Source organism: Helianthus annuus, chromosome 2 (genome assembly GCF_002127325.2).
Source record: "Helianthus annuus cultivar XRQ/B chromosome 2, HanXRQr2.0-SUNRISE, whole genome shotgun sequence".
Taxonomy (NCBI): domain Eukaryota; kingdom Viridiplantae; phylum Streptophyta; class Magnoliopsida; order Asterales; family Asteraceae; genus Helianthus; species Helianthus annuus.
The window spans coordinates 8526107-8598195 of NC_035434.2; the positions used below are offsets into that span (position 1 = coordinate 8526107).

General features: G+C 35.4%; 4 protein-coding genes, 1 non-coding gene and 2 pseudogenes across 5 annotated transcripts in view; 4 read left to right on the top strand and 3 right to left on the bottom strand.

Moving 5' to 3' along the window:
- Nucleotides 1-4892, top strand: part of LOC110909497 (pleiotropic drug resistance protein 1) — a 13109-nt gene extending 8217 nt beyond the window's left edge. Inside the window, exons 14-20 of the mRNA XM_022154421.2 lie at nt 627-959; nt 1064-1354; nt 1442-1525; nt 1947-2308; nt 2540-2711; nt 3410-3664; nt 4484-4892. Of these exons, the coding sequence (XP_022010113.1) occupies nt 627-959; nt 1064-1354; nt 1442-1525; nt 1947-2308; nt 2540-2711; nt 3410-3664; nt 4484-4741 (1755 nt within the window). The 3' untranslated portion in view covers nt 4742-4892. The remainder of the gene's footprint in view (nt 1-626; nt 960-1063; nt 1355-1441; nt 1526-1946; nt 2309-2539; nt 2712-3409; nt 3665-4483) is intronic.
- Nucleotides 4893-7912: 3020 nt separating this feature from the next.
- LOC110885363 (pleiotropic drug resistance protein 1) lies at nt 7913-10638 on the top strand. The gene is made up of 5 exons (XM_022133046.1): nt 7913-7977; nt 8066-8236; nt 8467-8638; nt 9237-9491; nt 10250-10638. Exons 1-5 carry the CDS (start codon nt 7913-7915, stop codon nt 10505-10507), a joined length of 921 nt encoding a protein of 306 aa, XP_021988738.1. The 3' UTR covers nt 10508-10638.
- Nucleotides 10639-12200: 1562 nt separating this feature from the next.
- Nucleotides 12201-19232, top strand: LOC110909489 (titin homolog). The gene is made up of 7 exons (XM_022154416.2): nt 12201-12443; nt 14054-14169; nt 14261-14379; nt 15185-15347; nt 15923-16140; nt 16932-17253; nt 18029-19232. The coding sequence occupies exons 1-7, from the start codon at nt 12285-12287 to the stop codon at nt 19149-19151; spliced, it is 2220 nt and encodes a 739-aa protein (XP_022010108.1). The 5' UTR covers nt 12201-12284; the 3' UTR covers nt 19152-19232.
- Nucleotides 19233-20054: 822 nt separating this feature from the next.
- LOC110909476 (plastidic ATP/ADP-transporter) lies at nt 20055-25410 on the bottom strand. Its single transcript, XM_022154411.2, is given in 7 exon segments — nt 20055-20515; nt 21500-21847; nt 22207-22350; nt 22528-22782; nt 23873-24238; nt 24778-25176; nt 25178-25410. Coding segments are annotated over 7 exon segments (1881 nt in total). The 5' UTR covers nt 25208-25410; the 3' UTR covers nt 20055-20176.
- An 8948-nt stretch (nt 25411-34358) lies between these two features.
- On the bottom strand, nt 34359-36665 carry LOC110901812 (annotated as a pseudogene).
- A 3716-nt stretch (nt 36666-40381) lies between these two features.
- Nucleotides 40382-47930, top strand: LOC110885357 (annotated as a pseudogene).
- Nucleotides 47931-51190: 3260 nt separating this feature from the next.
- Nucleotides 51191-51278, bottom strand: LOC118490053. Its single transcript, XR_004888059.1, has one exon. It is a non-coding gene; the product is annotated as a small nucleolar RNA Z101 (small nucleolar RNA).
- Nucleotides 51279-72089: the final 20811 nt, after the last annotated feature.

Genomic DNA, 72089 nt, shown 5'->3' on the forward strand with positions numbered 1-72089 from the left:
TCAGGTTGGTCAAAACGGGCCATCTTATAAAAAATGGGTCAAACCGATTCAGTTTGGTCAAAGCGGGTCATTTTTAAAAAGTGGGCCAAACCGGTTCACGTTGGTCAAAACGGGCCATTTTAAAAAAATGGGTCAAACCGGTTCATGTTGGTCACAACGGGCCATCTTATAAAAAAATGGGTCAAACCAATTCAGTTTGGTCAAAGCGGGTCATTTTTTAAAAGTGGGCCAAACCGGTTCAGGTTGGTCAAAACGGGCCATTTTAAAAAAATGGGTCAAACCGGTTCACGTTGGTCACAACGGGCCATCTTATAAAAAAATGGGTCAAACCAATTCAGTTTGGTCAAAGCGGGTCATTTTTATAAAGTGGGCCAAACCGGTTCAGGTTGGTCAAAACGGGCCATTTTAAAAAAATGGGTCAAACCGGTTCACGTTGGTCACAAAGGGCCATCTTATAAAAAAAAATGGGTCAAACCGATTCAGTTTGGTCAAAACGGGTCATTTTTAAAAAGTGGGTCAAACCGGTTCAGGTTGGTCAAAACGGGCCATTTTAAAAAAAATGGGTCAAACCGGTTCACGTTGGTCAAATCGGGCCATCTTATAATATTTGACCGCTCTTATTGTAGGAAATGAAAGAGCAAGGGGTGAATGAAGATAGATTACTGTTACTTAAGGGTGTGAGTGGAGCTTTTCGGCCCGGTGTTCTTACAGCTCTCATGGGGGTTAGTGGGGCCGGAAAAACTACTTTGATGGATGTGTTGGCGGGTCGAAAAACAGGCGGTTATATAGAAGGGGATGTTAGAATCTCCGGGTATCCAAAAAAACAAGAAACTTTTGCTCGGGTTTCTGGATACTGTGAGCAAAACGATATCCACTCTCCTCATGTTACCGTTTACGAGTCTTTGTTGTACTCGGCTTGGCTGAGGTTGGCTACAGACGTCGATGAAGCAACCCGAAAGGTTCGTGTAAAATAAAACACGCGTTTTTGTGCAAAATGTTGTTTTTTCAAAAAAAAAAAAAAAAAAAAAAACTGACAAGGGTTGATAAATGATAATGTTTACAGAGTTTTGTTGATGAGGTTATGGACCTTGTGGAACTGAACCCGTTAAGGGACGCGTTAGTCGGGTTGCCAGGTGTCAACGGGCTGTCAACCGAACAAAGAAAGAGGTTAACCATAGCCGTGGAGCTTGTAGCCAACCCGTCTATAATTTTTATGGATGAGCCCACCTCTGGGCTAGATGCACGAGCCGCTGCTATCGTGATGAGGACCGTTAGGAACACGGTGGACACAGGACGAACCGTTGTGTGCACTATTCATCAACCTAGCATCGATATCTTTGAAGCTTTTGATGAGGTACAAAGTTACCGCCGTTACACCTTTTTATTTAAAATTATTCGAGTATTCGTATTTTTGCTAAAATTTTAAACCGTTGATCCGCAGTTGTTCTTGATGAAACGAGGAGGACAAGAGTTGTATGTTGGACCCGTGGGTCGCCATTCTTGCGAGTTGATCAAGTATTTTGAGGTAATTTTAAATACGAGAAGGTTATCAAACCAGCCGTACTACTGGTTCACTGGTCGGACCTGACTATGACTTAAAAACTAGCCTAAGTCATAACTAAATTAAAAAAAAAAACATTTGCTATATATCACATAAATTTTATATTAAAAGAATAAAAATATAATATGCTTTAAATAAAAAAATAATAAAAAGATTCTTTTTAATGAGAACAATTAATTTCATCACCTAAAAATGTAACACCAATATTTTTCAAAATCTTATATTTTACATAAAAATATTTTCAAAATGTTTTTTTTTTTTTTTTTTGCAAAAACAAATCACTTAAAACCGGTCCAACCCGTAAAAAAAATAAGCCCGGTCCAACAGTATATGTTCAACCCATACGACCTGAGCCGGTTTAATCTAACCCATTTTTTTTAACCAGGATATCAACGGTGTAAGCAAGATAAAAGACGGATATAACCCTGCCACATGGATGTTGGAAGTCAGCACTTCGGCTCAAGAAATCGCATTAGGCGTTGACTTCACCGAAATCTATAGAAATTCGGATCTTTACCGAAGAAACAAAGCCTTGATTGCCGAACTTAGTGTGCCCCGACCCGGAACACAAGACCTCTATTTCCCAACACAATATTCACAATCGTTCGTTATTCAATGCATCGCTTGTTTATGGAAACAACGGTTGTCGTACTGGCGAAACCCACCATACACGGCGGTCCGATTTGCGTTCACTACCTTCATTGGTGTTATGTTCGGTACCATGTTTTGGGATCTCGGCAGTAAAAAGTAAACACTAAAACTATGAAAACCGACTTAAAACCGTCAAAGTTGACCAAAAGTTTTTCAAAAATAGACATTGACTTTTGGCTACATGCGCTTTGGTAGCCGTGTTAGCCAAAAGTGTAATGCTAAATTTTAATGTCTTTTTTCTGACAACTTTTGGTCAACTTTGACTATTTTAGTATTTTTTTTTAAAAAAATATTAGGTTGGTTTTACTAACGGTTAAATTGTTTTAGGACAACGCAACGGGATTTGAATAATGCGATGGGGTCCATGTATGCGGCGGTGTTGTTTCTCAGTATCCAAAACGCGTCAGCTGTGCAACCGGTTGTAGATGTTGAACGCACCGTGTTTTATAGAGAACGAGCTGCTGGAATGTATTCTGCACTGCCGTACGCCTTTGCTCAGGTATTAAAATCGTACTATTTTGAAATAAGATTATAATTGGCGCAAAATGGTGTTGAGCACGTCTCATAATCGGCGCAAAACTGGCTAAGTTGTGCGCAAAATAACTATTTTCATAAGGCTGTCATATCGTGTCAGACACGACCTGTTAAGCCACGAACACGAACACGACACGAAATCTTATCGTGTCAGTTTTTTCAAACACGAACACGAACCTGATAATAAACAAGTAACATGAACACAACCTGTTAAGACACGGAAAAACTTACAAGTGTATCATACGACCTGTTAAGACACAAACATGACCTGTTAAGACACGAACACGACCTGTTAAGACACAAACTCGCCCTGGAGGGGTGGAGTGTGGAGTCTAGGGCTAGTATATCGTGTCAGACGCGGCTTGTTAAGACACGAACACGATAAGATAAGAACACTAAATAGGTAAACACGAACACGACACGGAAATTAACAGGTCTTATCATGTCGACCTGTTAAGGGTCAAACACGAACCTGTTAAGGTTGTGTCATTTCATGTCCGTGTCTGAAACTCCCAGCCCGATATTTTCATACGCTAGGCGTGAAATTTGATTAAATCCATTAATATGTATTAATAAATTTAGAAAAAAAAGTGACTAAATTTAGAAAAAAAAGTGACTGTAGACAATGTACTTTAACAAATCTTTCTTGTTTTCTTTTTTCAGATTTTGGTCGAAATTCCGTACATTTTTTCACAAACAATAGTATACAGTGTCATAGTGTACGCCATGATCGGATTCGATTGGACAGTGGCGAAATTCTGCTGGTACGTTTTCTTCCAGTTTTGTAGTCTACTCTACATGACGTATTATGGCATGATGACCGTCGCCATTACACCAAACGCCAACATCGCCGCCATCATTGCCGCCTCATTTTATGGGATCTTCAATCTCTTCTCGGGCTTCATCATTCCACGACCCGTAAGTCTCTTAAAAACACATTCTTCTTTATGTTCGTTAATGGTGGCAACTTCAGTTTGGACCCATTTACTTGTGAATGGGTCGATCATCGAGTTATGTTTTGTCTCTAACTTTTTGGGACAATATAACATGTGTATTATATTCAACACACTAATTTATTATAAATTATAAAAATATAAAAAAAATTGGATATACTTAAATTTTTCTCTACGAAAACCAATGTTATTTGTTAATTTAATATAACTTTTGTAATCATATTGAGCGCACTAACAAACCTCATTTGTTTCAACCCATAATTGATAATAAATAAAATAGTTAAATGCCAATTTAGTCCCTATCGTTTAGGCCATTTTACCAGTTTAGTCTAAAGGTTTCATTTTTAACCTGTGGGTCTAAAAAGGTTTCACAGTTGCCAGTTGCCATTTTAGTCCACTGGGTTAACTAGAAGGCCAATTCGGTCATTTTATATGGCTGAATTGCCCTTTTAGTTAACAGAATTACATACAAATTGGCCTTCTCGTTAACAGAAAAAATAGATGAAGTTAACCCAGTGGACTAAAATGGCAACTGTGAAACCTTTTTGGACCCACATGTTAAAAATGAAACCTTTGGACTAAACTGGCAATATGTCCCAAACCACAGGGACTAAAATGGCATTTAACTCTAAATAAAATGTTGACAAAATTGCATAAAACAACCTTTATGTTTGCCTCAAATTACACTTTATATCTTTCACTTTGAAATCATCAAAAACCAACCTTTATGTTCATATTTTGTAACTGCATATTTCTTATAAAATTCTTATGGCCCGTTTTACAGAGGATTCCGGTGTGGTGGAGATGGTACTATTGGGGCAACCCACTCGCTTGGACTATCTATGGTATGGTTGCATCACAATTCGGAGATTTTGATGACGTGCTCACAAGTGAGGAGACCGTGAAAGGGTACTTGGACCGGTATTATGGTTACAAACATAGTTTCCTTGGCCCGGTTGCAGGGGTGCATGTCGGGCTAATTTTGTTTTTCGGGTTCATCTTCGCTTACTGCATTCGGGCCTTCAATTTCCAGAAGAGATAAGCAAGTATACCGGATGGTGTTTTCATTTTTTTTTTTAATAAATAAGTTTGATGTAAACGATTTTTTTTTGAATGAGATGGTTGTAAAATGTATTTAGTAAATTTGTAAACTTTTGAGTTGTATCTAAGAAATATTATGTTTAATTTTCAAATGTTGGTGTTTTAAATTTTTATTATTGGTTTTCTTATTTATTGAAAATTGATATTAATCGACATACATGTGATAACACACATGAATACGTACGGTGAGGTTCTAGAGTGAACACTAGTGTATTTGCGAACTGAGTGAACAAATCCTGGTCATTGATCTACACACGTGTATGGCCAGGATCTCATCATCAAATCGTAAAATACACTAGTGTATTTCAACATCAAATCCTGACCATTGATCTACACATGTGTATGGCCAGGATTAGTTCACTTAGTTCGCAAGCTACACTAGTGTTCACTCTTGAACCTAATCCTGCATACATATTCCTATGTATATGTGTAGTTAATTAGGTTATAAGAATGAATTTGTCATGTAAAACATTTTGAATATTGAATTTTAGGGTGGGGCTCGGCTACAAAGTCCATTTTTCCTACAAAGTGTACAAAGTCATCAAACAACATAGTTTCAGCCATAAAACACACTCACAACTCACAAATAACAGAGTGAAGATCATTAAAACACAATATCCAAACCCTAACAATCCATAAAAACTTCAAACACACTATCGTAGAACTATGAATATAAAACACAACATGATAATCAACATAAAACACACTAATGTTAGTCATTCGATAATCAAAGCCTTATCATCCAAAACACAACACAAAACCCACAAATATGGCGTTTTAGTAATCTTCACTTTGTTATTTGTGGGTTTTGAGTGTGTTTTATGGTTGATATTATGGTGTTTTATGACTTTTTACACTTTGTAGGAAAAACAGACTTTGTAGCCAACTCCCACCCTTGAATTTTAATAATCCTAACTATTCATTGTTGATCGTTAACAGTTTCAACTTAAAAATGTACTCCTGACAGTCTCAACTATTAATATATTATGGTTTTAAATTCAAAGAAATATATAAACCAAACGGGGACATGAGTGAATAAAACTTAATATATAATATTTTCACTTTGTAAAATTATTTTAGAGAAATTAACTACTAAATAACTAGAATTTTATGTACCTAGTGATTGAATATGAGACGGGTATTAGTAATTCTAGTCACATACTCAGTTGTAAACTTTACTAATATGGCTGATGCAAACTTTTCTTTTAACTGGGGTCGGAGGAAAAAGAAAATTAGTTCATAGATGCAAAGCGGTATTCTTGAGTTGGAAGAAGTGGCGATGCTTTCCGTCTATTAGTAGTGTTAATTGTTAATGGTGTGTTTTTTTGTTTTTTTGGAGTTTGTTCTAGCTTCCTGTTGATTGGGTGTTGTGAATATATATCAAATATGCGTTGCTATTCAAAAGAAAAGATATATCATGTTGTAGAACCACGACCTATAACATTTACCCGTTAGTTTGTAAAAAAATACCCGTTATGATTTTAAAATACATTTTTTCTTAAAAATACCCGTTATGATTTCAAAATACATTTTTTCTTACCGTTCTAATTTTTATAAAATTTTATGTTCTTAATAACTACAATTACCGTTCTAATTTTTATAAAATTTTATGTTCTTAATAACTACAATTAAGTACATTATGATTAATTATCTATACTATATAATAAAAGAAACCATGTTAGGGACACATGTCGCTCTATGAGACATTCTTAATTATTTTTTTTAAATATTTATTATGGAAATTTAATTATTGATAATATTAAATTTAAAATTTAAAATTTATGGAAGAGATTTAATGATAAAGACAAAGATAACTGATAATAATATATTAATTATTATAATCATATATTAATTATTAAAATCTAAAAAAATATATTAGCGTTTTAAATATTTAGAGTTAATTACATAGTTAGTCCCTGTAGTTTACATAAAATAACATACTTAGATACTTATAGTTTAAAATCACCTTCTAGGGTATTAACTTTTCATTTTGTAACGTTTGAATGTATTAAATGCTAGGGTATTAACATAGTTAGTCCATATGGTTTGCATAAAATAACATACTTAGATACTAATAGAATGTAATTTTAAACCTACAAATAATGTTAATACCTCCAAACGTTACAAAATGAAAAGTTAATACCCTAGAATGTGATTTTAAACTATTAGTACCTAAGTATGTTACTTTGTGCAAACCACATTGACTAACTATGTAATTAACTAAAATATTTATAAAGTTAAAGATTTTATTTAATTAGTAGTTTTAATTGTTTTTATATTTGATGATAAGGACAAAGATAACTGATAATCACATATTAAAATAAAAATATTTATTCTAATCAACTGTTTCGTTGAAAGGATTTATTCAATACATGTAGAACGTATATATTTTTTATACATGTGGTATAATTAGAATCCTATTTTTAATAAAGGATCTCATTATCCCGTTTTACACTCCAATGAAATAATAATATTACATCATAATATCCAACTTATCTCTTGTGTATTTAATATTTTTTACTAAAATATTTCTTTTTTTTTCTGCTGATTATCCAACATCAAGTAATACGTAAGTTTCTAACCTAATAATAAATAAAAAACAAAGTAAAATGTTATAAACCATGTAATACACAACTCTCTGACCTAATAAAAATAAAGTGAGATGTTATAATAAGTAAATAGTACCTCAAAGTTCATTTTGTTAGAAAACACATCTTGATGACTAAATGTTTTAACGGAATACATTATTTGTGTAAGACATGTGTTTATTCAAATTGTGCAATACACGAGTTTTTAAAAGATGTAATTATTCTATTACTTAGAATATAAAGTTATATTTATTCAACCCGTATAATACACGGGGTTCTAATCTAGTATATTTATATACGTACAGTTATCACTATAAAAACAAAAAAAAAAAACAAAATATGTAAAATTCATGAGGATATAATTCTAAAAAAATAAGTTGACGCTTAATATCAGAAATAATGATGATATAATTCTAAAAAAAAATAAGTTGACGCTTAATATCAGAAATAATATAAATAAATTTATCAAATACACGTTCCTAAAGTAAAAATAAATCATCTATATATCTATATATATATAATATATGAATAAGGTTTGGGACACGTGTCGTGTTGTGGTGCAACCTCACTTGATTTTTGGCGGGAAAATGTGAGAAACCTTATATTTTTACATGGGATCCGCGTGTGGTATATCCATACCCGTTTTTTGGACCCGGGTATAAAAACTATCTAATTAGCCTAGATCTCTCAAACGCATCATTCTTTCTCATTATTCAATGCATCGCTTGTTTATGGAAACAACGGTTGTCGTACTGGCGAAACCCGCCATACACGGCGGTCCGATTTGCGTTCACTACCTTCATTGGTGTTATGTTCGGTACCATGTTTTGGGATCTCGGCAGTAAAAAGTAAACACTAAAACTATGAAAACGACTAAAAACCGTCAAAGTTGACCAAAAGTTTTCAAAAATAGACATTGACTTTTGGCTACATGCGCTTTGGTAGCCGTGTTAGCCAAAAGTGTAATGCTAAATTTTAATGTCTTTTTCTGACAACTTTTGGTCAACTTTGACTATTTTAGTAATTTTTCTAAAAAAAAAATATTAGGTTGGTTTTACTAACGGTTAAATTGTTTTAGGACAACGCAACGGGATTTGAATAATGCGATGGGGTCCATGTATGCGGCGGTGTTGTTTCTCAGTATCCAAAACGCGTCAGCTGTGCAACCGGTTGTAGATGTTGAACGCACCGTGTTTTATAGAGAACGAGCTGCTGGAATGTATTCTGCACTGCCGTACGCCTTTGCTCAGGTATTAAAATCGTAGTATTTTGAAATAAGATTATAATTGGCGCAAAATGGTGTTGAGCACGTTTCATAATTGGCGCAAAACTGGCTAAGTTTTACGCAAAATAACTATTTTCATAAGGTTGTCATATCGTGTCAGACACGACCTGTTAAGACACGAACACGACACGAAATCTTATCGTGTCAGGTTTTTCAAACACGAACACGAACACGAACCTGATAATAAGTGTATCATACGACCTGTTAAGACACAAACTCGCCCTGGAGGGGTGGAGTGTGGAGTCTAGGGCTAGTTTATCATGTCAGACGCGGCTTGTTAAGACACGAACACGATAAGATAAGAACACGAAATAGGTAAACACGAACACGAAACGAAAATTAACAGTTCTTATCATGTCGACCTGTTTAAGACACGATACCTGTTAAGGGTCAAATACGAACCTGTTAAGGTCGTGTCATTTCGTGTCCGTGTCTGAAACTCCCAACCCTATATTTTCATACGCTAGGCGTGAAATTTGATTAAATCTATTAATAAATTTAGAAAAAAAAAATTGACTGTAGACAATGTACTTTAACAAATCTTTCTTGTTTTCTTTTTTCAGATTTTGGTCGAAATTCCGTACATTTTTTCACAAACAATAGTATACAGTGTCATAGTGTACGCCATGATCGGATTCGATTGGACAGTGGCGAAATTCTGCTGGTACGTTTTCTTCCAGTTTTGTAGTCTACTCTACATGACGTATTATGGCATGATGACCGTCGCCATTACACCAAACGCCAACATTGCTGCCATCATTGCCGCCTCATTTTATGGAATCTTCAATCTCTTCTCGGGCTTCATCATTCCACGACCCGTAAGTCTCTTAAAATTTAAAAACACATTGTTCTTTATGTTCGTTAACGGTGGCAACTTCAGTTTGGACCCATTTACTTGTGAATGGGTCGATCATCGAGTTATGTTTTGTCTCTAACTTTTTGGGACAATATAACATGTGTAATTATATTCAAACACACCAATTTATTATAAATTATAAAAAAAATAAAAAATAAAAAAAATTAGGATATACTTAAATTTTTCTATACGAAAAGCAATGTTATTTGTTAATTTAATGTATCTTTTGTAATCGAGTTAATTACTGTTTTCGTCCCTGTGGTTTGTCAAAAATCAATATTTCAGTCCATTAGTTTAAAAATTGCGATTTCAGTCCCTGTGGTTTCACTTTCATAACCATTTCAGTCCACCTCGTAACCATTTCAGTCCCTGTACTTACAGAATAAATGGATTGAAATGGTTACGAAAGTGAAACCACAGGGACTGAAATGGTTACAAAAGTGAAACCATAGGGACTGAAATCACAATTTTTAAACTAATGGACGGAAATAGTGATTTTTGTCAAACCACAGGGACGAAAACAGTAATTAACTCTTTGTAATCATATTGAGCGCACTAACAAACCTCATTTTTTTCAACTCATAATTGATAATAAAATGTTAGACAAAATTGCAGACTGCACTTTATACTTTTTACTATGAAATCGGCAAAAGCCAACCTTTATGTTTATATTTTGTAACTGCATTCTTTCTTATAAAATTCTTATGGCCCGTTTTACAGAGGATTCCGGTCTGGTGGAGATGGTACTATTGGGGCAACCCACTGGCTTGGACCATCTATGGTATGGTTGCATCACAATTCGGAGATTTTGATGACGTGCTCACAAGTGAGGAGACCGTGAAAGGGTACTTGGACCGGTATTATGGTTACAAACATAGTTTCCTTGGCCCGGTTGCAGGGGTGCATGTCGGGCTAATTTTGTTTTTCGGGTTCATCTTCGCTTACTGCATTCGGGCCTTCAATTTCCAGAAGAGATAAGCAAGTATACCGGATGGTGTTTTCATTTTTTTTTTTTTTAAATAAATAAGTTTGTGATGTAAACGATTTTTTTGAATGAGATGGTTGTAAAATGTATTTATTAAATTTGTAAACTTTTGAGTTGTATCTAAGAAATATTATGTTTAATTTTCAAATGTTGGTGTTTCAACTTTTTATTATTGGTTATCTTATTAAATAAAAATTGATATTAATCGACATACATGTGATAACACACATGAATATATGTTCCTATGTATATATCTAGTTAATTAGGTTATAAGAATGAATTTATCATGTAAAACATTTTGAATATTGGATTTTAATAATTCTAACTATTCGTTGTTGACCGTCAACAGTTTGAAATTAAAAAATAACCACTGGTAGTCCCAACTATTAACATATTATGGTTTTAAATTTAAAGAATTATATGAACCAAACGAGGGTATGAGTGAATAAAGCTTAATATATAATATTTTCTCTTTGTAAAATTATTTTAGAGAAATTAGCTCCTAAATAACTAGAATTTTATGTACTTGGTGATTTGAATATAGAGTAAGTAGTAGGAATGAAAAAAGTTCAGATTAGTTATCAGGTATATGGTTCGGAAAAACAAACATATGTTTTCGGTAATACGTATCAGATACTCCATCCCATTAATCATACCGGACATTTCAAATTTGCCCGTCAGGTTCGGATTCGATTTCCATGTTTAGTAATAACTAATCACTTAATTTTATTTCAAATAACAAAAGCAAGATTTATTTACCTTTTTCGTCCCTATAGTTTGTCAAAACTCACTATTTCAGTCCATTAGTTTAAAAATTGCCAAAACAGTCCTTATGGTTTCACTTTCGTAATTAATACAGTCCACCCACACTAACATCATCCAGTTAGTTATTCTGATAGTTTATTTAAAATGACCATAATGCCCCTGTTATTAAAATTAAAATAAATAAAGAGTTAGTTACGTTTTTTTTCCTGTGGTTTGTTAAAAATAACCATTACAGTCCATTAGTTCTAAACATTGATAAACATTACGAGCATCTTTCACTTTACTTTTAAAACTAATAGACTGTAATGATTATTTTTAACAAACCACAGGGACGAAAAACGTAACTAACTCTTTATTTATTTTAATTTTAATAAAAAAGGGTATTATGGCTATTTAAAATAAACTAACGGAACAACTGGATGACGTTAGTGTGAGTGAACTCTAATAGTTACGAAAGTGTAACCACAAAGACTGTTTTGACAATTTTTAAACTAATAGACCGAAATAGTGATTGTTTACTAACAAAGGGACGAAAAATATAATTAACTCTAAAAACAATAATTTCATATATATTTTTTTTGAACGGCAACAAACTATATATAAATATAGCGCCAGCCAGAGGCTGAAAGGGACAATAATTTCATATTTAGTATCAAGCAAAAACATTTCTGATTTCAAAGTACAATATCATATAAAACATAAAATATTCTATTCAAAGATAAATTAGTATAATATACCACCATATTATTGGTCTAAATGTTTGAAAATTTCAGAGACTAACCTACCAAATCCAATAATTATTATCACTAATCTAGCCGTTACAGTTGCCAGCGTGGCAACCCCCAAAACTCAATTTGAAAAAAAAAACCCAACAACCAAACAATTTGTTATAATTATCTGGTCCCCTCATTCGACCGTTACAATCTTCTTCAACAAAACACTGAACACACCCATTTATCTAACTGAAACTCAACACACACTCTCCTCACAAATCACCTGACAACAATGGCTGATGATCTGATGTTCTCTGCTGAAGAGTTGCGAATCGACGAAGGCCTCGGGTACCCGAAAGCCTACGCTAAGATCTGTCGGGATCGTGGGTTCGGACCGTTCGCGCTTGGCCCGCCTTTTACCTTCACTCCATATGTTCTTCAATCTCATCAGGTATTTATAAAAAAAAAAAAAAAAAAAAAAAAAAAAAAAAAAAACTTGATTTGGGTTTTGTGTTTCTTGAAATGGGAATTACTTGATTTGATGAATTTAGTGTTTATGGATGTGTTTTTGGTGTTTAAAGATTTGAAATTTGTGGTTGATAATTGGGTTGGTTTGAAAGATTTAGGGTTTAGGGTTTTGATTTGGGGTATAATTTGTTGAAAGTTTCATTTTTTTTAATCAGATTGTGATAAAAAAAAAAAACCCTGATCTTGATTTGAATTTCATAATTGAATTGAATAATTTTTATTCTTGTTTTGATGTTCAGTTTGCTGTAACTTTAATTTTTTTTTAATCAGATGTTGAAGAAAAAAATTTAAAAAATTAAAAAAAAAAATAAAAACCTCTAATTTGGATTTGGATTTCATGATGGGTAACCCACTTGATTTAAATAATTTAGTGTTTAGGGTTTTGTTTAGGTGTCCAATTTGTTGAAAATTTTCAATCTTGATCTCCAAAGATTTAGAGAATAAAAAGTCCTAATTTTGGTTGATTTGACAAATTCTGTGTTTAGGGTTTTGTTTTTGTGTTAATTTGTCAAAAATGTGAAAAAGCCCTAATTTTGATTGATTTGACAAATTCTGTGTTTAGGGTTTTTTTTTTGTGTTAATTTGTCAAAAATGTGAAAAAGCCCTAATTTTGATTGATTTGACAAATTCTGTTTTAGGGTTTTGTTTTTGTGTTAATTTGTCAAAAATGTGAAAAAAAGCCCTAATTTTGATTGATTTGAGTCATTTGACAAATTCTGTGTTTAGGGTTTTGTTTTTGTGTTAATTTGTCAAAAATGTGAAAAAAGCCCTAATTTTGATTGATTTGACAAACTCAGTATTTAGGGGTTTGTTTTGGTATTTAATTTGTCAAAAAAATAAATTCTTGATACCCACATATTGTGAAAAAAACACTAATCTTGGTTGATTTTACAAATTTATTATTTAGGGTTTTGTTTTGGTGTTCAATTTGTCAAAAACTTTCATTCTTGATCTCCACAGATTATGAAAAAAAGCCCTAATCTTGGTTGATTTTACAAATTTAGTGTTTAGTGTTTAGGGTTTTGTTTTTGTGTTCAGTTTTTAGAAACTTTTTATTTGGTCTCCACAGACTGAAAAAAAAAATAGAGTTAATTACTGTTTTCGTCCCTGTGTTTTGTCAAAAATCACTATTTTAGTCCATTAGTTTAAAAATTGCGATTTCAGTTCCTGTGGTTTCACTTTCGTAACCATTTCAGTCCCTGTGGTTTCACTTTCATAACCATTTCAGACCCTGTGGTTTCACTTTCGTAACCATTTCAATCCATTTATTCTATTAGTACAGGGACTGAAATGATTACGAAAGTGAAACCACAGGGACTGAAATCGCAATTTTTAAACTAATGGACTGAAATAGTGATTTTTGACAAACCACAGGACGAAAACAGTAATTAACTCAAAAAAAAAAAAAAAAAAAAAAAAACCCTGCTTTGGATTTGCATTTGCATTTCATCATCTGAAACCTCTGAAAATTAATAAAGTTTTAAGAACTTGTTTTATCGCTTACGTAAAAATTTATACATGTTGTTTTTATAGGCTTCAAGAGCCAAGGAGTTAGATGAGATGTTTCCGATAATAGACCCGAAAGCGAAACCTTCAGCAAGACCAAAGATTTTTGTAAGCCTACTATGGAAGCAACTTAACCATCTTGGGTAATTTAAATCTGCAACTTTTGCTTATTTGTCATATATTTGTTATTCGAAAAAAAAAAGGGATTTTAATTTTAAATTATTCGGATTACAGGAATGCTGGATTTGACCCTGAGACGTTTCGAGTAGACCCGTATGGCAATGTTCTGTATATTCATGCCGATTCGGCTTCTCCGCTTGCTTGGGATGTTGATCATTGGTTCCCTTGCTCAAGTAATTATCTTCATGTATAGTGAACCTATTTGGTTTGTTCAACGGGTTGGTTTGGGTTATCTTTTATCTCTAACGAGACAAATGGGTCAAGTTTTAAAAATTTACGATAATATGAAATGGGTCGAGGGCGTTAACCCGGTTGAAAGTCGCCCAAAATGTTATTTAAATGTTTTCAACCTCATAAATAGATTAAGTCAAACAAATTATGCTATGTTGATTAGGGTTGCAAACGAACTGAATGTTCAGTGAACAGTTCGTGAACCATTCGGCGGGAAGTTCGTTTCTGTTCGTTCGTTCGTTTAATAAATGAACGAACATAAACAGAGGCCGTGTTCGTTCATTTATGTTCGTGAACGTTCGGTAACGTGTTCGATAGCTCATTAATGTTTTCGGTTTTAATATTCTATTTAAATACTTCAAAATTCCGCTAAAAATATTTAATAAGTATCCGTATATTATATATTATGTTCAAGAACGTTGTTTGTGTTCATTTGTTTTTATTTGTGTTCATGAACATTAGTTTGTGTTCATGAACGGAAAATCTCGTTTGATAAGTGTTGATGCAAGAAGAAGCATAACAAGCATAACAAGTATGCATGAACAGTTCGTGAACACATATATTTCCTTAACAAACGTCGTTTGATAAGTTTTGATGAACAGTTCGTGAACACATATATTTTCTTAACAAACGTCGTTTGATAAGTGTTGATGAACAGTTCGTGAACACATATATTTCCTTAACAAACGAGCTTTAATATATTAACGAATTTGTTTATTTTCTTTTTAACAATTTTATGGATTACAGGAGGAGGGTTGACTGTTTCAAGCAATTTAAGATTATTACAATGGCAAGTATGCAAGAAGAAGCATAACAAGCTTGAGTTTTTGGTTCCATGGTGGGACCTTCAAGTCGGTATATCGGTTAACCAGTTCTTGTCCATCTTTGCTTCTTCAAACTCGGATTTCAGGTAAAGAATTCTTGAAACCACGATAGGGTCGATCAGGGTTGTGTTTTATTTCAAACGGGTCATGTGGGTAAAGCAAGAATTATTTAAGAAAGTTTTTAGGGGTCAATCCAACTTGAACCAGTCCATTTTGACCCATTGCATAACCCGCCTGACCTGTGAATCTTGACACTAGGGGTGCAAACGAGCCGAGCTGAGCCCGAGCTCGACCAGGCGCAGTCAGGCTCGTCTCATTTAGCATCTATTAATTAATATATTAAATAAAAATAACATAAATAATAGAGACTCGTTTACGCTCACGAGCTCGACAAGCGAAGCTAGGGCTCGTTTACTAAACAAGCTTATTTTTAGGTTCGGGCACGGCTCGTAAACAAGTTTAAATAAGGGGTAATTGTTTTTAAATATTAATAAAAAAAACTAATATTATACTAAGGCTCGACGAGCCTGACGAGCTTGACATGCCAGGCTCGACCTCGGGCTCGATAAATAAACGAGCTTTATTTTAGGCTCAAGCTCAGCCCAGACTCGATAAGGCTCGGTTTACCTTCTTAACACCACTCGGCTCGTTTACTTTTCAGGCATAGGGGATTCTATTTGTTGTTTAGCAACGGCGAGTGTGAAGAACTTAACGAGTCACAAACAGTTGATTCGCATCGTTTTCCACAACCGTTCAACGAGTCGAAGAAGAGATCAGGACTTGCTCCAGCTGCTATTGTTTTGTCTAGAAAGGAGTCCAATGACACCTTGTTACAATCTGTTGATATTAACAGAAGACACACAACAAATTCACCTATAGGTAAACAAATACGAAATGTCATTTTAACTCCCTCGAGCTTATCTGTATATATGTACGTGTCAGTATAAATTCAAGTTGATTTACGTTTCAACGTAAATGTTGTCGGGTCAAATATAATATTTTTTTGCGCATATTTATATGTACGTGTCAGTATAAATTCAAGTTGGTTTACGTTTCAACGTAAATGCTGTCGGGTCAAATATAATATGTTTTCGCGCATATTTTTATGTACGTTTTCAGTTGGTCTACGTTTTGACGTAAATGTTGTTTGGAAACGAGTCAGGCTAAATATAATATGTTTTCATTAGAAGGTATAAAATTCGAGTTAATTTACGTTTTGACGCCGCCACAACGTGTTACCATCCTTTAACTTAAAAAAAAACATTATTTTCTTATGTTTCAACGTAATTTTTTTAGGAAATAAGTCGGGTTAAATATAAAACGTTTTCGTGCTTATTTTTATGTATGTTTATAATACGTTTTCATAGACAGTATAAATCCGCGTTACTTTAACTTAAAAAAACACTATTTTCTTACGTTTCAACATAATTTTTTTAGGAAATAAGTCGGGTTAAATATAAAACGTTTTCGTGCTTATTTTTATGTATGTTTATAATACGTTTTCATAGACAGTATAAATCCGCGTTACTTTAACTTAAAAAAAAACACTATTTTCTTACGTTTCAATGTTGAAATACGTTTCAACGCGCGGGAGAAATTTACTAGTTTATGCATTAAAATACGGTTTTGGGAAACGATCAACAATATTGAACTCTCTTTTTATGTGACAGTTTCAAGAAAATCAAGACCGAGTATGTCGAAAGAAAACGAAGTTCCAGATTTTGTTACGAACCCGTATCAAGCGATTGTTATCGCTAGGGACTCGCTGAGGCAAAGAGAAGAAACGTCAAAGAAACAGGCGGAGATCGAGAAACTGGATGAGGAAATGATGGAACTGAAACAAAAGAATGAAGAGGAAAGAAGTTCAATCCAAGATCTTGAAATGTTGTTAATTAAAAAAAGGCGTCGTGCAGAAAAATGTCGGCGTTTAGCAGAAGCACAATCGTCGTATAAGGGAATGCTAGAGAAGATGATACGAGACGCTATGCACCAGTAAGAATCTTAATGATAAGATCTCGAAAATGGGGTTGGTAATTCGTTAACGGGTCAAAACGAGTAATTTAGCAGAAGCACAATCGTCGTATAAAGACCATGGGGGCATATAAGTTAAAAATTCTTATTTTGGGCTAATATAGTAAAAGTGATATAAACACAGGGGCCAAAAATGTAATTTACAATACTTTTAAAGAATTTAATAGCATTTCAACTAGTAGTTTTTTATAGTAGTCGAAATGGTTGATTCGGCGTGAAAAACATCTTATTCAAAATTTTAAGGTTTTACAATAATTATTAGAGTAAATTACGATTTTGGCCCATGTGGTTATATCACTTTTACCCTTTTAGCCCAAAAAAGAATTCTTTTACATCTGAGCCCCCAACGTCTTTTTTTACCAACCCTTTTGGCCCCTAAAGTCTTTTTTTCTAACCCTTTTGACCCCTAACATTTAATGGACGGGATTCGTGTTAAGGGCCAAAAGGGTTAGAAAAAAAAAAGACTTTGAGGGCTCAGATGTTAAAAAATTCTTTTTTGGGCTAAAAGGGTAAAAGTGATATAACCACAGGGGCCAAAATCGTAATTTACTCTAATTATTACGTTAAATACGATTACAAAGTTTTACTTTTTAGTAAACAGTTATTTGAAAAAAAAAATCAAACTTTGGAGGTTGAACTTGCAAACAGCTTTTTATCTGTTTGACCCGTTAAAGATAAAACATAAGTTGAATTCCGATAAGTTTGTAAAGTAAACGGGTCGAAATTATTATTGCAGGAGTGTGATTTATAAAGAACAAGCTCGGTTAAACCAAGCAGCATCGAATTCACTAATGGCTAGACTCGAAGCTCAAAAGGCGATGTGCGATTCATCCGAAAGAGAACTCCATAAGAAATTCAAGCAAAAAGATGAATTAGAGAAACAAGTTCGACCCGATTGGGAACAAACAAGAAAAAGATCAAGAATGGATGATATTGATATCCTCTTAAGTGACGAAAACAATGATCAAATCGTCTTATTCCAAGAACCGGTCGATGAACAAGAAAAAGACGATAATACCCTTTTATGCTTGCCTGGTGTTGTTAACTCGGAACACAAGCAGTTAAGGGTGTTTTTGGAAGAAGAACATAAAGCATCCGAAGCGGAAATGGAAGAGATGGGTAATGAAAATGGTAAAAAGCTGCAAAAGATGAAGATAGAAGAAAAGGGATGTTCGGTTTTTGAGTATGATGTTCGGTTTCCGACGGATGAATGTGATCTAGTGGAAGAAGATGAAGAAAGTCGAAAGCAACGTGGCAAAGGGAACGTCGAAAAATGGCTTCAAATGCTTCTTGAGAAAGACGGTACTGATCAAAGCGGTCAGATATATGATGCGGATGCTAAAAAGACCGAAGAAATCATACATAAGATGAATTTGAAGTACCCACAGAAAGAAATCTCGAAAAACGTGCACGAACAGAACGAAACGACTCGCGAAGTTACTGAAGCAACAAAAATGATCTTCAAAAACCCGCCGTACAAGATCGATCCACGAAGAAGTAGCGTTAGCCAATTGGAGTGTGACACGTCAGCAAAGCCTAGCAAGATCAATCCAGGAAGAAGTAGCGTCAGCCTCAGCCAATCGGAGTGCGACACATCAGCGAAACTTACTAGGCGGAAAAGTTTTGAAGTGAAGGAAAAAAGCGAAAAAATAGGGAAATTTAAGGAGATTGCGAGGAGTGAGAGTGCTAGAGTTTTACGACGGATTCCATCTTCACCGTCGATTATTCTAGGCATGAAAAAGGGGGTTGATTGCATGCGAAGAAAGCCGGAAGTAATCGGTGACGATGAAGATTATGCAGGAAGTAAGAAGTTTATCAAGTCTTCTTACAAAGTGATCAAGAAAGCAGTAAAGATATAGTTTTTATGCAACTGTTAGTTGCAGTATATGTGTGTGTGAATTCTTTTGGACTGAATGTGTGAAACTAGTGTGTGTGTGTGTGTGGGGGGGGGGGGGGGGGGGGTTGTTATTTGATGGATTTGTTGGTTTGCTATGCTTGGTTCTTTATGCCAAGCATGTAATAACTTGTTACTCTTTTTTTTTCTTTTCTTTTGTGCCTATAAATTTGAAGAAAAAGAGGGTAGATACTTCTTTGCTTTTTAGCAGTGTTAGTTAAAGCCAAACTGGGGCCGGTTGGCCCGGTACCACTTATACAACTAGTCGATTAAGTGCTCTTGAACCGAACGTTCAACGAACAGTTTATGAACCATTCGGCGGGAAGTTCGTTTAATAAATAAACAAACACGGACAAGAACAAGAAATTCTGTTATGCCGGGTACCACTTATACAACTAGTCGCTTAAGTGCTCTTGAACCACCTAAATCTAGGACTGCAGACGAATCGAACGTTCAACGAACAGTTCATGAACTGTTCGGCGGGAAGTTCATTTAATAAATAAACAAACACGAACACGAACAAGAAATTTTGTTCGTTCATTTATGTTCGTGAAAGTTCGGTAATGTGTTCGATATTTTATTTAAATACTAAAAAATTCCAACAAATAAAATATTTAATAAGTATGAGTGTGTCCGTGTTCAGTTGTGTTAATTTGTCTCCAATGTGTAAACATTATCAACTTTCGTTTGCGTACCAACACGTTCATTTCCTTAACAGATAAGGTCTTGTTCATGTTCGTTCTGTATGAGGTAATTATTTGTTCATATGGTCCGACTAGGGCCACATGTTTTATGATCGGTTCGGTTATAAAACATCGCTTTTTAGGGGTAAAAACATAAATTTCACTAAATAAACATCAAGATGATGTGAAGAACTATAAGCAAAACTTTAAAGACTACAAAAAGCCTTTGCTTTTATTATCTACTCAAACCAACAAAACAATACCTTAAAAAACATCATACCCTAAAACCCTATAAACCCCTCGGAATTCACAAGTTCCGAGGAGATGTTTCGGTTGAACTATTGGTGTTGGAATCGCTGCCAACGGACCCGTTTGTGTCAACATTTGAAGAAACGATCGGGATTTTAACCGCAGCTCTTTCCATCTCCTTTTCAAGTTCTTCCTCCCGCCTCAACGCGGTGAACTGCGTGTCCAGTGACTTGGCGGCACCTAACCACGCCAGCACGATCACCAGGAGTATGCCACCAAGGTACGGTGTTGAATTTGCAAGTGAACCGAACGTTAAGATCATGAATTGTTGAATTAGAGCTCCACCCGATTTCCCTAAGGGGTTGCACACGACGTCTATTGCCGCCTTGCCTTTAACCTACATTTAAATAAAAGTTCATATAGGCTCGCGATATTTACATAAAAACATATATTAGTGATATATAATATTAGAGTGAAGTACACAAGATGGTTCTTGTGGTTTACCAAAATTTGGATTTGGTCCCTAGATTTCCAAAAATACACGGATGGTCCTTCTGGTTTGCCCTTTCTTACGCATTCAATCCCCCACCAACAAATCTAAAGGTTTCAGCAGGTCCAAATTAGGGACCAAGAGCGTTACAAATACAAAGTGCAAACCACGGGACCTCTATGTGCTTTTGGAAAAAAGTTGGGGACAAAATGTGTTACGAAGTGCAAACACATAGACCATCCGTGTACTCAATGGCGAAGCTTGAGATTTCCTACTGGGGGGTCGAAAACATACACACCCAAAAATTTCTATAAAACGGGGGGTCGAAAATGTATATACCAAAAAATTTCTATACAAAAACTACATACTCTCCACTGTTGAGCGAAAAGTTCGGGGGGTCGGCCGCCCCCTCCCGCCCCCACTATCCTACGCCCTTGCGTGTACTTTTAGAAAGCTAGGAACCAAATCCAAAATTTTGGTAAACCACAGGGACCATCCATGTACTTTACTCATATTATTATATACATAATTAATAGCTTTGCTATTTATGGGATTTACTAGGTATGGTTGTTTAATATACATAATTAAGATGAAAATTAACTACATAACATATAAAGGCAAATTGTATATTTGTATACAAACATAACTATATATTTGTATAAATAAATTAATTAATTAATAATCAACAAGTTAGGCTCGAGCCTAAAAACTCACACAAGCCGTGCTCGAGCTTTGGATATAGAGTTAGAGCTTAGGCAGAATAAGGGTATATAAGTAATTTCACACCGTCTTTTAACAAGCAGTTTCGTTAAGCTAATATCAAACTAATTATTCGACCACTAAACGATCATTAAAAATGTTTTAGAAACTAAATAAAGTAAGAAACCGAACCTTGGTGTCTTCATCCAATGGAATATACGCCATTTCTTTGCAAGGATCAAACAAACTATATTTTGCACTTTTGCTAAATATATTTTGCATTGCACCAACATAGACCGCGGCTAGAAGTGGGGTCATCCCGAACTTCATAAGGCCGGGGCCAAGTGGGTCGCCAAACAAGATCAAAGAAAAGAACCCAACGCCGGTTAGAAGTAGGACCGTCGGTGTGATTTTAGCGGCTACGCCCCAACCATATTTGTTGAATATCCATTGACTTAAAAGCATCATTGTAAATGTTGCAATTCCGGTTGCGGTTGAAAAGTCGCCCATGAATGAAGAATATTCATTCGGGCTAGGAAACTGTATAAAAAAAAAAAAAAAAAAAAAAAAAAAAAAAAAAAACCAGGTATAATGTTAAGAAGGTACACTTGTCTTGCATTATGGAAACTATATAAGTACAAAGATAACTTGTATTTTTTTTAAATAAGGCGATTTAGAAAGTTGTATTTGAAGATAATCATTCACAAAAAGTTTTATTTTTTTTTTTTTTGGCCACAAAAAGTTATATTTGGACAAAGAACTTTCGAGTCAACGAAAGACACGTACCAAAAAGGTACGTGCTTTGACGCATAACACTACCCCGTCCATTTTGACACCTCTACTTCTTTTTCTATATACACGATTTTAATTTGCGGAAAGATTGTTTTCAATAATTATACCTGCGCCTTGAGCTTTGATTTCCATGTAACCTCGACAAGATTTATGCTAATCCCGTATGCAACAACCAAAGTAGCTAAATCCCTAATATATGGCGACGATGCTAAGAATTTCAAACTTTCCATTGTGCTCATGTTTGGCTTCTCCTGCAAAAAAAAAAAAAAAAAAAAAAAAGATTGGCGTTTAGTCGTTTACTTATTTAACATTAAATAAACAATTATTTGACCCCGCAAATAATGAAAAAAAAATAAAAAAATACAGGATGTGTTGAATAATCAGATATTTATATAAAAAAGAAAACTTATAAAGATATGAAATGTTACCTTCTTCTTCTTGCTACGGGTAGGAAGCGGAACAAATGTATTGACCCACCAATAAAGACTGCAAATTGCTAGGCCCATTAACACCACAATACTCATCATGTATTTTAAAGAAATAGCCCATCCGTCAACTCCCGGGCCCAGATGTTTTCGCATATTTGAGAAGTATTTCACCGTACGACCCGAGAATATTAAGGCAACATTGGCTCCAAGCCCGAATAGTGGATAGAACTTTTTTGCCTCTTCAACAGTTGTTATCTACATGGAACAGTTACAAGAATATATATTTGATTAATCAACGTATGCATAAACAATCGCATATATGCGATGCAACTGCAATAAAGAAAAAAATCGCAAAAAAAGGAAAAAAGAACGTTCTTAATCATGTGTCGTGATAACTCACATTCCATTTTCACACACGAACACACGCATATACAGTGGCGAAGCTTGACCATGAAAACGGGGGGGTCGAAAACGTATATACCCAAAAATTTCTATTGAACCGGGGGGGTCGAAAACGTATATACCCAAAAATTTCTATACGAAAACTACATATGTAACACTACTGAGCGAAAAGTTCGGGGGGTCGGACGCCCCTCCCGGCCCCTCTTAAGCTACGCCCTTGCGCATATACATACATTGATATGCATAGATATATTTTTTTATATATACCGTAAAATGGTCATTCGGATAATTTGAAACAACAGTGCAAACAAAAATGGTTAGTTGGTTACTATAACCAAGTATGTGGCTCATTTAAACACACACATATACATGTATATATATATAGGAAAAATTACAAGTTTTGTCCTTTATCTTAATACCATTTATCAGGCGGTGTCCTTTTTAACGAATTTTGACAAGTTTTGCCCTTTACAAGGAATTTTGTTGCACGTTTTGTCCTGTAGGCTTAACCCAGTTAGATTTTCTTGTTAAATCTTGTCACCCAAGGGTATTTTAGTCTTTTTACCCATTTATTTCAAGAGTCAACCCTAAAATATTTTGTTTTAATAATATTAAATAAATGGGTAAAAAGACTAAAATACCCTTGGGTCACAAGATTTAACAAGAAAATCTAATTGGGTTAAGCCTACAAGACAAAACGTGCAACAAAATTCCTTGTAAAGGGCAAAACTTGTCAAAGACTCAAAATTCGTTAAAAAGGACACCGCCTGATAAATGGTATTCAGATAAAGGACAAAACTTGTAATTTTTTCATATGTATATATACCTATATGTTTATATGTATCTATGTATATACACATCTACAATAAAACAAATCCATATCTTATAAACACAATTCGAAACCAATCAAGATAAACTTCAAAACAAAATATGAACATTATACCTGATTAGCAAACCCCCAAATCAAAACCGAAACCACCACACTCCCCCAAAGCTCAGCCATAACATAAAACAAACAAAAACTCCAAATTCTCATAATCGCAAGCGGACCAAGAAACTGAGGCCCCAAGAACTCAAGCAGCTTATCCGCAAGTGCAGTCGGGTGAAAATAATTGTTAAGTGGATACAAAACAAACCCGAACGCCCCAAAAAACGCGATAAACGGCAGAATCACAGTGTAAAAAAGAGCATTCTTTGTTAGCACATTAGACAATTTTGTATATAATAGCATAAACCCTATAGCCATTGGCAAATTAACCCAAGTTTTCAAAAAGGGTATAATTTCAGCACTTGAACCCTTGGCTGTCACCACTAGGGGTGCAAACGAGCAGAGCCGAGCCCGAGCTCAGCCAGGCTCGAGCTCGATTAACTTATGAGAGCTCGGGCTCGAGCTCGGCTCGATTCGAGCTTTGTTTTCAAAGCTCGAACTCGGCTCGTTTGTATTTTATCAAGCTCGAGCTCGGCTCGGGCTCCGCTCGTTTATTATCTATTAATTAGTATATTAAATAAAAATAATATAAATAATAGACTTTTTAGGCTTGCGAGCTCGATAAGTAAAGCTCGGACTCGTTTACTAAATAAGCTTATTTTTAGGTTCGAGTCCGGCTTGTAAGCCAGTTTAAATAAGCTCGGCTCGACTCGGCTCGTTTATACTAAGGCTCGATAAGGCTCGACGAGCCTAACGAGCTTCACATGTGAGGCTCGAGCTCGGGCTCGATAAACAAACGAGCTTTGTTTTGAGGCTCAAGCTCGGCTCGGGCTCGATAAGGCTCGGCTCGTTTCGAACTTTTTCTCGAGCCGATCTCGAGTAGCTCACGAGCCACTTGACTCATTTGCACCCCTAGTCACCACTAACACATCTTTTGTATCCCTAAGAATTGTATAATTAAAAAGAATACAAAAAAACATTAACCCTAAAGGTATAATCTTTTTCAAAGTCAACACTTCAACACCCATAAACTTTGGTGGGTCAACCTCCAACTCACCGGCACCACCACCACCGGCGCCGGCGGAGGCTTTACAAACATGCAAAGTATTTAACTTTTTGACATCAAACAAACCAAACCCATGAAATTTTCTTGACCCATTAAGATTTGGAGAAAACCCATTTGGGGATTTGGGTTTTAAGCAAAAAAGATTTGTGGGTTTGGATTTTTTTAAGGAAAGATTGAATCTTTGTCTGATAAATTGTTGTGGGATTTTATTAAGAAAGATTCTTGATTGTGGGTTTGAAGGGAGGGACAAAAAAAAACCCTTTTGTTTGAATGACACCTTCCATTTTTGCACACTTTTCTCTCTGTTTTTTGAACTTTTTTCTGTTCTTGAATTCAAGAAACTGAAAAAGATAACAACTTGAAACAGAAGATAATGTGATTATGTGAAAGTGTGCAGATTGAATGAAGAGAAAGGTTTATGTAAAGATAATAATAAGCTAAAACCTTGGAAGGAAGAAGACAAATGTGTTGTTGTAGAATCAAGAAAACTGGTTTATGAAGTAATTAGGTTGGTAACCAGGGTTTTGGAGAATCTTGATCGTTGAATTGTTCTTTTGGACTTTTTTTTTTTTTTTTGGAAGGAGTGGATCAACCGGTTACTTTGGCCGTCTCTAGGCGTACCCGCTCAGGTTCGAATCCGTCGGCCCGCAATGCGGTACCTCCCGGTCGGTCTGGCCTAAGCCCCGTGCAGGAACCCACTGGCCTGGGATCGAACCCGTGACCTGTGGGTAAACCTTCACACCTCTTACCAGCTGAGCTGGTAGTTCTTTTGGATGGTCTGGATTGTTCGAATCTGACGGGTTATGTGATTATGGAATTGGTTTGTTTATATAGGGTTTAAGGAGTAAATTACTTTTTGAGTCCCTGTGTTTTATTAGTTTTAACCACTTGAGTCCAAAATCAAAAAGTTTAACGCCCTGAGTCCCTAGCCATTTATTTTATAACGTTTTGAGTCCAATTTTGTTCATTTTATAACGATTTGAGTCCAAAAAAATTGGACTCAAATGGTTAAAATTTGGACTCAAAAGGACTCAAATGTTAAAGAAAATGCTTATAGAGACTCAGGTCGTTAAACTTTTTGCTTTTGGACTCAACTAGTTAAAACTATTAAAATACAGGGACTCAAAAAGTAATTTACCCAAGTTTAAGATTCTAACATTTTTTTATCAAAAGATAATTTTCATTAGAAACACCAAGAACTATATCAACTATGCAAAATCAAAGTTGCACCAATTCGTTTACAAGATGGACTTGAGCTTAGATCTATTTTTAAACTAAAGAAAACCATACGCTTTAATACTATTCTTGATATCTTTGACTTTTCACTATTTGTTAGAGATGATATTATCTCATCTAGGGTTGCATATGCTCCAACATCTAAGAATAATAATCTTGTGAGTTGTATCCTTCTTGGTCTCGTCCGCGTCAATATAATTGTGGAATAACGTTTTTAACCGTAAAAGCAAAAATGTTAGGGATTTTGCACCAAATGTTGACCCATCTCCACACCTATGAAGAGTGTAGCTTAACCTATTTAGCAATAGTTGTTACAATAGATTGTTCGTTGTGGGCTGACGCTCCTGTCATCTCCCCACCATTTTAACCAAAATATCACCGTCAAATTATAAGACAACTGTCACCTTTGGGCGTTAGCTCCTTAACGCCCTCATCATCCATTAAACTAACCCAATTAATTTCCAAATCCAATAAAAAATTGCATCTCACCCGCTTTTAGAAATGGTTTAGTTAAAGGTAAGCCATAACGTGATAACGTGATAATTAAAGGATGAGTTAGTTAAAGCTCATTGTCTACGTGGCAGAGCATTATACACTTTTTAGTTAAACCACGAGACGTAGCCTTGCCCAATTTAGTATGACTGATTGGATACATGATTTCTTAATAAAATTGAAAAGTTAGCTTCACATTGCTTCATCCATTATATTTTATAATGCTTGAAAGTATTTGCAGGACTTTCTTTTGGGATAAAGTATTGTAGGCTCCTTATTTACTATCAATCTTGTTGTCCTATTTAAACAGATTTGGAGATCTAATACGAGTAAGGATGCTTTGGGAGGATCAAGTTATTTATTCTACTCATAGCGAGATGAGCAATTAAATCCCATGCCGTCAGGTGTAACACGCCATTTTTTATGATTTATCCTCAAAAAAACATGATGGATAGACTTAGTGGGTTAGATGACTAATGTGGATCACAAAGTGATACAAGGACCATGAAAGGCATAAGTGTAATTACACCACCTAAAACCCTATAATAGGAAGCATGGATTGCCCATGGCTTTATAGCCTAGTGGCACCTTAGGGGTGGGGTGGGATAAGGTTTTGGGACCAATAGATCCTGGGTTCGATTCCCACAAAGGGGTTTTTAACATATTTATTGGGTTTCCTCCTGAATTGGTGTATAGGCATTATGCCTAGTGGAGATGGATATGATCGAGTGGTTTTGCTGGTGGCACGATGATACTCCGGTGGTCAGTTAGTGATCAAAATTTTTCGTTCAAAAAAAAAGGAAGCATGGATCAACCTCTGTGATTCTCTCATATTATTCACCAAACTTTAGAAAGAGAAAAAAAAGAGAGCTAAAGAGAGAGAAAGTGAAACCAAGTGTACGATATGTTTAAGCCATTTGAGTATTGAATACATCAACTATTTTCCTTTCGTACAATATTAAATAAGAAATTTTAGTTACGAATAATCATAATATATAAAAGTTACATAAGATAAGTAGCATATATATTGAAAATAAGTATTAACTCAAACTAAAATAACCCTGTGCAGGTACCGGTATTACGTTTCAAACCGGTATACCGGATTTTACCGCCGGTACAAACCTTATGCCGTTTTACTTATTTACCGGGGTGTTTCATACCGGATTTACATCTGAAAACGGTAATACCGGTATAACCGGCCGGTATTTACCGGTTTTTAAAACATTGCTTTTACCTATATTCTTTTGTGGAAGCTGAGGAGATCGCTCAAGTTTAACTTATACCCTTCTTAGACAATAAAAGGTGTGCTTTGCACGCGGTTAAGCTCGTTTTTTAAAAGTTTGGTTTGAAGGTTTGGTCTTAAATGGGTAAGATTCACGTAGAAGTTATGATATTGATGTTTAAAGCATGGAACAATCTTTTGGGTTGATCATAATGCATTTCCAATCATAAAGGTAGAATCTTGACTTTAAATAACTCGGATCTGAAGAACAACCACCATTGTCGCGAATTAGGGTCGCCACTTCACACTTCTTGATTTATGAGTTATGACATCCAATGTGCCACTTTGCGATTGGCTTTCTAGCGAGCATAGTAGACTTCATGCGCACGATGATGAAGTGCAAAATAGGTCATGTGCAATGCTTAGTGTAGTGTAATGTTTAACTTAGGGGGCGTGATGTTGCCTAAACACAAAGCCAAATTTGCGTGTGGCATCACACACCTACGTAAAGTCTTACTTTGTGTTGGTATTAAGAACGCAAAGTTAATAAGTTCCATGTAATCTTTAACAAGCTTGACTAAGCATTTAAATGTTGGATGGTACTTTACTTACAATAAGAGGCTAACTCACATATGAGTTCTAGACGCCCTCTTTTACTATTTCGGGTTGATGTACATGCTACCTTAAATGCATTACTGTTGGAAATCCGAATTAACATCATAATGATGATGTTTAACCGGATCACCAATATCATTTGCAGCGGAAGAATTTGAACGGAAAACGGACATCTTATAATGAATATTTAAACAACAAACGAGTATTGAATTTGCAGAGAAAAACCGAAGTATTGAGAGGACAATTATGTTGAATACAAATTGTCTTGGTAACCGGAATAGTTCCCGGTAAAACAGTATTTAAACATACAAATATGGCGGTTAATTTAGGCGGGTAACTGCCTTGACGGTTTAATAACCCGCTTATCATTGATCCGCATATCATCCTATATTACGAGTACATATCATAAACATATCGGTGCTAATAATAAAAATAGACATAACTAAAGTTTAATAATGATATTTCTAACACAACCCCCTTAAACTTTGGTTATGTTATAACTATGTTGCATGACGCTGCGATTAGCATCATCCACAGCCTTCTTCGCGTGATCAAAGTTGAAACGCTTCCTTTTCTTGTGAACATTCCAATCATCTTCACTGCCCTTTCGAGTAAACAGCGCATACTGTGTTGTATCTCCATGACCATGAACTGCTGCTGCTTCTGCACTCTTCGTCCTCCTGTGATGACCCCCGTTGAACTCTGTTTCTTCATTCACCATCTCTTTTACATGCACGTTCTCTTGTATAGATTTGAATTTATAATAATACTCTAAAATATCGAGATACATAGCATAGATGATCCTTATGTAATCTCCATCTTTATAATCAAATCCTAAGTCTTTTGCTACGATCGGCCATGTATTATCTGTAGTAATTTCTCGGTATCCACCGTCTCTTATTACCAAGATGAACAAACTTAACAAGTCAATTTTCTTTTGACTCGGAGATAATGGAGGAATTGGCCTGGATGTAATCCCCATGTATACCTTCAAGAACCACCGAACCATTTCTTCAAATTTCTTTTGGAGATCTACTTTATATTTGAAGACATATTCTCTGTCATCGAGATATCTATTAACGCTTTGCAATCTGCAAATTCGTTAAATTCTAATGCCCTCAAGATTAGCAGATTCCAATCATATTCATTCTCATCCGAAACGTTCAGTGTTTCAAAATAAGAATTTAGATATTCTTCTTTGAATTGTTCATCGACGGTTCCCAGTTCCTGCAATCTTCGCTTCTCATTTGCACCCAACTCTTCTTCCTTTGTCAAACCGGTTTTATCATTTATTGAATTTATTACAGGGATTGAAAACATGGGATAAATTTTGCATTTGTCACGGGACCTTTTGACCGTAAAGCCTTGTAATGTAAGTTGATCAAGGCTTAAAACATTCCGATCAATTTCCGGAGAATAATAAACACTTTGTATATTAAGTGTTTCGTTCCCAGTTTTCAAATCAACCGATCCTACCCCTCTTATAAACAAGAAATTGTTCATACCCGATCTTGTCTCTACACCCATCATGTGTTTCACCCTTTTGAAAGCATTTATATTACCAGAAAAATGATGATTGAACGTCGGATTAACATACCATATTCCTGCCCATTGTCCGCCATCGGTGCCGGAGACAATCATCTCTTCATTGCAGTGAACATCTTCTTCTTTCCGTCTGATCCCAACATTAATAGCCTGTTTTAACAGTTGGGTTGTTTCATCATTATCCTTTTCAATGCAGTTGTAGATCTGATGGCCTGGTAAGTGACAGTAGTAACAAAGTCGAACACGAGGAGTTTGCTTGTTCCTTTCATTGATTTCATCAGTGCAATGTTGACAAGGAAGTGTGGTTGAGGTTTCATTAATTTCGGGTCGTTTTCCATGAGTGGCTCTGATACCACTATGTTGGAAATCCGAATTAACATCATAATGATGATGTTTAACCGGATCACCAATATCATTTGCAGCGGAAGAATTTGAACGGAAAACGGACATCTTATAATGAATATTTAAACAACAAACGAGTATTGAATTTGCAGAGAAAAACCGAAGTATTGAGAGGACAATTATGTTGAATACAAATTGTCTTGGTAACCGGAATAGTTCCCGGTAAAACAGTATTTAAACATACAAATATGGCGGTTAATTTAGGCGGGTAACTGCCTTGACGGTTTAATAACCCGCTTATCATTGATCCGCATATCATCCTATATTACGAGTACATATCATAAACATATCGGTGCTAATAATAAAAATAGACATAACTAAAGTTTAATAATGATATTTCTAACAATTACTCTCTAGAGTACTTGCTTACTATTGTGTGATTATTGATTGACTGATGTTACGTGTTTAAGATTGATTGATTAGTTCGATTTGTATAAATAATTGATGATTGACGTTAAATCATTGATAGCTAGAAAGTTGTTTCTAGCATTATTGATGGGGTTATGTGAACGCACACAAAATAGCAGGCATGGAGTCTTATACCTGCGTAAGCTTGTCTGACATAAAGTCGGGTTATTATAATTAACGGTGAAGTTCGCTTCACAATTTGATGTTTTGTTTATGATTGAAGTTGATCTGCATGTTTGATGATAAAACGTGGTTTGATGATAATTACTAAACGTTTTATTTAAACTACTAAATCTCAGTTTTATTAAAACTATAACTCACTTAGCAAAACTGACCTGCATGTCAGGTTAACAGGTTGATGCTTCCTACTTATCGGGTTGGCATCCTATCGACCATAGACGGCCTATTATGTTATTTGAATGTTTTGTTTAAACTTGATAAATTAATGTACTTGGTACTTGATGTTTTCACTGCTAGTTATGGCATTAATCAGTTTAAGCACCATGTTCTGATGCAATAATCTAACCGTGAGGCTTCATGGGTTTGGGGCATTAAAGTCGATGACCTGGTCAAACTTCATTATATCAGTTGTAGTCATAACTTGTATAAGACGATGGGGTATGGAATGGATAGTCTCTTTGGAGACTACCCGCCACGTAGGCGCCAGTCCATGTCATCACGGGAGGAGCAGCATCCTCTTAGGGAGTATCCAAGGGTGTGGGAGGACTACCCACTAGAGAGAGAGAGGGCCCACCAAATGAAAACTCAGCCAACCAATTGCTTCGTCTCCAATGTCGGTTGGCGGACGAAGGCGCCGCGACGGCCCCCTAGGGGGCGGTGTGCGACGGTCCAGGACGGGGGACGAGCCCCATACCCTGTGTTCTAAATGTCACAATTTTTCCTTTCTTGAAGCAAATGAGCGGAGCAGTCATGACATCACATATTGAGGTGCTTAAAGTGTCGTCATACTTCCTTTCATTCATTGAGGTGCATACGCGACGATGAATATTTATTTTGAACAATAGGTGATAAATATTTGGAAGATGAAATCGTTTTTAGTTACATTCCTCGTGATATATGTATATGGCGGATTATCAGTAGCATTATTATTTATAATGTGAAACTGACATGTGATTTTGTACATGGGTGATGGTAAATTTTGATGACATTTATGGATGTGGTTTTTTTTTTTTTTTTTTTTTTTGAAAAATCAATGTTAGTTGCAAGATTTGAACTTGTGACTTGATTCGAATCATGGTACGGTCGACATGGATTCATATAATTCTATTGTGCACACCTCTTAACACATGGCATATGGATACGTGGTCTTGCAAAGTCACATAACAATGAAGACGAAACATGAAATGTGTAGAAAGACACATAAATTTTATATGGTTAATCCATATTGTGAGTAATCACTCACATATTTGTTTTCATTGAGTCATTGACAATCATCTTCTAAATGGAAAAAATACACCAACATCTTTTAAAAGAACATAGAATTGTTAATATTGTTAGTAATACCATAAATAGTTACCAATAATAAGATTGCATTTGTTTAATTTCCTTGCACCACCCTTATTTGTAAATCTTCTTAATTTATTTAAATTTTTTATTTATTTGTTATAAAAAAAATTAATATACGCATTTAATATCACCGTTGTGTATATTTTCTATTTAATAACAAAATCTACTTCCTAATATAAGTTACGTTCTCATCTAATTCCTTGGAGTATAAATATTGCAAAGCTTGAACCATTTGAAAGAACCACATAACCTTCAATAATCTTTCGATTTCAACACATCAAGAAATTTTACAAGCATGTCATCTATCAGGTTTTATGTTGCAATTTTGCTTGTACTCACAATTGCTGGTAAGCTACACATTAGTTGATATTTATATAGATCGTTTATGTTTTTATATCTAATATTCTCACTATTTTTTATTTATATGTATTTCCCTGTATTATTTAATAACTTTCTTTTGTGAATAGCATACACTATTCCTTTTTTTCTAAAACTTCTTAAAGGTTGTACAAGTTAAAAGAGCACATCATTTTGCATTTGTTAGAATTTGTCATGTGATACACAACATCTCTAACCTTATGGGTCTTATTTCCATAGCTTTGTTTCTTCAAAGTTCAAACACGCAGACCAATTAGTTATGTATAATCTATTTTTTGTATTTATTTAAAAACAAATATCTTTGTTTTTTAATAATTCTTACCCCTAAACTTTGTGATAATGTCAAAATAACTCTTTAACTATTTTCTTATTTTTTTTTGTCTTTGTTGGTGTAAGTTCGAGTTTGTCTATGCTTTAACGTAATTTTTGTTTGGAAATGATTTGAGTTGATTATATAATGTTTTATTTTTATGTATGTTTTGAGTTGAACTACGTTTTGATGTAAATTTTGTTAAAAACAAGTCATGTCAAGTATAATACATTTTCATTCAATGGTATAAATTCAGATTACTCTATGTTCAACGTAAATTTAGTTCGAAAATGAGTTGGGTTGATTGTAGTCTATAATTTATCATATCGCGTACGACGCCACCGCAATGCGGGTAAAAAAAGCTAGTTACTTATTGTTTATTGCTCCTTGTTTGTGTATCTAATTTAGGGAGCACGATGATGATTGGTGAAGCTTGTGAAGAAACTTGGTACTCTTATCCTTGTGAGTATAACAAATGCCACAATGAGTGCATAGCTAAAAGAGGAGAACGGGCAGCGGGCAGGTGTCTAATGGCAGATACTTGTAGATGTATCTACCAATGTTAACAACAATGGATTATTATCATTAAACGATTGTTCATTAATAAAAGAGTTTTGTGTTTGAAGAAGGTGTTATAGCCCTATTTATTGATATTGTTCAGTCAAACAACTTCTTTTTGAAAGGCATAATAATAACTAGTTTAATACCCGTCCGGTGGACGGGTTGTTCATTGTCATAGTCTCATAACTACACTTCCTTGTTTTTTAAAAGATAAGATCCATGTTAAATATGATATTAAGGTGGGGTTTGGTTTTTAAATGTAATGATAATGGCAATGTGTACACAAAAGGAGAGAAGAAATAGGAAAAAAAAATATTGTTTTACTTACCACGTTTGTTTGTTACCATCTCTGGATTGCCTATCCTCATCATGGTTACAAATATTGTTTTACTTACCACGTTTGTTTGTTAACAGCTCATTCACATAGACTATTGAGAGAGATATACCTTCTGGAGTTATTTTGTGAGGGCCTTTGCACTAAATCCTCATGAAGAAGAGGTGGCATACGGCCAGACCACAAATGCTCATAAAGTAACAACTTGTTCAAGATCCAAGCAATCACAGGTCGCCATGTGTCCCTTGATATTGCATCCGTCTGCTTTTCTGCTTTCTCCATAGTCTTATTGGCTGGTTTCTTCTATAAGATTATTTTCTGCATACTTAAATACAGAAAAAAGGAATCCTAATTTGGTTTAAACTAAAAGATGGTTGTTTATAATACAATACAATTTAATCGTGCTTGTTTCTTTAAATACAAAAGAAGACATACTCTATGTTCATATATGATGAACGGTGTTCTTAACCTACAAATGCAGTTACAAAAAAATGTCTTGTTTACATTTCAAATGTCACAACGAATTGATTCAGTACAAACCCAATGACATGTATTCCAGTAACTCAAATGCCTTTCAGTACATTAATTCACATATATACCTATAAAGCTCGGATAAAGCAGATATAATCTAGTATATTTAGTGGTTTAAAACCATTTCACTGCTAGCCATTCGATCATTACCAATAAGCGATAGCCTATCTTCATAAACATCTATATATCCAAATGCATTCGTGCCAGGAGGACATTCCAGTGCTGCTTCAAGTACCCGATGATGTACCCCACAAGAGTCAAGAAAGTGTCCACCTTTATGAGCATTGCCAGCTAAGCAAACCTTCACACAACCATACTGGTGTATCACCTCCATAACTTCATCGTAATTCCATAAAAGTGCTTGTTTTGATGAAGCTCCGGGATCTAGGGGAATATGGCAGCATACAACAGCTTTTTGATTGGATTTTGTCGCATCTTGGAGTGTTTTGTCTAGCCATTTCAACTGTTCTTTCCCAACTCCCCCCATTGAACTTCAGGAACTTTCTTTCAAGATCGACTAATCCACTGGGCTATTCTTTTCCAAATTGGGGTTTTTCTTGTTAAGTAAGTTTATGGCATCAATGGTGTGAGGATGATCATGAGGCCAACCAATTGCACTAATATCATAACCATCAAAAACAACAAATCTGTACTCTCGGATCGGAGAAAAGTCATAGTAAGCACGCTCAACATTAGGAAAAGTCATCAACGGGAGCAACTTGCTGCGGGGGAGATTATAGAGGCAGTGATTGCCAATCATATGATACACACGACCATTGAACTTATCAAATTCTTTAACTACTTTCTTGACAGCTTCTAAAGATTGGTCTTTGGGACAAAACCCACCAACAATGTCACCAAGATTCAGCGAAAAACTAATATTTTGGTGATTATTCCAATTTTGTACTGCCTTTTGCAACACTAGAATGTTGTTTCTGTAATATCTAGGAACACCAAGAAACGAACGCCCATCAGGAATGTCAGCATACTGGACATCTGTGATAACCCCAAATGAGAAAAAAGGCTGATTCCCTTGTGATACCAATCCATTTGGGTAGCTCATTGTTCTTTAACTATCCAATAAAAATTAAAACATATCAATGTAAGCATGGTAGTTACTAGTTAGTGATTAGCGGGTACCGTTAAGTTCATTTTGTTATAATATAGCTAGGGCTTCATATTAAATACAATAACTTAATCAAGGAAAACTTCTAGTGTAAAAGCAACTTTTAAGTGGTCATGAGTAAAGCTTTACAGATCACCATTATTCATATGAAAGCTACCTGATTCAGATCACTACAACTTATATCCCAAAAGTGATGATGTAACTTTAGAATCTAAATGGCCTATTAATTAATTAATTATGTAGACAGACAGGCTTAGAGATCTGCTTACAAGTCCAGTGCGTGTAAATGCTGGATATTGAATTCAAAACTAAGTAATGTAGGAGCTATTTCAAAAACAATGGCGTCTAATAATAGGGGCATACAAGCGGTACAAAAAGACAGGATGATTAAATTCAGATACATGATAATTGCATAAACTAATTAATTAACTGAAAGTACAGTAATCGGATGAAAAAACTCCCAATCAAATTGAGATACAGGAAGTCAAAGGAAGCGAGGGATCTGCGTATCGACTGAGAGAATCTTCAAGGGAGTCTTACGGATAACCTAAAATTGTTAGAAAAATATGAAGCAAATCCATTGCAAATCCAGATCACATTATGATATTGGTTTGAGAAGCAATGAACAATCTGATGGCTTTAGTAATAAAGAAGACGTGAATTAAGGGGAAAAACCCTAAGACGAACCTCAAATATGCTCTGTGATGATGTGGTTCACAAAGTCTTCTTCAATTGCAGTGGGGGAGAAACCATAAGAGATCAGAGAAGGTTGATTTGTGTATGTATGGCATAGAGAGCCGCGACATGTGGAAGGGGATCCAGAGAAATAGAGAAACCTTGATAACCGATGCAAAATAGGAAAGAGCGAGGCTTGATGATGCTGGTAGGGGAGGATTTATAGTGGGTGACCTGGGGCGGTTGGGGAGGAGAAAGCGGGAAACGTGGGTGGGGAGGACGAAAACCGCCTGGAACCTCGTGATTTGAGGAGAGAGATTGTAGAACTGCCATTTCAAGGACTTTCAATGGCTCAGATCAAAAGTTAGGGACTTTAAACGGCCAGGATTCTTCCAAATTGCAGTTACAATTAATGGTGATTTGGGGAGAACATGGGCAGGAAAATATGGAGCCCAGGAAACGACTTTGAACTGCCATTAGAGAAGTTATTTTTATGAGTTTAAGTGGCTGAGATTTAATCTCAGCCAAATCCAATGGTGGATATTGATTTGAGAGTTAGTTAGACTTAATGGGTTCCATATATATATATAATAACAACAATAATAATAATAATAATAATAATAATAATAATAATAATAATAATAATAAATAAATAACTAGTGTTTGTTTTCGAATGGATTTTCAACCAATTACCAACTAATCGATATTGACCGATATTAACCTTAACTAAGACCACCCGTAGTGGTTGGGCGTTTTTTGTGCTCAATCATGCCCAATATCGCCCACATACCCTACGCATGGGCGTGTTTGGGGCGTTTTTGGTTATGACGTTTTTTAAATCACGCCTAATGGGGGTTTTTGTTATCCAATCACATTTGAGCTTCTATTATTTGGTCAATAAGATTTTTTAAATGTTTTTTTATTTTATTACAAACATAATGCCCCACAATCCCCACTATACTGATTACTGATATTAGAAAACGCACATAATGTCCCATTGCTGACTGGGCTGCCACATGACGCAAAACGCCCAAGGGTGAATATTGCCCACTACGCATGGTCTAACTAGTTTTATATTAAAAAGGATTTTTATAAATTATAAATATATATTAAACTGTTTCTCATATCCTGGTATTACCATATACACGTCTTGAATACACAAACCTAGTAAATTTTATTTTCGTGTATGGACTTTATTTCCCGAATTTTATTTATTTATTTTTAATTTGTTTTCCTAAAAAACCGGTCAGGTTTATACATATGAAGACAGTACTGATAACTGAATACTGATGTATGCTAAATATAAAATGAATACTTATATTGTTCTTGTATTTAATAGTTAAAGAGGTGATTTTTTGTTATTATACTTATGACATGCTAATATAAAATGAATACTTATATTGTTCTTGTATTTAATAGTTAAAGAGGTGATTTTTTGTTGGCCTAACAATGTCATATAAATATACTTAAAAGATCTTTGTACTCTTATTTTTTGTATATAGTTATTGTTTGTTTTAAACTTTTATATAACATATGGATGTAATCTGCACGTTATATATATCAAATAGCTCTTTTTATCAAGGAAAACGATTTAATTATAAATTAGACCGTTTATGAGGATTTTTAAACTATATGTTTTGTTTGTTTTATTAAAAATATATTTAGTAATATATAAATGAAGGTGAAAAGTAAATTGATTTACATTAATGTTCTAAACGAACCTTAATTAGACTATTAGCTTGAAATATTCGTGTTCGATCTTTTGTATCAAACCAAATAAACAAAGTTAATTAAATAAACCAAATTCAAATAAACCGAGTGAATTAAAGAAAACAATGTGTGGGTAGGTGGGTGTATCCCTTGAAAAAAAATTAGTGTATTTTATATGGCAAAATCTCGACGGCACCCTTTGAAAATTTGGTTAAACTACTCGTTCGCACCCCTTGAAAGCATTTTCTGGATCCACCACTAGTTCCAACAGTTAAATCCAATAAAGGTTTAAAGGTTCACAGCAATATAAATAATTGAATTCAATGACAAAGGCTCTCATGTTTTAGTAAAACCGAACAGTATCAACCAACAAAACTGTTCGGACTGAGAATCAAATGTTGGGTTGTGGAGGATTTAACTAGCAGGGGTGTTCTTAGTTACACTCATTTTGCATCTAGCAGGGGTGTTCTGCGTTATACTCCTCCTGCAGCTAGCAGGAGTATTCTCTGTTAGTAAAGTTTAAAGTCAACAACCCTAATAGTAACCCATATAAATACTTCTCATTCATGTCTGTAAACTTTGTGAGCACCTAATAAAGAAAAGAACTAGTTGTGGGAGTGGATGTATGTCAGATTAGACCGACCCACTATAAATCTTGTGTTCTTGTTCTTGTGATTTAGAGTGTGTGAGTGTGTGTGCTTGTTGCAGATTGTTCTTGTGAAGTTTGTGGAATCGTGTTCTTGGTCCTAACAACTGGTATCAGAGCTCAGGCTCTTGATTGATTCACACAAACTAGGTAAGAGGTGAAGAAGAACACTTACTTGTTGAAGAACAAGCCGTGGTCTCGGGTTTTAGTCACAGTCGCAGACATAGCGTCTAGGGTTTCTGAACCAGCCGCCGCTAGCACAGCCGCCACCGGCGTCAGTTCCTAACTCCGATTAGGGCTCCGATTTAAAGACATCTTCAGCAGATTGCGACTAGGGTTCGATAACCCAGTAGCCGCCGCCTAGGGTTACGAAATTGAAGACCATCCTTGCTGGATATCGCATCTAGGGTTCCAAAAATCAAAGATTGGGGCTTTGATTTTGCACCTTGATCACCTGTTTTTGTGAAGTTTGTGGGAGCAGGTCGTAGGAAGAAGAAAGAACTGGGCGTTCCTTTTTTTCCATGTTTCTTTACGAGAAAATCAGCTTTCTCTTATTTGCAAAAAGGCCCCTCAACTTTGACCAAAGAGATAAGTACTGAGATACAAGTGCTAAACCGTCTGTTTGAAGATCAAAGAAACTTGAATCAGGTGTTTTCTGTTTCTATTTGTTTCAGTGTTGGTCTTCTATTTGTTTCGATTTTAGTTTCGTTTTAGTCATGCTTGTGTTATCATGGCAGAAGACGGGAATGTGCAAATCGAAAAGTTTGACGGGAAGAAGTTTGGTTGGTGGAAGATGCAGATTGAAGCATTACTTTATCAGAAAGACTTAGATGTAGTGCTCGAGGATGAAAGGCCAGAAAAAATGCCACAAGCAGATTGGGATAGGATGGATAAGAAAACCAGGGCAGTGATAACGCTTTCTCTATCGGAGAATGTTTCATTCGATATCCAGAAGGAGACCTCAACTAGAGGAATGATGGCAGCATTATCGAATATGTATGAGAAGCCTTCTGCAGCGAACAAGGTTTATCTTATTCGAGAGCTTGTGAATACTAGGATGAGGGAAGGTGATTCAGTTACAGCGCACATCAGTAACTTAAACTCGATATTGTCTCGGTTGGTGTCTGTGAACATCAAGTTTGATGATGAGGTTCAAGCCCTATTGTTATTGTCCTCATTACCCGATAGTTGGTCCGGAACCGTAACTGCTGTTACGAGCTCTTCAGATACGAGCAAGTTTACGTCTGTGAAGATGCGGGATCTTATTCTGGGCGAAGATGTCCGAAGAAGAAATTCAGGTGAATCATCGGGTGATTTAATGCATGTCGGTAGAGGAAGGAAAAATAACAGATGTAGTGGCAGCAAGAACAGAAAGAGGAGCCAGTCTAGGGCTCGAAATGATGTAACCTGTTGGAACTGTAAAGAGGTTGGACATTTTAGGAATCAATGTCCAAACGACAAGAAATAAGTTAATGCTGCAGTAGACCATTCAGATGATGAAGTTTTGATCTGTAATGTGGAGAGCAGTGTGGATTCCTGGGTTATGGATTCGGGTGCTTCATTTCACGCTACCCACAGCAGTGAAGCACTACGGAATCTTAAAATTGGGGATTTTGGTAAGGTACGACTTGCAAATGATGAAGTCCTAGACGTCACAGGCATGGTGATATTGACTTAGTTACTCCAGTCGGATCTACGTGGACTTTAAGAGACGTGAGAGTTATTCCAGGCTTGAAGAAAATGCTTATTTCAGTCGGGCAGCTGGATGATCAGAGTCACGAGGTTAAGTTCGGTAGTGGACAGTGGAAGGTAACTAAGGGAAATTTAGTAGTTGCACATGGCAAGAAGAGAGGCTCATTGTACATGGTCAGTGTACCGCCTGAGGGAGAGGTTCTCCCAGTTCAAAAGAAGACCAAGATCTGGTCCACAGAATTTCGTGGGCAGAAGAAGGTTTGCTTTGCAGATGGCAAACCCAGAGTCACAGGTCAGATTCAGGTTGAACGTGCTAGGAAAGGTTCAGTAAAACCAGTCAGGGGCATTCATGGCAGTGGGAGTGTAACAACTCTCACTAAAATTAAATACTTAGTATGTTAATTATCCAATAAGGAAACCCTAATTGAAACACCCAAGTGATTCTGCGCAAACCCTAAAATTTTCAGAACAATCGGAATCAGGATCAGGGCCCCTAAAACTCAGGGGGGTAAACCCTAGTTACGATTATCTAAATAAAACGCTGTCAAATTCGAATTTTATGAAGTTGTCAACTCAGCTAGGCTAGTCCCAGACGAGGCTACCCTATAGTGATTAGGTGTCCCTTACGGACCGTAAGGGATAAAGTCTTATGGTCCGTAAGCATGTCAAAATTAGTGTATAAATAGCAGACATTGGCAATCGAAATTTGGCATTTGAACGACGATAAAACTCAAATTAGACGCTGAGTTATAGCAGAAACATTCCACAACACACACAAAATCTCGAAACGCTGCCGCAAAACAGGGTAATAACTCGATCGCTATTACGATTCAACGTCCGATCGATTGTAACTATCCAACGATTGTTTGAGTGCTGCTCAAATTGAGTTTATACTTTGTTATTCATCGTGATTTCGACTTGAATGTTTGAGTGCTGTCCGACTCGGACTATACTCTGTCATTCGTTGTGAATCCGCTGAATTGTTAAGTATTGCACTTTATTAATCGTTGTGAGGGTTTAATCTCGTGAATTGTCGTAACTGCTATATTAGTTACTAACTCCTTTTGTGTGCATTGTTATTTAAATTAGGTTAATCAAGGCTAATCAGTAAGCTTATACACTACTCGTTAAATCTGCAATGTGAGTCATTCTTTTTTTATCAAATGTTTTACAAAACTCCAAGTTATTTTCAAAGTTATAATTACAGGGATTAAGTCTTTGTAATCACCAAGTTACAGCCGGTATGTGGGGTTTTGTATACATTACTTGATAATCTTCACCATTGGGGCAACCAATGGGTGATATGACCATAATCACAGACACCATTGGATAATTAGAGGGCCAATGGGTCAAGTGACAAAGTACCGTGGGTAGTTGGTTTGATATCAGAAACATTGTAATCGCTCTTAATACTGTAATTTATAACCAATGTGTCATTTTTAGTAAACTGAATGATTCACTCAGTATTTCCCCGCTAACAAAACCTTTTTCAAACATGTTTCAGGTGATCTATTGTGATCCAAGAAAAGTGCCGTGAAGCACTACAAGCATAGAGAAGTGGCTCAATATAAATAAATAAATAAAGAAACATGTTTTGTAAAATAAAGATTTCCCAGTGAAATCACCTTATTGTAAATTACAAGGTTTTATCCCTAATTTATGTAAACGGATAGTTTTAATATTAAAAGATCCTGTTTTAAAAAGACTTCCGCTGTCGCTTAAAATTTAATACCACGGGATTTCCTGCCTCGCGGCTCTGGACCTGGTCAAACCGGGGCCGAGGGCCGTGACAGGGAGCACGGGTCGTGCTTCAGTCAGAGTTACCAGACGACAGTGGGTTAAGAGAACCAGTATTCCAGCTGTCAAAGTCTCTCCAGTTGATTATCTGCTTTATTCGGAGAGTGTTTGTTCTCAGGATGTTCCAGGATCGGGCAGTTCGTGTCAGTAGGAGCCGATAGGGACAGAGAACGAGTCACGAGTAGTGACTGATGAGTTGAAGCTCAGTGGGAGCTTCAACTGGCCTTCATGTTAACCGATGAGAAGGTCGCCCACAACTAGTGAAGATGAAATGTTTACAGAGGTAGTTATGAATATGAAGTTGCATGGAGTGCAGTTTGAAGTTGTCAAAGCCTCTAAGTGGGAGATTGTTGGGTTGTGGAGGATTTGACTAGCAGGGTGTTCTTAGTTACACTCCTTCTGCATCTAGCAGGGGTGTTCTGCCTTATACTCCTCCTGCAGCTAGCAGGAGTATTCTCTGTTAGTAAAGTTTAAAGTCAACAACCCTAATTGTAACCCATATAAATACTTCTCATTCATGTCTGTAAACTTTGTGAGCACCTAATAAAGAAAAGAACTAGTTGTGGGAGTGGATGTAGGTCAGATTAGACCGAATCACTATAAATCTTGTGTTCTTGTTCTTGTGATTTAGAGTGTGTGAGTGTGTGTGCTTGTTGCAGATTGTTCTTGTGAAGTTTATGGAATCGTGTTCTTGGTCCAAACATCAAAAACTTTTATTGTATTTTGTTTTGTTTTGCTTAAATTAAATATGATGAAGGAAACATGTTAATTGTAAGTGTTTTCAACCTTTAATACTTTTATATGTTACAAAAATATGCATCTTTTATTTAGATAGTGAATTTGAATTGAACATGAACATACACCAGCACTTTGCAAATCATTTCTTGAATAAACTCCTGGAGATTCTAAAAAGATCCAAATTTGAAATTGTTTCTTCACCTCACATGTGACTATGACCTTTATTACAAATTAGGTTTAATACTTGCAACGTGAGGCTAGTCCATTCAGTAGACTCATACGTTTTTTAGAGGAGAAGTTCCAACAAAATTATTTTATATATTTTATTAGTTACATATAAACTAGTCACTGGCCCCCGCGTTGCGATGAAGAGGCGTAAAACCATGCTATCAATGTTGCATGGAGGGCGTAAAATCATGTTAAGTAGTCATCGCATGACGACCAAAACTTAGAAAAATGTAAAATAAAAACACAAATTTCTAACACCAAGTGGTTCACGTGACGTAAAATGTATACGGAGTTGAATTTATGCTGACACGTATTAGAAAGTCGAGGTGGTACAAAGAACTTAAGAGACCAAATGTGACCATTAAACACCGTACTAAGTAGCAACCCTCAAGAAAAAAACGTAAAATAAAACTAACAAAAAATAATAATAAATTCATAAAATAATAAAAACCTAAAATTTTGTCAAAAAAAAATCTCAAAGCTTACTTTACAAAAAAAAAAAAAAAAAAAAAAAAAAAAAAAAAACCACAAACACAAAAAAAGCACTATTCATTTTAATGTTATGAATTAATTAATTAATAATAATTAATAATAATAATAATTAATAATAATATATACAAATAATAGATAGTGTAGTTTTTATCTTGTATTTTATATTTTATACATTTTAGTGTTTGAACTAATAATAATATTTTTCCGGTTTTTTAAACCGGTTCGACCGATTGAACCAGTGAACCAGTGGTGTGGCCGATTTGATAACCGATCCGACCTTCAAAACATTGCCGGTAACCACGGTAATGTTTCATTTAATTTATAGGGTGTGGTCATGACCCTCATGACCACCATGACCCTCCACATAGACACCATGTCATCTATCTTTAATCCACCATCCAAAACCACTACCCTAAGGGTGTGGTAATGACCCAAACCACTATCCCCTTTATTTTTTTAATTTATTTTTGTCTTAAAATTATTAAATGGGAGGGTCGTGGTAATCGTGGTTTAATCCATGGGAACCACCATCAATCAAGGAGGGGGATGGTGTACCATTTAATTAATGGTCCTATGTGGAAATAATGTTCCAATCCATGACCCCCACACCCCATAGCCTAAGACTTTGTATTATAACAATTTCACTTTACAAAACTTCATTTATCATTTAAAATGTTTAAGAGTTTGTCTTTTGATGAGTTTGATATATTCATCTTGTATCATATCATGTGTAACGTTCATATGTATCTTAAAATTAATATTAAAAGTGTTAAACTAAGTCAACGAAAATTAAGGCGTCATTTGTATACTTCCATATATTTTTGCAGAAGACCCTCAACTAAACCTACATCAATTCAATTGTTCCCAGATCGATCATTGGAAACATTCCTGTTTCGGTAATTTCTTCTCATTGGATCTGTCCCACCTTGTTCTATTTGGTAAGATTCCACAACACTCAATCATGATAAGATGCAATAGATCCCAAAATGTGTTATTTGTATTTGGTAACCTAAATAATTCTATTCTATAGTAATATAATTTACGAAAACATCTATGTTAGATGTTTTCCGTGGCCAGTGGCGGATCTAGAAAATCCGTATAGGGTAACGTTTCTATAAAACTGGGTAACGAAATCGAAAAAACGTCAATTTTTTTCTAAAATTTACATTACCGTCGGAGCGTCACCGGAGCGTCAAGGGGCAACGAAGGTTACCCCTTCTATCACTCTAGGTCTGCCCCTGCTTAGGGCCTTAGGGGTGTGCATTTTTTTGACACGATACGAAAACACAACATGAATCTAACACAAAATTCATGCCTTACGACTTACGATAGTCCAAACAATCTTGTATCAAACAACTAACAACTTAGCTAAACAAGCCTTGTTTGAGCTAGTCTTCTGGTGTGCAAGTTGATCTATTTAACATTTTCATTTTTTCTTGTTTAAAAATGTATGTTAGGCTATAATTCTGAAAATAAAAGAGAAATGGCATTTAGTTTTATGATTCAAGCCTAATTGTTTTTATCCATACAATGTTTAAATGCAAAAATAAATTCTCAAATTTTCAAGCTAAACAAATCCTATTCCGGTTCAATTCTGTGACATGATTTTTTGTGTTTTTGTCATGTTTGATTACTTCGTTTAACACTTATGTGTCCATCCGTTTGAGGTTTAGTTTTAGTCCCTATTTAATGTTATCATCGTTAGGGATGAGTATTTTTTCCCAAATACTTGTACTCGTGCCGATTTTAGGTATTCGGTACATGTATTGGTACCTAGTTTTATTGGTTTTGGTATTCGGTAGTTTCAGTATTGGTACGGGTAAAAACGGGTACTGGTACCGAATTTATATAAAACTTAAAAAAAATATATTATGTTTTATTTCGTATTATGGTATTTATGGTACTCATATTGAATTTATCAATTTGGTACTCGTACCAATTTTACCTATTTGGTACTCGTACTAGATTGATATTCGTGCCGATTTTACTTTAGCTTATTTAGTACTCCCACGTGCCGATTTTATTTTTACTTATTTGGTACTCCTACGAGTGCTCAAAAAAAGAAAAAACAAAGTGGTACCAAAACCGGCAACATACCGAAACACTCGTACCAATATATTCGGTACCCAGTTTTGTTCAAATTCGAAACCAATATATTATCAAAAGTTCAAAAGCAGCTTGTAGTTTGAGATATTTGATATGCTATAGTGGGAAAAGCAAAATGGCTGGAGCTCCACCAGGGACTGCTAAGATGATCATCAAGGAAATTGCTATTGCCTCTGTGTTAGGTTTCGTTTGCGCCGGTGCCTGGAAATACACATACCATAACGACCTCACTAAAAGGACCAGATCATTCTACAACATGCTCGATAAAGGCGAGATATCTGTTGTCGTTTCAGACGAATAACTATCTATCAACTTAGCCCCACGCTCTAATGTTTTGCTATTAATAAGATTATATATTGCTTGTTTGCATCATTTTTGCTCGCTTCACGCTTGTTCCATATTGAAACTTGTAAATAAAAGCGCCACCTTATATTGGTCGCTAGCGAATGATGATTTATTGTGAGATTTAATTATGCTTTCGAAGGGAACGTTATCATGCTAATTGAGTCCGTGTTTGGTTGGTTTCACACAAGCATGATATAAGTTAATACGTCAGATATTCCATGGTAATCCGTCACTAAAATATTTTTAGTTTCTATAGAAAAAAATAAAACAATGTGTTTTAGTGACTAATTACCTAGATATCTCTCATACAATACAACTTACAAATTATTCATAATCTATTGATAAAAGTTTTTTATGCATTATATTATATAGTATTTAATACTCGTTTTCTATATGTTAGACCGTGGGGTATGGTGGGGCGTGGGTTTGGGGCATGGTGCGACACGTGGAGTATGGGGCATCCAAGACCAAAAGCCAATTTCAAAGGGGTATGGTGGGGCGTGACTGGGGTGGCGTGGCTAGTGCTCTTGGCCAATGAGGTTTCACCATGTCATGTGGGTAGCCCCACCCAACGCCCGGGCTGAATCCCACGCCAATGGGGCCACGCCCAAACCCAAGCCCACCCGAGGTAGTGATTTGGGCGTTTCTCTCCAACCCACGCCCTAACCCCGCCCCATACCCAACAGTCTTATACAATATAAAGGCTTAATTGTGATGGACCGGGCGTTTTTCAATGCTATGTTCTTTTAGCTAATCATAACGGAATAAAAATTGGTGTCAACGCTATGTTCTTTTAGCTTTGAGTAAATTGCTAAAACCGTCCCTGACGTTTATTCACATTTGCTATATCCATCCAAAAAAATGTTTTTTCTCATAGGAACCACTGAGGTTTCAAAAAAGTTGCTAAATCCATCCAAAATGACTAACACTCTAACAAAGCTAACTTGATAGAGGGGTAATTTAGTCATTGTCTTAATATATTTAATTTACCTTTTTTTAAGAGTTATATCTTGAGCTTAAAACTTCATAAATAAAGCCAAATAACAACCAAATACAAGTGGCAATCAAGAAGCAGAATACTTGCTAGGAAATGAAGATGAAAAAGTTCAAGACCTGTTTGTTTGACAACCAATAGGTTACGGCACCACGCGATCCAGATAGTCTCGACTAGGTTGGGTCGTGCCGAGCCACCGTTGAGGAGAGAGGTGGTTGAGTACATGCTAGACGTTTCTTCGCACTTATGGAGTGTACGAAGAAGCAAAGCGAACTTTTTTCGAATAGTAAATGTGGCTAGTGGTTTCGTAGGGTTGATCAAATGGTTCGACTCGATATGCCATTGGACCAACCCGCTCCCGACGATTCTAATCCACGTACTTTTCGTGATACTGATACTGTCGCCGGAACTAATCCTACCTACAGCTTTCCTATACTTATTTGTGGTCGGGATCTGGCGGTACCGATGGAAACCGAGGCACCCTCATATGGACATCCGATTATCACACGCGGATGCAGTGAACTTCGACGAGTTAGACAGGAGTTCGACACGTTTCCAACTTCTAAAGAGCCACATGTGGTCCGAATGCGATATGATCGGTTAAGAAGTATTGGTGGTAGGATCCAGAACGTGGCGGGTGACTTGGCGACTCAAGGCGAGAGGTTCCACTCGTTGTTGAGTTGGCACGACCCAAGAGCGTCCGCATTGTTTGTGACGTTTTGTTTGGTCACTGCGATGTGTTGTATGTGATACCGTTTCAAGTGGTGGCACTTCTTTTCGTGTTTTATGTGTTTAGACATCCGTGGTTTCGAACCAAACTGCCTTCGATACCTGCAAGTTTCTTTCGAAGGCTCCCATCTGGTGCAGATAGCATGTTGTAGTCAACGAAATTGTATTTTCTAGTGTACCTTATTATTCGTATTTCACTATTTCCTTTATTAGTGTTATTGATTTGGAATGAGAAACATGGTAAGTCAAGTTGTAATATTTGTTAATCTAATCTGATGTGTAGAAATTAAATTATTTCAAATTCTTCTTTTTGGTTTTGAAAAAACTTAAGTTGCTCGACTCTCCTGATGACAATAATTTTCAGTTCAGAAAAGATTTTGCATTTTCAATTAAATAATCAGCTTGAGGACAAAACGGGGAAAAAAAGTTGACCAAATACAAGTGACAATCAAGAAGTGAGGGGCAAGATATAACTGTTAAAAAATGGTAAATTAAATATATTAAGACAATGACTAAATTACCCCTTTATCAAGTTAGCTTTGTTAGAGTGTTAGTCATTTTGGATGGATTTAGCAACTTTTTTGAAACCTCAGTGGTTCCTATGAGAAAAAAACCTTTTTTGGATAAATCTAGCAAATGTGAATAAACGTCAGGGACGATTTTAGCAATTTACTCTTTAGCTTTTGTAGATAGGGGAAGGTTCATTTGAGAAGAAAATTTTATTGAGAAGAAAAAGAATAAAAAGGTATAATTGTAAAACATTAAATAGTTTTTTTCTCATCTCATTTATTATTATGTTTGACTAATTAATTAGTCATAAAGACTATAATCCTCCACACTAAATATTTTTGCCTACACACATCAAAAGTTATCCTACACATTTCGAAATTTATCCTACACATATTGAAATTTATCCTACACAACTCGTAATTTATCATACACGCCTCGTATTTATCCTACACTATAAATGAATTTTTATTTTTATTTTTTGTGAAAAGTATATATATTTTAAAAATAAGTTACAATTTAATATAGTTAGTTATTAAAGATGAAATTATCAATTAATGATGTATGTAAGTTTACTAATATACCCTTATTGTTACATTAAGTACAAATATTAAATGAAGTCTAATGAAGCATTTCTATTGGTTGAAATTTCTTCTTTTTTCTTCTTACAAAGAATTTCTTCTCATTTGAACCCTCCACTTTGTAGATAATCATAACGGAAAAAAAAGTTGGTGTCTGCAATTGAATGTCCACAAAAAAAAAAAAAAAAAACATTTTTGACAGACTTCTTTGATTATGCATTTATCAACAAATTTAGGGTAAATGATTTCGTTTGATTATGCATTTATCAACAAGTATAGGGTAAATGAATTCGTAAATGAATATTTTTTGACAAATAAATAAAGGGGATTATTTGTTAATTTTTTTATGATAATATTTGAAATTACATCGAGATAGAAGGTAAACGGACAACAAGCTATGTCGACATCCTTTTTTGAATAGCAAAACTAAAGTGCTGTTTGTTTTTTCTGAGGTAAAACGTCTGCAGTCTGCGGACCACATCTGCAGACATCTGTAGCAGAAGTGCTGGACCAAATATCTACAGTCTGTAAGAAGAAGACTGTTTGTTTTTTACTTCTGCAAACTGCTGAAATACACTGAATATAAATAAACTAATTTATTAAACTTAAAAGAGTTTTTCAACATTCAAACTTAAATCTTTCTATACTAATAAACAAAAATCCTTTTTGGACACATGTCATTTCTGGTAATTTCTCATCCTTATTTTTTTATTTATCTCTTTTATTAAATAATAATAATAATATTAAACATCAATTTAACTAAATCTATTTATCTCTGTTGTTTTCAATTTTTCATAATCTGAAAGTGATTTCTTTTTTAACTCTAAAGTTTCAATATTTGGAAATTTAAGTCTAAAGTTTCAATCTTTGGTATTTTAACCCCTTTGATTAATTTGATTTTTCACTTCTAATTCAAAAGTTTTCATCTTTTGCAATTTAACTCCTTTATTTTTTTTTACTTTCGACTCAAAGCTTTTTGTAGGATCGTTTGCTGACCCGATGAGTCGTTCAGAAGAGATCTTAGACTAATCCAGAGGCGGAATTCATTGAATTAGTCTTCGTAAAGCTTGATTTCACTATTTAACGTCTCCTTTATTGATTAACTATCAAATTACAAGTTCGTGGAGACAATCGGACAGGGCTTCGCCTTTACACCTTGGAAAAAACCTACTTGGATCGCTCATATGGACTACTATTTATAGACATTTGGGACCGCTTATTGGACAGGCCCAATAAGCGGCCCATATGACTTTGGAGCGGCCCACCATGAATGTCACTCGAGCGATCCACAATGGATCACTAGAGCGGCCCACATACACTATTTGACTATTGAGCGATCCATCTTTCTAATTTCTATACAAACACTCATTTTTCTCGTATTTCGTACACAATATCATCTGCCCTATCCTAAGACTCGAACTAAGATGTAGTCGACAGACAACTGCACCAACACTTTTCATCTTTCGCAATTTAATCTCAACACTTTTTTATTTTCAACTTTAGTCTCTTATATACTTTCATTTTTCATAAGTTATCCGTTTAACGTGTCGTTCTAAATTTCCGAGTTAACACGCCGCAACGTGCGTGTGAGGTTCAACGTTTTTTCATCTATTTTTTCCCTGTTTGACATGTCCGTCATAGCGCATCTATTTTTCCCGTTTGATAGGTCTATCGCAACGTGCGAGTCAGAGATCGACTTAGTTATTTTTTTCTCCGTTTTACACGTAGGCTCGTGGTCATGTGAGAAACATTTGCCTTTCATCTAACATGATATATAACTAATGAATCCCCGTCGTATTGCGGCGGGTGATAATTCTAGTATTCAAACAAACAAAAATCCTTAATTAAACGATTCATCAATAAGCATAAGCGAAGCGAAATATTCCAAAACACCCAACATCTATATTCCAAAACATAAGCGAAGCGAAAGCGAAAATTATATTCAAACAAACAAAATCCTTAATTAAACAATTCATCAATAAACATCTACGTACCAAAACATCTATAAGCATAATCGAAATTCAGCCAAGAACTAACTTTAATACATCTTGCAGCGTATTGAAGTTGATGTAATCAGAAAAAAGAAGAGTCTGACTAGAAAAATATATATATATATACACATGACTGAAATCAAGTAATTACAAAATAAATGAACTGAGTTTGATAGCATCCATGTTTGATTTCTTACCTTTACCAATATAATTCAAGGAAACAATACATGTTTCAAATATTTAAAGATTTAAAAAAACACAACTCAATTCAGTTTAACAATTGATAAAATCAATGAGTGTTACAAAAATAACAGATCCGGAAAAAAAACATTGAAAGTTGGGTGAAAATAGCAGGCATCAGTTCTCCAAGGTGATTAGCATCAATGTAAAACTTTCAGACGCAAATTACCCATTTGTTATAATAAATTCAGCCAAGAATTTGTAAGTTAACCATGACCAACAATTGTATCTACCAATCTATTATATTAGCAAGAACAAATTACCTTAGATGTTGGAGGATGAGTGGAGATACAAGGGGGCTGCGGCTGTGGAAGGTTTCAGATCGGCATGGCGGTGGTGCTCGGCGGTGGAGAACGACTGTGGGAGGGGTGGAGGGCGGCGTGGCGGCGGCTGGAGGTGGAGGAGCAGGGGAGGTCGGCTGAGGAATGAAGAAAGGAACTAGGGTTTTGAGAGTTTTGTGTTTGGAAGAGGTTGAAGAGGTATGTGAAGAGGTAAGACAAGATCTGCCCGAGGAAGAGCTGCTGAAGAGATTTTTTAATGAATTGTCTTCTGAAAAACAAACAAGCTTCAGACCCCTATGTCTGCGCGTGGTCTGCTTGGTGAAGACAAAAGAGGTTCTGAAGCTCTTTTAACAAAAAACAAACAGCACCTAAGTCTTTTAAAAACTACATTCATAGCTATCGGAGTTATAACATTACTGTGCATGACCCTTTGAACTCGGCTAATATATTTCTATATATTAAGGCTATATCCAGTGCCTTTGCATCCTTTAATAGAAATATTACTGTGCATGACCCTTTGAACTCGGCTAATATATTTCATTTGTAACAAGTGTGAAAATTGCAAACATAATATCATTTGTAACAAGGATGGTCCCCGAGGCTTCATCTTCAGAACACTTTCTAACTATCTATTTTGATTAAACATAATATCATTTGTAACAAGGATGGTCCCCGAGGCTTCATCTTCGGAATACTTTCTAACTATCTATTTTGATGTTGACAACTTGAAGTCAGGTTTGGGGACACAAAGAGTATCTCCATACCATCACCAACAACATCACAAATGCAGGAAACTCCCGAGCTCAAATTGTTATCAGGATTCAAACGTAAGTAGTTTTTTTTGGCAACAACACAATCTTAGTGTCATTGTGTTATACAATCGGGTTTAGCAAACCCAAAACAAATGTCGATTGAAATACTTCTATGTTTTTTCATAAGACATAATATGAAGATATATCGGACCCGTCAAACAAAACTTCTTGGGTATGGGTAGGGCTGCAAACGAACCAAACGTTCGACGAGTAGTTTGTGAACCGTTCGGCGGAAAGTTCGTTTGTGTCCACCTGCTTATTAAACAAACGAACACGAACAAAAAATCTCGTTCGTTTAGTTAAATGAACGAACATGAACAGAGGTCGTGTTCGTTCATTTATGTTCGTGAACGTTCGATAATCATTAGTGTTTTTAGTTTTATATTTTATTTAAATGCTTGAAAATTCCGATAAATAAAAGATTTAATAAGTGTCAGCATATTATATATTATGTTCATGAACGCTTGTTTGTGTTCGTTTGTTTACTTTTGTGTTTATGAACATCGGTTTGTGCTTATTTCTGTTAATCAACGTCCGTTTTCGTTCATTGCCTAAAATTAACAAAAAACACAAACGAACACGAACAAGTTCATTTTCTTAACAAACGGACACAAACATAAAATCTTGTTCGGTAAGCGTTTGTGACAGTTAGTAAACACGCATATTTATTAACAAACGAACACGAACAAGACCTTATTTGTGTTTATTCGGTTTGTTTGCAGCCAGGTACGAGACACTTGAGTTGAGTGCACCACCGTTTGACACCTTGAGGATACACGTTATGTTTATGTCACATTGTCACCTCATGTATAATAATATATTGGGTTTTAAACCGTATTGTTTCAATATTAATGTATTGTTTCAATATTAATGTCATTTTTTTTAATAGTAATCTTTAACCAATCAATGAGACGTGATAAAATAATAAAAAATGACATCCTACTTATGTGTATGAATTCATCTATTTGATTTTTTTATTGAAGGTACACGTGTGTAAGATTTATTTTATAGATCTCGTACAACAATACACATCATACCTAAATTTGAAAAATCTAATGTGAGAATTTTAAATTGAAATAATTAATTTGTTAAATTTGAAGTGTTATTTTTACCGTATTGTATTTTAACACATGTTCAGTAAAAATGATTTATATAATGGACCTGTATACTCTAGACAAAAAGAAAAGAAAGTTGATAGTAAGGCTATGGGGTATAGGGCGTGGGTTGGGGGAAAACGCCTAAGCCACCATCCCGAGTGGGCTTGGGTTGAGGCGTGGCCCTTGGGGCTTGAGTTTCAAGCCGGGCGTGGGGCGGGGGAGCAAGCTGATATGGCGGGCTGTGAATGGCCAATTCAAACTAGTCGTTGGGGGCTAGTTTAAAAAAACAAAAAAAATTCCTTTATAAATACCTTACCATATTTAACATTTTTCTCACACAATATCAAACACATAAAACACAATCTTGCCATGAGTTCTTCAAGTTATAGTGCAGGGCCGGCCCTGAGAATTCGTGTACCTTGTTCGAGCTCGAAAAAACGTACCCTTAGGGCCGCCCAAAATTCTTTTTTTTTTTAATTAGTTTTTAGAAAATATTTGGGTATTGGGCTCATTAACCTAATGGGCTAAATAGTTTAAACAATATGATTTTTTTAAGTGGGCCTATCTTAATATTTTTTTGGTTATACCCTATTAATTTTTTTTAAATATATAATATCGGTTTTTTTTTTTAAAAATTGCGTGCCCTAAGAAATCACGGGCCCTGTTCGGTTGTCCTCCCCACCCTTCTTCAGGGTCGGCTCTGTTATAGTGAATCGTCATCATGGGGCGGAAATATTTCTACAAACGATCGCGACAGTGGTGAAAGCTATCGTGGAAGACGAATACGATGAGGAAGAGACTCAACAACCTAAACAGAGGAGAAGGTACATCGCTCGTGAACGGCACACCGCTAACAATTTGTTGGTAAGCAATTACTTCTCAGCGGAACCTAAGTATGATGAAAAAATGTTTAGGCGTCGTTTTCGTATGAGTAGAAACTTATTTTTAAGTATATCTAGAGATCTTGAGGAGAAGTATGTTTATTTCCAACAAAAACCCGATGTAACCGGGCAATTAGGATTTAGTACGTGGCAAAAGGTCATGGCCGCACTTAGGCAGTTAGCGTACGGCGATAGTTCGGACATTATGGATGACTATTTAAAAATGTCTGCACGTGTAGCTAGAGAAAGTCTTCACAACTTTTGTTCGTGTATTCTAGAACTTTTGTAACACCCTAATATGTTTTTGACAAAAAGTCGCAGCGGAAATTCATACCATAAAATTTCTTTCATTATGAACGTCTTAACTTACTTGAAGTTCATTTTAAGGTGACACATTTACAATGAATACATCAATCGAACTCATTTACGAAATAGAAACATAAACTATGTTTACTAAATTAGTTATTCAAACATTCCCGTACAATCTAACTTGTGACTCGGTCTTCGATCTCCACTCCTCGGCGATCCTCCGTGACTCGTACAGCCTACACTTACCATACAAATTCAAACATTAGTACACATTATGAATGTAACAAGATTCATACACTTTTACTTTCCATTCTGTTATTCCTTTGCATTTAGGCATTTCCGTCTGAGTATCCATTCCCTGGTGAGACTTCAACATTGTACCTGCATTATTCTTCATTCTCAAGGTACACTGTTATTAGCATCAATACTCAATCGTATTGAAAACATACGAGCATACGTACTTACCTACTGGCATACAGTTATACATACATACTTGCGTCCACATATATACGTTCATACCTACACGCGTATGTACCTTCATACTTTAATACATAATGCTTACGCTCATACATAGCTACTTGCGTACATACATACACCAATACCTACATATATACCTACCTGCATACATAACCACATACTTACATGCATACACAAAACGAATCATAACTACACACGTGCATACCCTCACTCACACGTACATATACATTTACATGAATACATAAATACGTTCATACATACATACTAACTCGTACATACCACTTACATAATTCCCCACGAGTTACTGTCGTACCTTCATTACAACCCTTCGTGTAATTAAACATGCACGAACAACTTATATACATATTCACTCCTATTCATGATTTACTTAGTAGTTTAAGCGTATTGGAATGTAGTCAAAACTATACACGCATACCCACATACTTAGTTCATTACCCCGCATACTCGCTCCCACATCCTGATCTTACTCACACATCCTAAATGCCTTTTTAGATGTCTTTCGGGTATGTTTTGGTTCTTAAGAATGAGTTCCGTACTCACCCGTAACTTACCAAGCCATTTGGTAGGGTTGAGGAACATTATAAAGACTTAACGAGGCTTGGAATGGGTTCACGGGGTCCGAATTCGAAGAAAAACAAAGAATTTCATAAACTTTACATTTGCATCTGACCTCCACCGTAAGCTACGGTGGCTACCGTAGCTTACGGTGGCCCCAAAAGCCTTACGGCAACTTTAAACTGCCATACGCCAGAAGAAAGACCCAGCTCCCACCATAGCTTACGGTGGGCACCTTACGGTGATGCCCAGATCAGCTCCCCATTTTAATGCTAAAATTCGCATAACTTGCTCGTTTTGCATCTGTTTCACTTGAAACTTGTTCCTAAACATCCGTAAAACAATTCCTTACATATTAGACTAAGAATCCTTACCCCGGGTCACCAATCATTACGAATTTTATTACCGTTACCTTACTTATTCTTAATTATTCGACCCGTTTGGTCCCACAAACTACCTTCGACTATCCAGATCAATACTTATCTTATTACCTTCATTCATTTCATACCATACATGATTTCCCCTCATTCATAAACAAGAAAGTTCTTATGTATACTAAGAAGTGAGTCGGAAGTCACTTACCTTAAGCGTTAGTGTTCATGCTTGCTTCCTCGCCTCCGCTTGACCCGTTAACCTTCCGTTCTTGAGTCCTTGCTAATGTGATTTCTATCCTTTCATGTCATCACAATCACATTAGGGTTAGCACATTTGCTCATTCATACTAACATTCGTTTCTTTCCATTTATACATTACTTGACTTTTTATTAACCAAATACCGCACACATAAGGCATAAACTAAAAGTCACATTGTTCCTTATTCACGCAACTCATTTATCATTATACATGACACATAGATCATCTACTACGATACACCTGACTTCTCTACTTTTACAATCATGTTCGAAAGGCTAACCATGCTATACATTCGTTGTTGACTTTCAGAAAGTCAAATGTCTTATTTACACACTTTCAACTTATGAACATGTATCCGTCTTAATAGGGTAGACCATAATATTAACACTATACACATTACACACTCGTATTGTATGACATCTACAACTACATGATCACTTACTTGTATACACATACACATATACATACATAATCCATTCCATCCACACTAGCATTCTCATATTTTCACAACTAACACCTTATCCCATACTAAGCTAACCCAACACCATTTCAACATAATATTGTAACACCCCGAAAATGGGTTTGGTGATCAAACCACATTAGCACTAAGAGATGGGTAAAATACCGTTAGTGGTAAAACTTACCCGGTAAATATTAGGATTTAAATAATTAATCCTAATATTAAATAAGAAAGTGAATAAAAGCTTTTAAGGGAATAAGATGGATAAAAGGCCCGAGTTAACGGGACCTAAAATAAACTTAGTCATAAATATTCCCGAACCCGCTAAGTTAACTAGGAATATTAAACCTAGTTAATAAGTGAGAATATTGTTGAAAATAATTAGGTTGTGACCTAATTAATAACTAACCAAACACGAGGGGCTAAAGTAGGATAACTTGAAAGATTGTTTACTAATAACAAAATAAAACACACACACAAGTGTGTGTTCTGGATCGAGTTCAGGGGAGCTCCAATGAGCCAAACCCTAACATCTAACATAATCATCAAATTGAAGGTCAAAATGAAGTTCAAATTCACAATCAAACATGAATAAACGATCACCAAGTCAAGGGGATCGTAAGGTATGTCGAATTTCTAACATTCATGAAGTTGTGAAAAATAGTTAATCTTGCATGATGCGATCTATGTATGGATTAGAGGAGCTATGGCTAAATTAGTGATGTAGATATGCTTAGGAACTAAACCCTAAGTGAAATGCATACATATGATGTTAAGATTTGAATGATTTGATGATTTCCCATATATATGTTAAGTGGGTTTTCATGATAAAATGATGAACACTTGAATTTGAGTGTTTAATTGTGAAATTTGAAAGATAGGATGCAAGACCTAGATGTTGTTTATAAACACTTGACATAGAGATTTGATTCTTGACGTAAATCTTGGTAAAATAGCTAGTTATGAACTAGTTAGTAAACATGTAGAATTATGCCCGTTAGGTGTTTGTTAAAATGCCTAAATGAGAAGTAAAGTGTTGAAATCCAAGTGAAACGCGTAATTGGCAAGCTTGACTGATTACATGAGATATGAGATAAAACGGGTTGTAATCATAATATTTATTTGCCTTAGTCGTGCACATTATATGATCAAAGGTAGTCGACTTTATAAAGTCGAACTAACCTATGATGAAGTCAAATAGAAGTTTCGACATAAAGTCCGTAAGATGAAATAGTCATAGTAGTGATGACTAATCTAACCATCTTACGAATTATGATGTTAGTTTGACTCTTGACAAGCTAGACGGAGGCTTGGGAAAAGAAGCGGGTCAAACGAAGCAAGAATGGCGGAAAAGCATAATTCGGATGCAAGGTAAGTGTAACTTACACTAGTCTTAAATTGTGGAATGTTTTCTTATCATATAAATTATGAATGAGATGTCCAAACAATTGAAATATGATGTTCCGTCGTGTAATCGAACGGAACAAGAAAATCAAAGATAAATGGTCAATTCGGCCAAACGGGTTAAAAGGTGTAGATAACACCTTTTGACTATATAGACTAATGATTCTTTTGTCGAGTCATATGCTTACAGGAATAGATATCCAATGGATATCCGCACCGATCTTAATTAGCGAATATAAAGCAAGGTATTAAGATCGGGTCTATTTGTTGACCCGAGCCAGGTACGCTTATTTATGATGTATGTAAAAATACTAATTTGGTCGAATAATTAGTGATAGCCCTTCATTGTAAAAGAAGGACCAAAATCGACCAAAATGCCCTTGTAGGCTAAATTGAACAAACAACCTTTAAAGGTTGTTTGGAAACGAGTTTTGCAATAAGATAAATACTTAGAATAAGTATAGAAGTTGAAGGGGGTATTGTTTTTAGTCAAACGGCACTATTGAGCTTTGCCGTAAAATATTGATTTTAGAGGTAAAATTTGGGTTATATAAGATCACCATAATAAACTCACCTTAAATGCAGCCGAGGTGGGGTATTATAGGGTAAGAAATGTGGTGATGGAATACTAGAAGAAATCGAAAGCATTTTTAGGCTTGAAAATGCTTAAATACCCTTAACGGGTCAAAATAAACATCCGAGTGAAAATGGGTTTAATTTGAGTAATTAAACCGGCGATTAAAATCTAATATGATAGGCAACATTAAGTCGAAGGAGTATATGCGATATAAGGGCCAAATAAACATGTTCGATGGTGAAATCACAAACGGGTCAAAATTGGCAAAAAGGGGAAATAAGCCGAAGACTTAGAAGTCTTAAATTTTGTTAAGTCGAATGTCGGATTTTAACCTCATAAGATGGAGGATTAAATTACGGACGCGTAGGAAAAGGAATCGGGTAAAACGGATCAATAACGAAGGAGTTATGGCCATTTCCGTAAAAACTGGCATAGCTGAATTTAGCTGCAGACTTGCTGATGCAGGGGCCACCGTAAATTACGGTGTCCACCGTAATTTACGGTGGAGTTGAAAAATGTTACGGTGGATCCCTCCTGGTTTACGGTGGGGGCCAGTACTACCAGTGGCCACCGTAAATTACGGTGCCACCGTAATTTACGGTGGAGGTCAGGTTGAAAACTTTGTTTTGTTATCAATTGTTTCTCGAACTCGTTTAGACGCGTTTTAAGTCCCGTATGACTAAAGCATTTCATGTTTATGAAATGTAGGTACATTTTGGATGCCGGAAGACGATCAAGCATCATCGAAGAACCGAACACTATAAAGATTCATGCTTCCGCACGTTGTAAATCGATATTTTAAACGACGAATTCTGTCACAGTAGGCGGTGTACTTGGAAATTGTGAAAGTTATAATTAACTCGTATTTTCTAAGGATACTTAACGTTAACTACATGTTTATTTTCGTTAAAATTACGAAAATCTTTAAAATAATAACTAGAGTGTTACAAGTTGGTAATCAGAGCTCATGGTTAAAGAGTAAGGTGTGTTCGGTTCGAGGCTTGATCGCAAATCCGGTAAGTGTATGTATGTTAATCGTTTAGCGTATTAAAGTGTTGTAAACAACACATAGGGTTATCGTGAAATACACGTTACCCCAAATTAAATGATAGATATGGTTAACAACATTTCGTGCGTTGACACATATAGTACAAAAGCCTTGTACTATGATACGGGCATTTAGTAAAGTTGACATTACTAACTTTGTGAATGTCTTGATTGAAGGACACTTACATTTAAAGATGGCAAAGGTTAAACAAATGCAAGATGTGATAGAGGAACAGTCCGAGGCATGACAAGAGGAACATGCCCATCAAGGACTAAATCGCGTAACGACCGCGAACAAGGCTAATGGCAAGAGAAGCCCGTTAGGGCAAGCATTATCAGGTGCACGTTTTAAATCATTGCATAAATAGTAATATGCAACAGATATGTAGAGATTGAAAGTTGCATATGTAGATTGAAAACTTGGAAAGACCTGAATAGAAAACCTATCCGGGATATTGTTTCCAAGAAAAACAGATAGAGGTATTACTTACATAGGGCGTGATGTGAAAACTGTAAAAAGGTCATGCGTGTCATGTGTTAATCGCTTACTCTGGCCAAGTAAGTAGCGGCATATGATACCATGAACTTCTTATGGCGGACACGTTTACATCCGATGTAGTAAGGGCAGGGTGAATGGGACTAATTGAAAAGTACCCAAATGAATCAGATAAGCAAAATATTTGATAATAATGTAAACGCACAACCAAGTGACGGGAGCGTATTACATTAGGATAATGAGCCCGGGTGAAGGGACAAACAAGCATGTAAAATGATTTAGACAAGTATTGGGAGGGAGTGTACTTACACTCGAACCCAGAAAACATCAAGCATGTAAAATGATTTAGACAAGTAATGGGAGGGAGTGTACTTACACTCGAACCCAGAAAACATCAAGTATTGGGAGGGAGTGTACTTACACTCGAACCCAGAAAAACATCAAGCATGTAAAATGATTTAGACAAGTAATGGGAGGGAGTGTACTTACACTCGAACCCAGAAAACATCAAGTATTGGGAGGGAGTGTACTTACACTCGAACCCATAAAACATCAAGCATGTAAAATGATTTAGACAAGTAATGGGAGGGAGTGTACTTACACTCGAACCCAGAAAACATCAAGTATTGGGAGGGAGTGTACTTACACTCGAACCCAGAAAACATCAAGCATGTAAAATGATTTAGACAAGTAATGGGAGGGAGTGTACTTACACTCGAACCCAGAAAACATCAAGTATTGGGAGGGAGTGTACTTACACTCGAACCCAGAAAACATCAAGTATTGGGAGGGAGTGTACTTACACTCGAACCCAGAAAACATCAAGTATTGGGAGGGAGTGTACTTACACTCGAACCCAGAAAACATCAAGCATGTAAAATGATTTAGACAAGTATTGGGAAGGAGTGTACTTACACTCGAACCCAGAAAACATCAAGCATGTAAAATGATGTAGACATGTATTGGGAGGGGGTGTACTTACACTCGAACCCGGAAAATGCAAACATGTAAAGTGATGTAGACATGTATTGGGAAGGGGTGTACTTACACTCGAACCCGAAGAATATAAACATGTAAAATGATCAAGATATGCATTGGGAGGTAGTGTACTTACACTCGAACCCGAAGAATACAAATAAGACTCTTAACAGGCCGATTTTGTAAAACACCAAATTTGAGAACGAAGTAGGAATATAAAAGTGAAACGAAGCCATAATACATACCGTAAGGGTTGCAATAATAACGACTTCGGTAAAACACCCAGTTGGTGGGTAAGGATTTAAACACATGCGTAGACTGAGAAACAGGAACGCGAAATAGAAAGTCAAAAGACTCGGAATATGAGTCATGACTAAAAGATGATAAGAATCTTCGCAAATATAAATTTTGGTAATTGCGTTCAACCATTTCAAAGTTGGACGGGTCAAATAAAGAACGAAGTCTGACATTCATAGGTGATGAAAATTCACCTAAAATGAGTCAAACGAGTCAATTAAGGAAAAATGGAGGGGCCAAAATGACCGACGGGTCATGAACTAAAGCAAGGGGAACTGGTTACAATTCTCCGTGTAAAATAATAACGGTCAGGAATAAAACTCAAAACGGAAATTCCTAGACATGAGAAAAAGATATAAGACAAGGAGAAAATGTAAACTAAAAAAAAAATAGTTTTTAGTTAAAAACAATGTTTTAACAAACCTAAGTAGTAAGAGATGGTTTAGAAAATCTTAGACACACATAAGGCCGGAGATGGCAAATTAGTATACCCGTGTGACGGGGTATGAAGTGACGGCGTCAAATTAGGCTAGCCGCAAAACTATTCAAAGTTAAGAAAATGTCATGAAGAATACAAAACGCTTGTTAATATAAGACAAGTGCGTGATAAACCTGTTAAAAGACTAACGAGACTGAGTGGTCAAGTTACAACTCAGTCAATAAAGATTAAGGGTTATAAGCAGTAAGTAACGGCCCGCGAGGCCTTACACATGAAAGACGTACGCGTCAGTATACATGAAAACTTTTAACTAAAAGATAACGAGTTTTTAAATGGTTACCTTATAAGGTAAACCATAGCAAATAATAAGGGTAAAAAGTAACTGGACTAATAAGTCTAGTTAGTGAGACCGGTTGAGGTCCTTTAAGTAATTTGGTTGCTTGTAAGCGGTGGATTCGGTATAACTGAACCGAATAAATGAATTTTAAAACAAAAGAAATTGTTGCTAAAAGTGAAAGATTTCACTAAAGACCTTTAAATGGGTCAAAGTAACGGATCCATAAAGAATTCGATAATATATGGAAGTGATGAATAGCGCTAAGTAACTAAACTAGTGGAAATAACGGAATTTCGTTATTTCAAGCCACATTATGTCGTATGAGGTACGTAGAGGTTCTGTTACCATAATTTTTCTGGTAATACTAACACTTGGTTAAAGTATGAGTAATGCTTAAGAGATTACTCAAGTCAAACGCATTGAGTTTAGAACTCAATGAACGATGTAAGCCAGGTTTCGAGGACGAAACCTCCTTAAGGGGGTAGACTTGTAACACCCCGAAAATGGGTTTGGTGATCAAACCACATTAGCACTAAGAGATGGGTAAAATACCGTTAGTGGTAAAACTTACCCGGTAAATATTAGGATTTAAATAATTAATCCTAATATTAAATAAGAAAGTGAATAAAAGCTTTTAAGGGAATAAGATGGATAAAAGGCCCGAGTTAACGGGACCTAAAATAAACTTAGTCATAAATATTCCCGAACCCGCTAAGTTAACTAGGAATATTAAACCTAGTTAATAAGTGAGAATATTGTTGAAAATAATTAGGTTGTGACCTAATTAATAACTAACCAAACACGAGGGGCTAAAGTAGGATAACTTGAAAGATTGTTTACTAATAACAAAATAAAACACACACACAAGTGTGTGTTCTGGATCGAGTTCAGGGGAGCTCCAAGGAGCCAAACCCTAACATCTAACATAATCATCAAATTGAAGGTCAAAATGAAGTTCAAATTCACAATCAAACATGAATAAACGATCACCAAGTCAAGGGGATCGTAAGGTATGTCGAATTTCTAACATTCATGAAGTTGTGAAAAATAGTTAATCTTGCATGATGCGATCTATGTATGGATTAGAGGAGCTATGGCTAAATTAGTGATGTAGATATGCTTAGGAACTAAACCCTAAGTGAAATGCATACATATGATGTTAAGATTTGAATGATTTGATGATTTCCCATATATATGTTAAGTGGGTTTTCATGACAAAATGATGAACACTTGAATTTGAGTGTTTAATTGTGAAATTTGAAAGATAGGATGCAAGACCTAGATGTTGTTTATAAACACTTGACATAGAGATTTGATTCTTGACGTAAATCTTGGTAAAATAGCTAGTTATGAACTAGTTAGTAAACATGTAGAATTATGCCCGTTAGGTGTTTGTTAAAATGCCTAAATGAGAAGTAAAGTGTTGAAATCCAAGTGAAACGCGTAATTGGCAAGCTTGACTGATTACATGAGATATGAGATAAAACGGGTTGTAATCATAATATTTATTTGCCTTAGTCGTGCACATTATATGATCAAAGGTAGTCGACTTTATAAAGTCGAACTAACCTATGATGAAGTCAAATAGAAGTTTCGACATAAAGTCCGTAAGATGAAATAGTCATAGTAGTGATGACTAATCTAACCATCTTACGAATTATGATGTTAGTTTGACTCTTGACAAGCTAGACGGAGGCTTGGGAAAAGAAGCGGGTCAAACGAAGCAAGAATGGCGGAAAAGCATAATTCGGATGCAAGGTAAGTGTAACTTACACTAGTCTTAAATTGTGGAATGTTTTCTTATCATATAAATTATGAATGAGGTGTCCAAACAATTGAAATATGATGTTCCGTCGTGTAATCGAACGGAACAAGAAAATCAAAGATAAATGGCCAATTCGGCCAAACGGTTTAAAAGGTGTAGATAACACCTTTTGACTATATAGACTAATGATTCTTTTGTCGAGTCATATGCTTACAGGAATAGATATCCAATGGATATCCGCACCGATCTTAATTAGCGAATATAAAGCAAGGTATTAAGATCGGGTCTATTTGTTGACCCGAGCCAGGTACGCTTATTTATGATGTATGTAAAAATACTAATTTGGTCGAATAATTAGTGATAGCCCTTCATTGTAAAAGAAGGACCAAAATCGACCAAAATGCCCTTGTAGGCTAAATTGAACAAACAACCTTTAAAGGTTGTTTGGAAACGAGTTTGGCAATAAGATAAATACTTAGAATAAGTATAGAAGTTGAAGGGGGTATTGTTTTTAGTCAAACGACACTATTGAGCTTTGCCGTAAAATATTGATTTTAGAGGTAAAATTTGGGTTATATAAGATCACCATAATAAACTCACCCTAAATGCAGCCGAGGTGGGGTATTATAGGGTAAGAAATGTGGTGATGGAATACTAGAAGAAATCGAAAGCATTTTTAGGCTTGAAAATGCTTAAATACCCTTAACGGGTCAAAATAAACATCCGAGTGAAAATGGGTTTAATTTGAGTAATTAAACCGGCGATTAAAATCTAATATGATAGGCAACATTAAGTCGAAGGAGTATATGCGATATAAGGGCCAAATAAACATGTTCGATGGTGAAATCACAAACGGGTCAAAATTGGCAAAAAGGGGAAATAAGCCGAAGACTTAGAAGTCTTAAATTTTGTTAAGTCGAATGTCGGATTTTAACCTCATAAGATGGATGATTAAATTACGGACGCGTAGGAAAAGGAATCGGGTAAAACGGATCAATAACGAAGGAGTTATGGCCGTTTCCGTTAAAACTGGCATAGCTGAATTTAGCTGCAGACCTGCTGATGCAGGGGCCACCGTAAATTACGGTGTCCACCGTAATTTACGGTGGAGTTGAAAAATGTTACGGTGGATCCCTCCTGGTTTACGGTGGGGGCCAGTACTACCAGTGGCCACCGTAAATTACGGTGCCACCGTAATTTACGGTGGAGGTCAGGTTGAAAACTTTGTTTTGTTATCAATTGTTTCTCGAACTCGTTTAGACGCGTTTTAAGTCCCGTATGACTAAAGCATTTCATGTTTATGAAATGTAGGTACATTTTGGATGCCGGAAGACGATCAAGCATCATCGAAGAACCGAGCACTATAAAGATTCATGCTTCCGCACATTGTAAATCGATATTTTAAACGACGAATTCTGTCACAGTAGGCGGTGTACTTGGAAATTGTGAAAGTTATAATTAACTCGTATTTTCTAAGGATACTTAACGTTAACTACATGTTTATTTTCGTTAAAATTACGAAAATCTTTAAAATAATAACTAGAGTGTTACAAATATCCACATGAACTGTATCCAAAACACACTTCTCATGTTGGTTTACTATTGAATACATCATTTTCACATCACACATATATTCATCTTTTACTTACATACAATCCTATCTATTAAGCTCACCTAGGCATTTCATCAAACACTTGGTGTGCGTACCACTATCTTAGCACAATGTACAACTATTTTATGCATATTCTTCTAATCTCATACATAATTCATCCGAACCTCCTACTAATTTGCATCTACTATTCATACATAACATCAAGCATATCAACACCATATTTCTTTCAATTCTTCTAACAAGAATTCATCATACCCACATAATACGAACAACATGCAACAAGAATTAGACATGGATGATGATTCAAGTCATCATTCTTACCATAACTAATGGGTTTCACCTCTAAACATCGAATTAACCTAAACCATGCATAATCCATGTTCTATATGATGATTCTAACACACACCCGTTCTCAATTTCATACAAATTCGCGATTTACATCAAAACCCACTTCGTGAAAGATCACCAATCTAACTTTTAAGACATACCTTATGATCCCCTTGTGATGGTGATCATTAATCCATGTTCATTCGCGAATTTAAGCCTTGAATCATCCTTTGATTTGAAGCTTTTTGAAGAACTAGGGTTTGGCTCCTATGGAGCCCTCCTGATTGTTCCAGAACACACGAGATGTGTGTGTTTGTGTGTGTGTTTTGTTAATTAAAACATAACTTTCCCCCTTGTTCATCTTTGGTCCCTAAGTTTGTACCCTTGTTTGTTTTGCTAAACATTTGACTAGGTATAATAACCTAGTTATTACATTCCATTTTATTAAACATGGGGTCTCACTAGCAAATTTAGTAATTCGAGTTTTGGGGCGTTACAACTTTATAGGAAAAAATATTTGAGAAAGCCCTCCTTCAGTGACATGCAACAAATATTGGAACATCACGCAGATTATCATGGGCTACCCGGGATGCTAAGTAGTTTATATTGTATGAAATAGCCTTGGGAACTTTGTCCTACCCTATAATAGTTTTTTATTTTGATAATTATTTTGTATGTTTATTTTAATAATTATTTTGTATGTTTATGTAGTTTTTGGTTATATATATATATATATATATGTATATATATATATATATATATATATTAAAAAAAACTGATGTGGCTTGACCACGCCATCCAAGCCATGCCCACCATACAGGGGCGGACCCACATTAGTGCCACCGGGGTCCCCGGACCCCAATCTTTTTAAAAAAAATAGTAGATTCGGTATATTAAATTGTATATGGACCCCATAAATACAATTAGGTGGACACCATAGAAATAAAAAGAAAGCTGGTGTAGTGGTAAATCTCCTTCTTTTCCACCAAGAGGTCATGGGTTCAATCCTTGATAAGCCCATTTTTCTTATTTTTTTTTTAAATCTAGTTCAAACCTCACTTTAACTCGACCCGAACGAGGACCGACCCGAAAATGGACCCCATTGAAATAAAATCCTGGGTCCGCCACTGCCACCATACCCCATCCAAAGTGGGTTTGAGAATTGAGTTTTGAAATTACACGTGTCAACCAAAGCCCCAACCCAAACCCACCATACCCCACGGTCTAACCTACTTTTTTTTTAATACCCTTGATGTTTTTGTCTCATGTCACTTGTCACTCTCATGTGTCATTTTTAATATGCAATTCTACTCATGTGTCAACCTTTCATCTTCAGCGTCAAACCCTTTACCTCCTAAGTTGCGCCATTCTCTCCCGTGCCACCATTTCTCCTGCACCATTTTTCATCCTCATGCGCCAAAAGGACATATGTCTATCTTTAGTTATGTAATAATTTAACAATTTTCATGGCCATTTTGATAATTTTCTATTCAACCTGACTAAGTTTTGACGAAATCTTTTCTAAATAAAATTTATTTTTCTAGCATTAGTTAATATATTTTTTCGTAACGAGTTTCTTGTAATAAATTTATAATATTAGTGAATAAGAAAAAAAAAACATAAACTATAGAAAAGTAAAAAAAAAAAAATACACCATATGAAAGAAAGTGATTCAAAGTTCTACTCAAAACATGTTTTCCATCCATCACTAGTTCAACCAACAAACAAAATAACACATCAATTGACGAGAACGTTGAATTGCAATAATGTAGAGTACAATTATTTTTTATTTGATATATTATTTGTCTTATTTAATTTTTATATTTAATAGGTTTTTAAAAACATGTTTTTATAACAAAAACGTAATAAAAGTTGGAGTTAGATCAAATAAAAAGTCTTCTAAAATAAGAAGTCATACAAAGGGTATTAAACGGACTTCGATTGACCTTATTCAAGAGACATTGGAACCGTCTCAACGAACTCTATGATATGAGATTTTAGGTTCACTTTTGGATTTATAGGTTGTAGATTCTAGAATTTTTGTTTATCATTATGTCTTTTATTTTTATCATTATGTCTTTTTTATATTTGCGTTATTGTGTATTTTTTGCGACTCACTGTCTCTTTTTTCCTCGACATTGTGTTATATTTTTCGGCATTGTGTTATATTTTGCCTGACATTGTGTCATATTGTGTAATCCATTGTGTCTTTGTATATTTCTTATTTTTAGGAGCTTTTGTAGATTAACATGTTTACACATTTTAAATGCTATATGAAGTGATTTGATAAAAGGACAATCTCAAGAAAAGCTAATATTGTAATTAAGTTTGATGGAAAATCAATTTTGGGTCGTTATTGTTGGAAAATTAGAATAATGTGAATGGAAATTAATTTAGTGATAATTTATGGGACTCTTCATGGTGACAAACTCTTGAGTAGAGTTTTTATGTCACTTGATTAGCTTTTATTAGTGTTTTTATTTCTCTAATTAAATACCTAATTAAGTGAAACTTTACTAGAGTTTTATGTCTCTAATAAATCACCATTTAAGAGAAACTTTTCATAACCCACATCTCTTGTAAAAATAGTAGGCTTTGTGCCTCATTTTAAGATAGAGAAAAATGCTAGAAAAATACAAGAGAAGGGATACAAGAAATATACATGAATATATGGAGAGTTCTTGGAAAGAAGAAATACTTGGAGACCCTTATAAATAAGGTTTTTAAGATTGTAGGAAATAGGTTCACCTTTTGTAAAATATAATTACAAAATATATCGTAACGAGACTCTCGTTATTCTTAGGAAATATCATGGTACAATACTGGTTGCAATAACTAAATAAAAGAATATAAATATAATTATATATACCAATCTTAATTCAAGCCGCATCTCTGGTGGGTCCTTCACGCGCACTTGATAGCATCCTAGACTCGAGTATTCATCATCTTGAGTCTTGAAAAATACTCCTTGACTGCAACAAAGAGCACACTAAAACGTTGACGAATTGGGTTGAGGCACGTGTTCAACACGCTTCCCTTAAAACAGATTGCGCGCCTCTACTAAAGATGACGCGTCTGTCTCCCAGGGTACAACAGCCGAAGCAGTCTGTACTGCCGGAGATGGCTCACGGGCCCAAGGTTACATCCAGTAATTGTAGTGTTAGAACTTGTGGAAAATTATGATACAAAGGTGATGAAATCGTATAGAGAAAACATATTTCTCTAAGTACCAATCACATGGGTCTCCAAGTATTTCTTCTTTCCAAGAACTCTCCATATATTCATGTATATTTCTTGTATCCCTTCTCTTGTATTTTTCTAGCATTTTTCTCTATCTCAAAATGAGGCACAAAGCCTACTATTTTTACAAGAGATGTGGGTTATGAAAAGTTTCTCTTAAATGGTGATATATTAGAGACATAAAACTCTAGTAAAGTTTCACTTAATTAGGTATTTAATTAGAGAAATAAAAACACTAATAAAAGCTAATCAAGTGACATAAAAACTCTACTCAAGAGTTTGTCACCATGAAGAGTCCCATAAATTATCACTAAATTAATTTCCATTCACATTATTCTAATTTTCCAACAATCCCCCACATGAATGGAGATTAATCAAAACACACAAAAATCCAATGGAACCTCGACTGTTGAGTTTTGCATACGATAGGTAGGTGTTACCCTTTGAACCTTCGCTCATGAAATGCACTTAGCCCACTAGCTCTGAGTAGATCTCGATGTCTTTGAACTCGTCTGCCGTTTGTGTAGACGACAATACACTTCACACAAGACTCTCCCTAGCCGGGTCATCTCCTCATAGTCGTGTCCAATAATGGTCGTGGAACACTTTCCTGGTTCTGCGAGAGCTCTAGGAATTGTGCCCTCAATTCCATTCGAAGCGACCCCACTTCTCTCTAACATAGGTGATTCTCCTTAGATCATTAAAAGCATTGTGGTTACCGTGATCTATCCAAATCATTTACCACATATTATGCTTAGCCTCACACTTGTCACTTTTAGGAATGGACTAGGAAGTTTATTAATCTTTATAATAAACTACCTTATTAAATGCGTAGGGTTATTCCCCCACAGTGACCTCGCTTATTCATACAATTAGGTTTTCCTATTGAACTCAATTCTTGGGATCTCCAGTCTACTGAGTTAGGTTTCCATCATATGAACTTCATTTTTTAAGGGCTTCAGTCCCATTCCACAACTTGATCTCTAATAAACCATCAGGTTGTTGGATCCATAACATTAGCAAATAACTTTGCGTATTTGAGATCAGTTGTCATGATGTGTTCTTAACTCATAAGTTAATTTTGCCTATTGTCAACTTCTAAGACTATAACCTCAGTGGCCATCTGAATCTGTTTATAACATATGTCTTCGTAAGATACGTGTATCATTTAAGGCAAACACATCTCCATTATACACTACGACCTTTGTGTCCTCCACTTAGTCGTCTATTTGCAATGTTAGATTGGATTACAAAATCCTTATTGCTAAAAACAAATGCAAGACACCCCTCACATTTAAGTGTTATTGGATAACATTTAGATGTGTTAATGAGAACCATTTCTACATACCCTTATAGGGTTGTTTCTTAAATGGTTCCTCCCCCACATTTCTTGCCATTTGATAAATATTTCCGTAACACCATTTATGGCGACATTTATACACATATGATTGAACAAGACCAACCTTATTGTATCAGTGAATTCAACTCATATTGCATTAGCTTACACAAGCTTCCGAGCTGACCAAAGCAACACATGCCATTGTCATAAGTTTGTCACCAACTTAGAATAATTCTAATTTAACATCTAGAATAAGCTTAGACAATGAGTTCTCCTCATTAGCTTTTCGAACAAACTTTTAAAAGTTACATGTCATTTCCTTATAATGAATGGAAATTCTCTCTCAACTTTGTCCATACACAAATTCTTTTTGTGTTCATACACATTTGAATGTTTAGAGTTAATTAGTCTCCGTCAAGACCCATAATTAACCAAGTACTAGTATAGCATGCTTTAGACTACAATACTTTAGCATGTGAACAGAAGATGCATCATTCTGATTCTTCACAGCCCTAAGGATATCATAATATCACTTTGCAACATTCATCCCTTGTTAAGACAAAATAATGAGACTTATTCATAATCCTAAAACATCAATATTTAGGAAGGTCTCACAAATTATTGTATATAGCACAAAGCTAAATTTCATCATTCATTTAAGGAACATAACTTGATTACCTTTGATCTCCAACAATCTACCATTGACTCGTAAGTACTTAAACATAAGTCTTAATCCAAGTCACTTGTTGAACACATTCATCACCAACAAGATGAATGTTTCTTGTCTACAATCACTATTATGTGTGAGATAGAGTTAACTAGATCGACACTCAACAACATGGCATTCATAATTTTGCCATAAGTGATTTGCACACATCTATTGTTATTCATTAGGAGATATGTATATTTAGGATGCTCTCCTAATGAATGTAAAATCTCCATATAGATCTAACAATAATCAAGTGGTAGACGCATCTACTTATAAATCTCGCAAGATTTATTAAAGGTATACAATAACATATAGTACTTTTACTTTCATATGTTAGAATTCACACTTGTGAATTTTTCAATGACTTCTAATGAAGTATGCGACATGAATGTCGTTAGTGTATTTCATCTCAATACACTCACTACGTTCTTTCATTACTCATTCATGATGTGGTTATACATTTGATGTTTCATCTTTGACTTTTAGTCAATGTAACAACTCTCAAGTTGTTTATGTCCAAGTATTTTTCATGTGCTATCCGTTTAAAATCATATTCTTTTAAACAATGTATAACCGACGATATAATTATTTTCCACAAAAATAATTTATACGTCACAACCATTAGTGATTTATTTCTTTGTAAAAAATTGCATGTGTTATCCGAAGATATTGAACACAAAACAATAAAATTAATACATTGGAAACTAAATCATAAGTGGCAATCACTTTTGAAATTTAAACGGAAGCATAGACAATATGTAGACATCAAATAGCAAAGTGTTTTTATCTTCAACACTTTATAATCTGACCGAAATCTTCTCAACAATATTGTCCCATGGCGTGTCTTGAGGTACTCCCTCAATAAGACTCCATGCATTTGTAAGTACAAGTTTCCCATTTCATCTTGAAACTTTA

Coding starts and splice junctions, on each gene's coding strand:
- LOC110909489 (XM_022154416.2), top strand. CDS start 12,285: ATGGCTGATGATCTGATGTTCTCTGCTGAAGAGTTGCGAATCGACGAA. Junction 16,141..16,931: donor CACAACAAATTCACCTATAG/GTAAACAAATAC, acceptor TTTATGTGACAG/TTTCAAGAAAATCAAGACCG. Junction 17,254..18,028: donor ATACGAGACGCTATGCACCA/GTAAGAATCTTA, acceptor TTATTATTGCAG/GAGTGTGATTTATAAAGAAC.
- LOC110885363 (XM_022133046.1), top strand. CDS start 7,913: ATGAATAAGGTTTGGGACACGTGTCGTGTTGTGGTGCAACCTCACTTG. Junction 7,978..8,065: donor TTGATTTTTGGCGGGAAAAT/GTGAGAAACCTT, acceptor CTATCTAATTAG/CCTAGATCTCTCAAACGCAT. Junction 8,237..8,466: donor TGGGATCTCGGCAGTAAAAA/GTAAACACTAAA, acceptor AAATTGTTTTAG/GACAACGCAACGGGATTTGA.